A 72,089-nucleotide genomic window follows, 5' to 3' on the forward strand; every position below is an offset into this window, starting at 1 on the left:
TAATCACAACCTGTACATGTGGACTGAAGATTAAGAGGTCAACCCAATTGGTGTTTGTAGACATAAGATATAGAGGTCCTCTCAATCTGAGTAGACCTTATGAAGAGGTCAACTCAACCTGTGTTTCTAGATGAAAAAGAATTCAACCCAACCTAAATATGTGGAGAGAAGACAAAGAGGTCACCTTATCCTGTCTCTGCGGATAGAAGATGGAGTGCTTCTATCTTGCATCTATAGAGTGATAGTGGAGAGTTCCCCTTAATCTTTATTTATATACTTAGATGAAGAGGCCAATCCAACCTACTGTATGTGCATAGACTGGAAGGTCACCCATACTTCTATCTGTAGATTAAAGAGGGGGTAAGGCTTCATAAAACTGTAAGAAAAGAGGTAAGAAGGTGATCATCATATTTGTCACCTTAAAGAATGGTCAACCCAACCTGTTTTTTTTATAAACTTTTTATGTTATTTGAAGACAAATAGGTCACCACAACCTGTATATACAGGTGAAGGTTTGACCACAGCCTAGATCCAAGAGCTGTAGGACAAACTATCCTTATCCACAGACAAAAAAGAAAAAAAAGTTACCACCAACTGTATCTAGAGATCAAAGGCAAAGTTGGCACCAGAACCAATATCTGTAGACTGGAGATGAAGCCATGAAAGACGTCATCTCAACCTGTATCTGCAGGTGAGAAATCAACACAACCTGTATGGGAAAATATTGTGGACAACCAACAATTTTCTATGGACTGGAAGCAAAATGCCCTCACGGTCACCACAACCCAAATCTATTTGGTGGTGGTCACCACAACTGGTATTTGCAGATCACGAGACCATGACCTTAAGATTTATCAGTAGACTGTAGGTAAAGAGGAACCTACAACCTGTAGGCAACCACCCCTGTTATCAAACAACTTCAGCTACGATGGTCCCTGTAGTCCCTAGGGTCTTATATGTAAACGTGAGGAGGTCACCATGATTTGTACCTTGCAATATAATGGTAAAAAGATCATTTTGATAAGTAAACTTATAAGTACTATCACAGGGTGGGTTATAGGCCAAGAACAAGAGGTTAGTGCCATGATGCTCTGCAGGTCTTTGCCATAAGGAATAATCCATTAGGAAACTGTAAACTTTTTTTTTTGCAAAACTTTGTTGTCAGAGCAATGCTCTGCAAGTAGACCATTCAGGTTTCAATAACTGAATTTTGCAGGTGAATGTTTCCAGCAAGCCAGAAAATGAGACAATGAAATTTATAACAACAAAAAAAAAAAAAAAAAAAAGAAAGAAAAAAAAAAAAGTATATAACATGGATGCCGTAAAACGCCTGGCATGAAATTTTTTTAAGATTGGCATGGGAATAGTTGGCAAGAGAATGAAGTACAATGCCCTTTAGAATTTTGGCAGGGGGTAGGGTTAATGAAGCAATGCTCTGGGTTCTTTGGCAGGAATGCAGATATAAGTTTTTTTTTGTTTTGTTTTTTTTGGGGGGGGGGGGGGGGGTTTGGCAATGATTTTTAGGATGTTTTAAGGAGGTCACTTTAAGGCATGCGAGACCTCCCCAAACCAAGCAGTCTTTCTTTCCACCACCTGAGCCTGTCGTTTTTTTGAGATATGAGAACTTCAGGAGAGGGTATGATCAGAACTTCTTGGACTTGTCTTTATCACAGATGAGTATGGACGGGGGTGGAAGGTGGTCCTCATCTCTCGGACAACATGGGAAGACGTTTCTGCGGTGGTGGTGGTAGGGCAGACAGACAGCTTGTGTCTCCTTTTGCACATTGCTTCTTAGTTGCTGTTTTTTTAATCCTTGATGCCCGCTGTTTCACACTCTTATGGGCTGGGGGTCATTTATCAATTCAATTTGCTGCCAACAGGGGGCAGCAGTAAAGTGCAAGCATGAAAGCATTGTTTTTTGTTTTTTTTCCAAAATCCATGGATCAATATGATAGCGGTAATCCAGTGGATCCCGGAGCAAGATAAAAGCATCAATAGAGAAAAGGGATCCCTTTGAAAGCATTTGGAGTTTTTCCTTCGTGACATTCGATGCTGTTGTTTTGCTCCTCATTCGTGCATAATTTTAAGCATAAAAAAAGTTTACAAAAAACGTATGGAAAAAATTAGGAAAGCGGAGTTTCCCATGACGTGTCATTATAATATAATGGTGGCTCATTGTGCATATATGGAGCGTCTATTGCTCTGAACGGGGGTCCGTGGACTGGGCAGCCCTGGTGGTTGTCTAAGTGCATCAGTAGAAATTTATAAGACTAGGAAGACAGTGGTTCCCATGAGAAAATAATGTGAAATATTAAAAAAAATATATGGGCTGAAGGTGCAACTATGGAACCTCTACTGCCCTAAAGGGGGCTGTGATATGCCATAATACTATGTTGGGAAATAGCTGGACAAAGCCTATACAGCCTATACACATTAAGGGGGTTTTGGACTACGTACAACCACATCTGATCATTCATCTGTTCGTAATAAGTGTATGTTTAGGGTTTCGTAGTCATTGGTCATGCTTTGTGTGCTCTGCTTATGGTACTGTGTATAGCCTATACTCCTATACAACACATTAAGGGGGATGTGGACTACGTACGACCACATCTGGTTGTTAATTTGAGGCTAGTAAGTGCATGTTTAGGGTTAAATAAAATAAATTATGGAATGAAAATTGGAAATAATGGTACCTGCCATATGTCCAATGGGTTGGCCCACTGTGCCAATTTGATCGTTGGTTGTTTCGGAGGGACTGGGACAGAATGAGCACACCATAGACTGCTGATGTACGTAATGGAACGCAACCTCCCCAAGATATCCACCATGGGCAACATGTATCAAAAATATGTTGCAGTACAGACTGGGGGCATTTCTTGAGTGCAAATGGTTGGAAAGCAGCAAGACTTTATTTTTGGTCCCGGTGGACTATGAACTCCATCCAGTTGCCAATCGCCCTGCGGGAAGTGTTGATAAATGACCCCACCCAGATGCCAGTCTCTCACACGTCATTTCCTTCCTCTAGATCCCCTTAGTGACTCAGTTTTCCATTTCTCTTTCTTCGTCCTCCTCTCCGGATTGCACCCCTGATGTGGCGACATCCGACACCTTCCGGCTGTGTGGGGGACTCTCGCATTCCTCACGTGGCGGGGAAAGAGACTGCAAGTCGTGGCAGACGGCATCGTCATCTTCTGAAGGGGATATTTTAGAGTGCAGTAACTGAGGGGCAATCTCACAGATGTTTTCTTCAAGCTCAGGTCCAGGATTTATGGGCACAACCCCTGTTGGTGCCGGAGATACTGTCAGCGACTGCTCGCTGCTGGCCCACGCTTCAGAGGAGCCCAGGCAGTAGAGTCCTTGTGACACGTATGAATGCGGCCAGCAGTCAGAGTGTGCCTGTGCAAGGTTGTCTATACATGGGGAGGAGAAAATTTATAGGGAACACAGAAGGAGGACAGGACAGGGAAGACATAAAGAACACGTTAAACATTGATACCACTCCACATTGCTCTATCAGCCATCAGTAACAGTGGACATCCTTATTTCCTCTATAATTCTATCCATTCTGCTTCCAAAAATCTGAATTGTCCCAAAGCCGCCACCATGATGCTCTAGATAGGGAAATAAACATCTATGAACTATCACTAAGGGCCCACCAAACGATTATTGGCCATACTTGGCCGATTACCAGCTGTTTCGGCCAATAATCGCTTGATGAAATAGGTCAAGTTAAAAGGCAGTGACCAGCCAACACCCCCGATAGCGATGGTCTACTGGCCGACGCTCTGTGTAATAGGAGCGGTGGCAGCAGACAACCACCCTCTTCCAATGGGCTACTGGGAGGATCAAAAGCTTGTCGGGGTCGCCCGTCTCGCAGCTCCCTGCAACCCCCCACCCCCGCACATGCTTGTTTCTGTGCGACTAATACCACAGCCAGCGGGGAACGAGTAGAACGCACGCGTTGACCTGACCTCCTCCTAGTCGTGCTGTGCACCTAGTGCTCCTCCTAGTCGTGCTCTAGCCCTAATGCTAGACCTGGATCTGAGTACTGTATGCTGCAGCACATTTACTTTTGCAGTATGTGTCAGCACTTTTTATTCAGACACTACATAATGCCATCTTGGAGGCATTATGTGGACAAAGAATAGAAGTATTATTTGGCCACTCTTTGGCACTGTTATTTTTGCACGTTACAGTAATTTTATGTAAGAGCTCTATTATACAGAGAAATAATAGGACAAATCAGAGCGATTATCGCTCTGTGTAATAGAGACAGCGATCAGTCGATGATAACGATCAGCGCTGATCTAAAATCATCGGGCCGAAGGCTGATGAATTCATAAAAAAGGAAAACGTATACATACCTCTCCGTGCTCCCTGACGTCCTGCTAGCTTCTGCCCGCTCCCGACACTGTCTGAAGTGACAGGCCGTTCAGCCAGTCACTGGGAGAGCGCCACAGCCAATGATTGGCTGAATGGACCGTCACTTCAGACAGTGCCGGAAGTGGGGCGGAGCTAGCAGGACATAAGGGAGCACGGACATTGCTAACAATGTAAGCGAGTGCCGATCTAGGAGATTGGCGCTTGTTTACACTACTGATTGGGCCGTCTAATGGGACCCTAATACTATTGTGAGTTCGTCTCTTGTCTTATAATTTGTACTGATCTTAAAATACGGGGAACCAAGCCTGAACCGCCCAACTATTTTGGTTTGCCAATCCTAGGTCTCCCAATGATGTTGTATCTGGCTCTCGGGTCACCGCTCCTAATTTTCCAGAAACCTATCATGGATAACATAGACTTTTACCCTGGTTCTCCAGCAGCTCTTGATACGTTTCACTCTGTCTTTCCTGGTTGGAGTTGACGCTTTCTTCTTCCCCATCCATGGATGACCAGGCCATTAGCGTTGCCTCAGAGATCGCAAATTGCTGCATAACACCTTGGGTGAAAAGAGAGAAAAGGAAATGAGAGAAACCAAAGAGCAACAAAAGTCGGAGGGTCAGCTCCATTGTTACATTGGTGATTGCTTCATCCTATAGGTCTGGTAAGGGTACGTTCACACATGTTGGCACAGCACACATACATTACACAGTATGAGAGTAGGGTTGTCCAACTTAGGGTCCTATTAGACGGGCCGATGGGGGCCCGATAATACCTGTAAACGAGCACTCGGCGCTCGTTTACTGGGCCTATTACACGGCCCGATAATTGTTTAACAAGTCTTGCAGGGACATCATTACCGATGCCCTTGCAGCCCTTGCTTAAACGGTATACTTTACCTATCCAGGCTGCAGGGCTCCTCTTCCTCTGTGCTTCTCCCCGCCTCCGCTCAGCCTATCACTGGCCGGGACCGGGAGTGGCTAGTGATTGGCTGAGTGGCCTCTTAGCTGACACAGGCCACTCTGAAGCTGGTGCGCACGGACCCGGGGAGACGCACAGAGGAAGAGGAGCCCTGCAGCCTGGATAGGTAATGTATATCGTCAGTCGGCGGCCGCGCACCGCTATTACACGTAGGCTCATCCTTGGCTCATCCTGGGGTTTGGAGTCCAGTGGAGTCCACAACTAATAGTCAGTCTTTTCCTACAAAACTATATGTCTATGCACTCAGCTCCTCCTGCTCTATGATGATGTCCACGGATTGGACTGTACTTTAAGCATGACTGGTTCCCTTTAAAGGGGTACTCCGAAAAAAAAATATAGTTTTCTGGTGTCAGAACATTATACAGATTTATTAATTACTTCTATTAAAAATTCTCCAGTTTTCCAGTACTTATCAGCTGCTGTATGTGCTACAGGAAGCAGTGTATTCAGTCTGACACAGCGCTCTCTGCTGCCACCTCTGTCCATGTCAGGAACTGTCCAGAGCAGGAGAGGGTTTCTATGGGGGTTTGCTGCTCCTTTGGACAGTTCCTGACATGGACAAAGGTGGCAGCAGAGAGCAGTGTGTCAGACTGGAAAGAATACACCACTTCCTACAGGACATACAGCAGCTGATAACTACTGGAAGACTGGAGAACTTTCTGAAGCTAGTTGATTCCAAACATTTTTTTCTCTGGAGTACTCCTTTAAGATACACATCATTATATGGGTTAAATCTAATGTAACTCGCTTTCCTTATCTCGCAGTGACGTGACGCTGCTTGACTTCACACTTCTGCTGGTTTCCTAACAGTTCTCCGGTTCCCTGACCTCACTTTCCTCTCTTCATTCTATTATACACAGACCTAATAAAACAGGGCAATGCCATAGTAACCCCGGCCCCCAGCAGGCGCCTTTTCAGCAGCCATGAAGCCCAATCAATGGCCTCTTCTTGTGCAGCTTTAGCCGTTCTGTACACACACAGTGGAGTACACAGCCGCCGTACATTTGCACCGGTTAATGCGCCTAATTGCGGCTCCGGTCAGAAGATGGATTGCTCCGGATAGGGAAAATAACTCCTCCGCTCAATGCAATATTCTGTAGGTGGAATTGAATTCACTTCTTTAACGTCGCAGCCCACGGGGCTCTTGATGTACGGCGAGGAGGGGAACCTGGCAAACTCCGAACATGGTGACGTGCGGAAAGGAAAATACATGTCATGGAATCTAATGGATATAAATGAGGGAGACTCGGAGAAAATGCAAATACTGGCTGCGCGGAAGGGATAGACTCAGGCTTGCTCAGATGGAGGAGTACAGACCATGATGGAAAATGTATTAAAGGGCCCCTCGTCTGCTCATTTGGGCCCACAAGTTCCTCCCCCGATATCTGTAGCCCGTATACTAAGTATGGAGAACCTTTGGCCCTCCAGCAGTTACAAAACTACAATTCCCATCATGCATGATTAGCCAAAGCTAAAGCTTTGAAGGGAATTGTAGTTTTGCAACAGCTGGTGGGCGGAAGGTTCCCCATCTCTGCCTTATACATTAGATAATCAGCTGGTTCAGGGAAGGCGATAACAGGGGCAGCATAGTGGCAGCCTGTACATGACTGGGTTAAAGGGGTATTCCACTCAAACATAACTTAACATATGTTGCTGCCCATGGTGAGACAAACAAATCCTTCCATACTTTTTACTATCTGTTCAGTCTCCTTCCCCCAGTTCTATGCTGCTTTCTGCTGAAGACACGAAAATCTGTGTGTGAGCTTTTCTCTCTGTCTCCCCCTCCTTCCCCCTCCTTTCTGAGACAGAAGGTCTGAGAAAGTTAATCAAGTTGCTGATGAACTCTCTGTAATTAATCCTCCCGGCATTATAAAGAAGCAGATGCAGATTTTTTACATCAGCTGTCTCAGAAAGGGGGGGGGGGAAGACAGAGGGAAAAGATCACACGCAGATTTTTGTGTCTTTAGCAGAAAGCAGCAGCTGAGAACTGGGGGAAGGAGACTGAATAGATAATAACAAGTATAGAAAGAATTGTTAGTCTCACCATAGGCAGAAACATATCAAGTTATGTTTGAGTGGAATAACTCTTTAAATGCTGGGAGGGTGAAGTCTGGGTTAGGGGTGAGCTGTAGGTCAGGGGAGAAGAGGCGTTGTGTAGGGAGGGGGGATACAGGAGAAGCGCTAGAGGCGTGGGGGGAGTGAAACAGGTGGAGAGGTATATGTAGGCTGTGGAGGGCTTACCTCATTCTCCATGCGTCTGGACCCAAGACAACCTGCCTGCCCGCCCTGTTGTAAAAATTTTGGACAGTGGGGGGTTGGCTATGGACATTTTTATTGTTGCGGCAGCCCGCAGAGGGGTTGTCACAGATGGCCCTAAATGAGTCGGTTGGGTGGCCAATTTTAAGTTATGGGGAAGACTCCATTTTTGTTATCTGGAATGTTGTATGGGTACGGATTGGTGGTTACTACTTAAATGGTTAATCTGGGTTCACACTACGTTTTTCATCCGTTTTTTGCGAATAAGTAGATGAAAAATAGATGAAAAACACATGCATTTTTGTGCATCCGTTTTTCCATTATAAAAAAAAAAAACGGATCAAAATGAAGACAAAAATGAGGTCAACTAAGTTTTTGTGTACGTTAAAACAACGGATCCGTCTTTTTTATAATGGAAGTTAATGGAAAAACAAATCAAAACGGATGCACACAAATGCACCCAAGACGGTGCGGTGTAACTAGGGATTATTGTTAGCATTTGTACTGCCCGGGTTGGGCTATCTGTCACCTCCGCTGGGTATGGGTTATTATTATTATGGTTTACAATAATATCTTTACATTTAAGTTGCTATGGAAAAGATGTTTACGTTAAAGGGTTAGCTCAGTAAAAAAAAGAAAAAATCAAATAAACTGGGGCAAAAAATATATAGATTCGTAATTTACTTTTAAAAAAAAAATAAATCTCCAGTCTTCCAGTACTTATCAGCTGCTGTATGTCCTGCAGGAAGTGGTGTAGAGCTGTCCAGAGCTGGAGAGGTTTTCTATGGGGATTTGTTTGTTCTGGACAGTTCCTGACATGGACAGAGGTGGCAGCAGAGAGTACTGTGTCAGACTGGAAAGAAAACACCACTTCCTGCGGGACATACAGCAGATGATAAGTACTGGAAGACTGGAGATTTTTTTAATAGAAATAAATTACAAATCTGTATAACTTTCTGACACCAGTTGATTTGAAAGAAAAACATTTTTGGTGAACAACCCCTTTAATATTTTTCTATGTTTATCATTTAATAAAGAGGCGGCTGTGGCTGATATTTTCGATCATCACTCAGTGTGGTTTCCGTATATTGGAGGGGGGGGGGGGGGTGGATCATAGTGGGAAGGGGGTTTGAAGGTAAAAGGTATACCCCCATAATCTTCCATCCCCTGGTCATGCCATAAGCAGACTAGTCCTGATGCTGTATGACCTGTTAGCTGAGGTCCTGCCACCTTCTAAGAATGGGACTGCTGAGTGTGAGCTTCTGCGGGGATCGGCCCTTCCTCTCCCCCGTCTGGTGTTAAATTTCTCTGAGTGCGGAAAAAAAAAATCTGCAGCAATGAGCTGTGCACCGATATACACAGGGAGCGCAGCTCTGAAGCACTGACATAGTCTATATGTTACACTGACAGGACGGCAATAGATCTGTCATGTCGTGTCCAGGGTTCTAGTGCCATACTGTAACAGTAAGAAAACATATGACATGCTGTAATGTGTACGTAATAGCACAATGTAATACAACACAGCGTTATGTTATAGTATATTATAAATAATAAGGAGGTATCATCATGGAATATGATAAAGTGTAAGAGAATGTAATAAAGGGTAACGCAATATAAACTATATAATATATACAATATGGCCTATAGTAATGTGATAGAACACACAGCGGTGTAATGCAATTACGGGTAACGCTGTGTAAGGCTATGTTCACACTACGTAAAACCACGGCCATAGTCCGAACTGCAAAACTACAGCCGTGGTCCGAACTGCAAAACTACGGCCGTAGTCCGAACTGCAAAACTACAGCCGTAGTTTTGAGGTTTATGCCTTGGCTGCAATATATTTGAACTACGGTCGTACAAGGCACACTACGTATCAGACAACGGTTGCTGTTTTCGCGGCTCCGTGAAAAATGAACATGTCATTTATTTCCGTCCGGTAATGTTCCAACTACGGCCGTGGATTTCAATGCGGCCGTGCGAGGAATACTTATTTCTGCAAAATTAAACTTGATTTTGAAATAAAAAAATCCTGTGTGGTTTATTGGGCTGGGCGCAGTATTCCAAATAAATGACTTGTTTCATCCCGCTCAGAAACAAACAAAATTATACAACGGCCGTAGTTTCACGACTAGACCGTATGAGCGTATTTCTACGGCCATAGTTTCAGGCGCACATGTCCGGCCGGGTGAAAACAACGGCCGTAGATTTACATAGTGTGAACATAGCCTAATACTGTAATGTAATATAATATATGGAGACGTAGAGTAATATAATAGTAAAAATACAGCACAACATAACAGAAAATCATGTGATGTAAACAAATATGTACCAAACCATATAATGTAACATGATGTAGTGTAATAAACCTATGTAATATAGAGTAAAATAATGTGATATACAGTGTAGTAATGCAATCTAACATAATATAGCATAAAATAATACTATAAATACTATAACATCTTATATTAAAGGGGTACTCCAGAAGGATTTTTTTTTTTTTTTAAATCAACTGGAGTCAGAAAGTTATATATTCTATTCAAAAATCTACAGTCTTCCAGTATTTATCAGCTGCTGTATGTCCTGCAGGAAGTAGTGTGTTCTTCCCAGTCTGACACAATGCTCTCTGCTGCCACCTCTGTCCATGTCAGGAACTGTCCAGAGCAGCAGCAAATCCCCATAGAATACCTCATCTGATTTGGACAGTTCCTGACATGGACAGATGTGGCAGCAGAGCACTGTGTCAGACTGGGAAGAATGCACCACTTCATGCAGGACATACAACAGCTGATAAGTACTGGAAGACTGGAGATACTTGAAAAGAAGTAATATTAACATAATACTATAAAACATAATGTAGTAACATAACACTATAAACTATAATAGTAGTATAATAGTATAATATAACATGTGATACACAATAAATGAATATGTTGTATGATATAATTGTAATTATATGTTGTAATACAATAAAAAAAACAAACAGAGGTTTGCCCATTGTGATCACGGCATCTGTACAGAGGACAGTGATAAATCACCAAACCTACAGAACAGACAATGCTTACATAAGAAACCTGCATTAGTCACTGTGTCCTCAGAGCTGCCATGTGTCACTGCTGACCTGCTACCTCCCCAGATCCCCAGCGCTGACCTGGTACCTCCCCAGATCCCCAGCGCTGACCTGGTACCTCCCCAGATCCCCAGTGCTGACCTACTACCTCCCCAGATCCCCAGCACTGACCTACTACCTCCCCAGATCACCAGTGCTGACCTGGTACCTCCCCAGATCCCCAGTGCTGACCTACTACCTCCCCAGATCCCCAGCACTGACCTACTACCTCTCCAGATCCCCAGTGCTGACCTGCTACCTCCCCAGATCCCCAGCACTGACCTACTACCTCTCCAGATCCCCAGTGCTGACCTGCTACCTCCCCAGATCCCCAGCACTGACCTGCTACCTCTCCAGATCCCCAGTGCTGACCTGCTACCTCCCCAGATCCCCAGCGTTGACCTGGTACCTCCCCAGATCCCCAGTGGTGACCTGCTACCTCCCCAGATCCCCAGTGCTGACCTGCTACCTCCCCAGATCCCCAGTGCTGACCTGCTACCTCCCCAGATCCCCAGCGCTGACCTGCTACCTCCCCAGATCCCCAGCGCTGATCTGCTACCTCCCCAGATCCCCAGTGCTGACCTGCTACCTCCCCAGATCCCCAGCGTTGACCTGGTACCTCCCCAGATCCCCAGTGGTGACCTGCTACCTCCCCAGATCCCCAGTGCTGACCTGCTACCTCCCCAGATCCCCAGCGCTGACCTGCTACCTCCCCAGATCCCCAGCGCTGACCTGCTACCTCCCCAGATCCCCAGCACTGACCTGCTACCTCCCCAGATCCCCAGAGCTGACCTGCTACCTCCCCAGATCCCCAGCACTGACCTGCTACCTCCCCAAATCCCCAGCGCTGACCTGCTACCTCCCCAGATCCCCAGTGCTGACCTGCTACCTCCCCAGATCCCCAGCGTTGACCTGGTACCTCCCCAGATCCCCAGTGGTGACCTGCTACCTCCCCAGATCCCCAGTGCTGACCTGCTACCTCCCCAGATCCCCAGTGCTGACCTGCTACCTCCCCAGATCCCCAGCGCTGACCTGCTACCTCCCCAGATCCCCAGCGCTGATCTGCTACCTCCCCAGATCCCCAGTGCTGACCTGCTACCTCCCCAGATCCCCAGCGCTGACCTGGTACCTCCCCAGATCCCCAGTGGTGACCTGCTACCTCCCCAGATCCCCAGTGCTGACCTGCTACCTCCCCAGATCCCCAGCGCTGACCTGCTACCTCCCCAGATCCCCAGCGCTGACCTGCTACCTCCCCAGATCCCCAGCGCTGATCTGCTACCTCCCCAGATCCCCAGTGCTGACCTGCTACCTCCCCAGATCCCCAGCGTTGACCTGGTACCTCCCCAGATCCCCAGCGCTGACCTGCTACCTCCCCAGATCCCCAGCGCTGATCTGCTACCTCCCCAGATCCCCAGTGCTGACCTGCTACCTCCCCAGATCCCCAGCGTTGACCTGGTACCTCCCCAGATCCCCAGTGGTGACCTGCTACCTCCCCAGATCCCCAGTGCTGACCTGCTACCTCCCCAGATCCCCAGCGCTGACCTGCTACCTCCCCAGATCCCCAGCGCTGACCTGCTACCTCCCCAGATCCCCAGCACTGACCTGCTACCTCCCCAGATCCCCAGAGCTGACCTGCTACCTCCCCAGATCCCCAGCACTGACCTGCTACCTCCCCAAATCCCCAGCGCTGACCTGCTACCTCCCCAGATCCCCAGCGCTGACCTGCTACCTCCCCAAATCCCCAGCGCTGACCTGCTACCTCCCCAGATCCCCAGCGCTGACCTGCTACCTCTCCAGATCCCCAGTGCTGACCTGCTACCTCCCCAGATCCCCAGCGCTGACCTGCTACCTCCCCAGATCCCCAGCGCTGACCTGCTACCTCCCCAGATCCCCAGCGTTGACCTGGTACCTCCCCAGATCCCCAGCACTGACCTGCTACCTCCCCAGATCCCCAGCGCTGACCTGCTACCTCCCCAGATCCCCAGCGCTGACCTGCTACCTCCCCAGATCCCCAGCACTGACCTGCTACCTCCCCAGATCCCCAGCGCTGACCTGCTACCTCCCCAGATCCCCAGCGCTGACCTGCTACCTCCCCAGATCCCCAGCACTGACCTGCTACCTCTCCAGATCTCCAGCGCTAACCTGCTACCTCCCCAGATCCCCAGTGGTGACCTGCTACCTCCCCAGATCCCCAGCGCTGACCTGCTACCTCCCCAGATCCCCAGCGCTGACCTGCTACCTCCCCAAATCCCCAGCACTGATCTGCCACCTCCCCAGATCCCCAGCACTGATCTGCCACCTCCCCAGATCCCCAGCGCTGACCTGCTACCTCCCCAGATCCCCAGCGCTGACCTCCTGATCTCCCGGTGCTTGCTGTACTATGTCCTCCATATCCCCAGTGTACTCAGCGCTCACCATGTATAACCACCAGTCTGCCAGGTACTGACCTGTTTTGTCCTTACTATAGAGGTCTCCCACAATCCTGGGGTGATCAGCGCTAACCTGCCATGGCTTCCAGTCCACTGTGTACTCATTAGCCTCTTATGTAGAGGAGATTTTCTGTCTTATTTAAAGGACAAATTCAGGCAGGGCGATTTTTTGTACAAGTGCTGTGGGAGCTGAAAGAAAAAACGTGCACTCACCTCCCCGGCTCCAGCACTGATGCCGCGTACCACCGCTCCAGTCCCCGGTAGCTTCCTGGTTATAGAGGGAACTCGGGGGTTGTGACGTGTCAGGCCTTCTCTGCCAGCCAGTGGCCGAGGCAGGACCCCATTACAGCCACTCACTGGCTGAGCGGGCCAGAAACGTCACGTCCCAGATCCCCTCTCTAACCAGGAAGTGGCCGGTACAGGGGATCGGAGCAGAGGTACGCGGTATCAGAGTGCACATTATTTCTTTCAGCCTCCCCTTCTCCAGCACTAAAAAGTTTTTTTGCAGTCCGATTAACAGATCCCTTTTTAACCGGTTACTTTTAACATACAGGAAAACATGGTCAACCACGTTTTTGTGAAATTTGCAAAAAAAAAAAAAAAAAACAGATTTTTTTTTAAAATGGAGGTCAATGAAAAAAAAAATTAATCCGTTAAACAGTCGCAAAAATGCAGCGTGAACCTGGCCTTAAAGGGTTACTGACCTCTAAGCTTGTTATGGCTCAGCCACGCTTCCATGCCCTTTAAATGGGAACAACCTTTGCCATACTATTCTGGCTGTAGCCTATCTTTCTGAGAACAAAAGGATTGAACAAATAAAGTCCAACATACCTGTTCTTTCTCTTCCCTATTACACAGTAAGATTACCATGCGAAAAATCGTTATATCGTTTGAATTTTATCGATAATCTTTCTGTGTGTACGCAGCAACGATCAAATGACTAACAAAAATTTGTCCTTTGTCATCGCTCGCATCTTTTGAGCCATTCATCGTTAATCATTTGCAAATCTTTCAGTGTATGTACACGTTCTTCGTTTGTTATCATGTTTGTATACTAGATTGTAACGAACGACTTTGCTTCCAGTTTTTATGGTAAAAGATTGCAGGTTATTTGCAATTGTTTATTGTTAATCATAGAAAACGAAAAATCGCTTAAGGCCATACAACACCAAGCGATTATCCGCTGAATTTGATCGATTATCGGTTGTTATTGATGATAATCGCCTTGTATAATACTTTTAAAAGGCAACGATCAGCTGATATGCACGATGTAGCTGATTCTTATCATTTAAGGTGTTAAAATTTTTATTAACGATAGCGATGGTCTGCTGGCTGTTGCTCCGTGTTATTGGGTTCTCTTATGGGTTCCCCGGACAATCTTAAGTCCTTCCCGTAGCTTCCTCCCCTGATCCTACCCGCTTGCGTGTAATAGCGCCATCAGCGAGCGGGGAAGGAGGAAGCGAGCGCTGATCTGACAGGTCGGCGCTCGCTTGCTCCTCACCATCGGCCATGTAATATTGCCTTTAGTCTAAGAGGACTCCAAGTCATGCTGTTGGTTACACAGGTTACACAGTTGACTGGTCCCGATGAAATTATCGAGTTCATCTGCCTTCATTGTAATGTGAATAGGGGCCTTGTGAGTCTCTGCTTCCACCACAGCCTTGATGTCACAGCACAATCCTATACAGTAGCTGCCCATAAGTGGTCGTAATTTGCAGCTTGCCTGATTGATGACCGTCCACAATATTTCAAAGGTTAGGACTACTGTACATGTGTTAAACTCCAGCTTATATATTCAATTTCTATCATTATATCCAACACCATACGCACCAGCCAGGAACCTCGCCTCCTTCTCGCCATCACTCAGGTCAGAGTAAGCATCACTGTCCATTCGAGTGCTTTCATTGGTCGGAGGCGGTGGTTGACCCCAACTTTGCCATTCTATCATATGAGCAACACGCCCTGAACCAATAGCTGTAGGCTTGGTCACGTGATCCTTCATCGATCGAGAGATACCTGCGATAAGAGAGAAGGTTAAGGGGGTCATTATGTGGACTTTATGGCATAGAGAGAAGGTTGGCCCCGCTCCTGGGCCAGGATGGTCACAGAATGTCCAGTACCTTTGACAGAGGACTTGGCGAGAGCACCAATTCCGTACGCATTAGAATGTCTCTTCAATCGAGGAAGGATCGAGGTTGTGTCTTCCATTGATAGCTGACAGATCATAAGAGAGAGAGGAAATGATCGCTCAGGAAAAGAGAGATAGAGACTTATATAAAGAGAGAGAACGGACAGGATCAAGAGACTGACAGACAAGTGACAGCTTGTGCTCAGAGCCGAGAGAGGTGCAGAGACAGAGACAGAGACTGTTAAGTATCTACGTAATCTCGCTGCAAAGGTGAAAGAGATAGAAAGTGCAAAAAGAGAAAGTGAGTGGAGGAGGGGTGGACTCTAATGGTGGCCGGACATGGTGGAGATTCTCCTAAGATTCATTAGAGGTTTTCTCAGATGGCCGGGGATCCAACCATTCATATGGCTACATCCCCAACAGGTATAAATGATAAGCAGTGCCCAATATTTCTACAGAAGGGGTATTTGATTCCCCCCATTCTAGTGATGGTGGAGACCGCCATAATGAGACATTTACACCACATCAAATCCTCGATGAATCATAAGAAAAACTGGACTTGACCACCATGACTCAAAAAATTTAGACTTGTGCAATCAAGACAAATAGAAGGTTAACGTAGGACAAAATGTTGTCAGCTATCGAGTCGTCATTACAAGTTTTTTTTTTTTTTTTCCAGAATTTCAGCAAGTTTGAAACTTTTAGCATTTGTTTTGGGTAATTTGCTCAAAATGGAAGCCACCACTTTAGTGATCAGGAGAGTGGTTAAAGGGGTTATCCAGCGGTACAAAAACATGGCCACTGTTCCCCCTCTCTTGTCTCCAGGTCAGGTGTTGTTTGCAATTAAGCTCCATTTACTTCAATAGAACTGAGTTTGAAACCCCACCATATCTGGAGACAAGAGAGGGGGAAAAGTGGCCATGTTTTTGTACCGCTGGATAACCCTTTAAAGGTTAAAGACTCCCGGAAGGGGTTGGGTTGTAGGGTTAGGGTTACGCTGCCGGGATAAAGTTGGATAAAGCCCTAGCAGACCTGAGATACAACTTTTCAGGCCATTTGGGAAACTTTCAATTCAGGCCAAAGATATTTGGTTCCAGCTTTTTTCTATGGTTGATTCAGCCATATTGGACCCGTAACAAATTTTGGTAAATTTGCTCATCTCTAGTAACTTTTTGGTTTACTGTTGAGAAATATTGGATTTCTATTGAGGGAACTTCATGAAACTGTCCGGGTTCCGCAACTTCTCCGAAACTAAACGTTCGGCATTTAACTCACCACACTTGGAGAAGGTGGGTGCTACCCCCGGGAGTCCTGGGAAACCAGGATACAACCATAGGCTATAGGCTGTGTCCATGTTTCCCAGAGTCCTCGGGCTACCTCCACCTTCTCCAGACACAAGGAGTTAAATGCCAAGTCTTCAGGTTCAGAGAAGTTACAGAACCCGGACAGTTTCAGGAAGTTTACTCAACACTAGAACAGATGATAAGTTCACCACTGAATTCTACAATTTATGGGTGTCAAACTATTTAAGGGGATCCAGAACAGTGAATGGCACAATACATCTGTCTCCATGCGCCTGTGCCCTCGGCACAATTCTTAATCTGGTATTTGTGGGGTACAATGGGTCTGACAGACATTTTGGATTATCAGATGGTTGGAGTATGCAATGGTTATACTGGTAATGTGGCATTCTGAGCCAGTAAAGCAGTAATGTAAAGAGGCTCGAGAGAAGTAAAGCAATGTGAGACAGTGAGTGCCGAGATAGAGAGAGAAGCGACAGGCAGGGTTAATGCTGGACTCACATTAATTCCGTCCCAGGAAAAGTCTGTTCGTGTCTGAGAGAGAGGGAGAACAGTCACATGAGAGGCAACATGGAACTAGACACAGCAAATGAGAGAGACAGAGGGAGGGAGAGAGAGAGAGAGAGGGGAGGGAGAGAGAGAGAGAGAGAGAGAGAGAGACAAGGAGAGAGAGAGGGGCAGAGGAAAAGAGAGAGAGGAGGGAGAGAAAGGTAGAAAAAGAGGAAGAGAGCAAAGGAGACAGAGAAAGAGAGAGAGGGGAAGAAAGAGAAAGAGAGAGAGAGGAGGAAAGGAAGAGAGGGAGAAAAAAGAGGAAGAGAGAAGGAGAGAGAGAGAGAGAGAGAGAGAGAGAGAAGGAGAGGAAGAAAGAAAGGAAGAGAGGGAGAGAGAGAAGAGGAAGAGACAAGGAGAGAGAGAGAGAGAGAGAGAGAGAGAGAGAGAGAGAGAGAGGAGGAAGAGCACAGGCAGACATAGACTGCTTTGCACATTTACACAGAGGATGAATAGAAGATAAGTTACAGATATCGAGCTATACATTATATCACACACACTGACACCTGCTACATGTTACACTCACATAAAGACCTACAGAAATAACATGATCATCACAAGCACTTTCCATTGTATCCTCATTATCAACCAAAATCCTTTACCAAAATATACACAGTGGAACCTTGGTTTAAGAGTAACTTGGATTGAGAGCACTTTGCAAGAAGAGTTCACACTTTTTCATAATTGTGACTTGGTTTAAAATCATTGCTTTGGTGTAAGAGCTCCCTGCTATAATGTGCCCGCACTCACACTCAACCATTCACACTGCTGTATAGAAAAGTTTCTGTCACTGTCCTCCTGCAAAGCTCTGTGATTCTCAATTCCTGATTGGTCCATGCTGTACACACACCCCTTTCCCGCTGCAGTCATGTGACCACACAGCAGCCCTGCTTCTCTATTCTAGCCTATTGTACTACACTACTGCATTATAGGGATCTGCAGTTCCATCCTGTATCTACAAACTGCTGCTGTGTTATCAGGTTTATGCAGCTACTATACATTATACACCACATGCTGCTATACTGTACAGTAATTTATATATCACATATCCAGCTGCTGTGTTATCAGGTTTATGCAGTTACTATACATTATACACCACATGCTGCTATACTGTACAGTAACTTATATATCACATATCCAGCTGCTGCAGTGTTATCAGGGTTATACAGTTACTATACATTATACACCATATGCTGATTGCTATACTGTACAGTAACTTATATATCACATATCCAGCTGCTGTGTTATCAGGGTTATACAGTTACTAAACATTATACACCACATGCTGCTATACTGTACAGTAACTTATATATCACATATCCAGCTGCTGTGTTATCAGGGTTATACAGTTACTATACATTATACACCATATGCTGATTGCTATACTTACAGTAACTTATATATCACATATCCAGCTGCTGTGTTATCAGGGTTATACAGTTACTATACATTATACTCCACATGCTGCTATACTGTACAGTAACTTATATATCACATATCCAGCTGCAGTGTTATCAGGGTTATACAGTTACTATACATTATATACCACATGCTGATTGCTATACTGTACAGTAACTTATATATCACATATCCAGCTGCTGTGTTATCAGGGTTATACAGTTACTATACATTATACACCACATGCTGCTATACTGTACAGTAACTTATATATCACATATCCAGCTGCTGTGTTATCAGGGTTATACAGTTACTATACATTATATACCACATGCTGATTGCTATACTGTACAGTAACTTATATATCACATATCCAGCTGCTGTGTTATCAGGGTTATACAGTTACTATACATTATACACCACATGCTGCTATACTGTACAGTAACTTATATATCACATATCCAGCTTTCTAAATGTTTCACTTGTTTTACATGTTATTCAGAATAAAAAAAAATCATTATTTTTGGGTTGGATTACAAGCACGGTCCCAGAACAAATTATTCTCGTAATCCAAGGCACCACTGTATAACATTTTATATTAATTGCAATGACACTCGTATAGAAAGTCTGTGAGTCCTGCCCCTGCTCCATATAGAAAGCTTGTGAGTCCTGCCCCTATCATATAGAAAGCCTATGAGTCCTGCCCCTATCATATGGAAAGCCTATGAGTCCTGCCCCTATCATATAGAAAGCCTGTGAGTCCTGCCGCCATCTCCATATAGAAAGCCTGTGAGTCCTGCCCCCTCCATATAGAAAGCCTGTGAGTCCTGCCTCCTCCATATAGAAAGCCTGTGAGTCCTGCCCCCATCTCCATATAGAAAGCCTGTGAGTCCTGCCCCCATCTCCATATAGAAAGCCTGAGTCCTGCCCCCCTCCATATAGAAAGCCTGTGAGTCCTGCCCCCATCTCCATATAGAAAGCCTGTGAGTCCTGCCCCCCCCTCCATATAGAAAGCCTGTGAGTCCTGCCTCCTCCATATAGAAAGCCTGTGAATCCTGTCTCCTCCATATAGAAAGCCTGTGAGTCCTGCCCCCATCTCCATATAAAAAGCCTGAGAGTCCTGCCCCCATCTCCATATAGAAAGCCTGTGAGTCCTGCCCCCATCTTCATATAGAAAGCCTGTGAGTCCTGCCCCCATCTCCATATAGAAAGCCTGTAAGTCCTGCCCCCATCTCCATATAGAAAGCTTGTGAGTCCTGCCCCCATCTCCATATAGAAAGCCTGTGAGCCCTGCCCCCATCTCCATATAGAAAGCCTGTGAGTCCTGCCCCATCTCCATATAGAAAGCCTGTGAGTCCTGCCCCCTCCATATAGAAAGCCTGTGAGTCTTGCTCCCCTCCATATAGAAAGCCTGTGAGTCCTGCCCCCTCCATATAGAAAGCTTGTGAGTCCTGCCCCATCTCCATATAGAAAGCCTGTGAGTCCTGCCCCCATTTCCATATAGAAAGCCTGTGAGTCCTGCCCCCATTTCCATATAGAAAGCCTGTGAGTCCTGCCCCCATTTCCATATAGAAAGCCTGTGAGTCCTGCCCCCATCTCCATATAGAAAGCCTGTCAGTCCTGTCCCCTCCATATAGAAAACCTGTCAGTCCTGCCTCCTCCATATAGAAAGCCTGTGAGTCCTGCCCCCATGTCCATATAGAAAGCCTGTGAGTCCTGCCCTCTCTCCATATAGAAAGCCTGTGAGTCCTGCCTCCTCCATATAGAAAGCCTGTGTTAACTATATTTGAAGAGGAGACGGGATCCACTCTCCATTGCTGGCACTCCGAGCACTGTTCCTGAGAGTGCACTCCACCCTGCTATTTACCATATAGAAAGCCTGTGAGTCCTGCCCCCCCTACATATAGAAAGCCTGTGAGTCTTTCTTTCTCCCCCCATATAGAAAGCCTGTTAGTCTTGCTCCCCTCCATATAGAAAGCCTGTGAGTCCTGCTCCCCTCCATATAGAAAGCCTGTGAGTCTTGCTCCCCTCCATATAGAAAGCCTGTGAGTCTTGCTCCCCTCCATATAGAAAGCCTGTGAGTCCTGCCCCCATCTCCATATAGATAGCCTGTGAGCCTGCCCCCCTCCATATAGAAAGCCTGTGAGTCTTGCTCCCCTCCATATAGAAAGCCTGTGAGTCTTGCTCCCCTCCATATAGAAAGCCTGTGAGTCCTGCCCCCATCTCCATATAGATAGCCTGTGAGCCTGCCCCCCTCCATATAGAAAGACTGTGAATCCTGCCTCCTCCATATAGAAAGACTGTGAGTCCTGCCTCGTTCATATAGAAATCCTGTGAATCCCGCCCCCATCTCAATATAGAAAGCCTGTGAGTCTTGCTCCCCTCCATATAGAAAGCCTGTGAGTCTTGCTCCCCTCCATATAGAAAGCCTGTGAGTCTTGCTCCCCTCTATATAGAAAGCCTGTGAGTCTTGCCCCACTCATATAGAAAGCCTGAGAGTCCTGCCGAACTCATATAGAAAGCCTGTGAGTCCTGCCCCATCTCCATATAGAAAGCCTGTGAGTCCTGCCCCACTCATATAGAAAGCCTGTGAATCCCGCCCCCATCTCCATATAGGAAGCCTACGAGTCCTGCCCCCCTCCTGTGAGTCCTGTTTCCCACCCAATCATATGGAAAGCCTGTGAGTCCTTCAAGCTGTCCTCCTTACTGCTGTCACTCCTTACTATTGGAGATAACTGACCTTTAATATGATGATTTCTGAGGGTCCCAGCAGTAGGACCCCCATTGTAAGACTAAAGTAAAAAGTCTACAATTCCATAGAACATGTGTTGCATTTCAGATATAAAAGTGGTCCGACCAATCTTATATTCTGGACATCTGCCTAGGTATTCACTGACACATCCCCAAGTCCTGTATCACAGGGGTCCAATAAAGCTCGGCGGCTCTCCCTCCCCCCATAGTCAGGTCTAATAGAAGGCAGCAACAGGTTAAACATCAAGGACGACTGAAGGACTTATATTTATTAGGAAGAGGTGAAGAAGCCTTGTGGTGGTGGTGTAAGCCAGGTACATAGCTGGCCATACTCTGCAGTGTATTCCTATGGAGATACCTGACTATAATTGGAGGATTACTGTACTGAGAAAAACTGTAAAAAAAAAAACACATTTACAAGCTTATCTGGAATTTACTGTTCCGACACCGCAACCACAGCAAAGAAAGGAGGAATGACGGCTCAAGTGCAGTTCAAGGGGCTGTCTGCTGTCAGAAACCCTTTATAACATACCCTAATAGGAAATTCTAAACACCCAGAGATAAACATGGTGACTATGGGGGCGGACAGGCAGCTTCTCCCTGATAACAGGGAACAATAGACTGAAGGAAATGGAGTAGGAGACCAGGTTTTGTGCCCCTTTAAGGCATCACGATTGTGGATTCCCATGTCTGATAAAATATTCACTCTCCTATGGGCGCTTCTTCCATAATACTACGTCAATGTCTTTGGCTGAGAGAGGCAGTAAAATGTATATCAACGTTTGGGTTTATTTATAAGGTATGGAAAATAAACGGAGCAATATATACATGATACTGCTAGGAGGGGATGGAGTACCTAGCACATTGCTGCAGAACTGAGAAGCCATGAGGCCATACGGCCCTGAAAAGCTGCCATTGTGCTTCTGAATCAAAGTCATTGGATGCCACCAGGCCATAATATATATATATATATATATATATTTATTGTGGGGAATAGCTCTGGTCAATCCTAGGTAGCAGTAGGGTAACTATGATCTATGTGTCATCCAGTCATCATCGTCACAACAACCAGTGACAAATCAATTGTGTCCAACATCAGTAGTGGTCCGTAGGTCAATCCTGACCTCTGTCGGTCACCAAAGTATGACCACCGTCGGTCACTACAGCCTCCACACGGCTTAAAGAGTTATAAGTAAAAGTGCTGCCCCATACACCCTTACTCAACGCGTTTCAGTCAACTGTGATCATGACATCATCAGGAGTATTTGGGTGGTGAGTGTAAACGGCATTTGGTAAGCAACAGATCTGTTTATGCAATTAGTGTAAGAAACACATATTTATATAGCATAGATTCACAAGAACGGACACGGGTTCAGACAACAGTACTCACTGTCCCACGAAGTAGGGGCTAGGAACGTTAAGAAACAGTTTAGCAGTGGCTAATACCGATCTAGGTCCCCAATTGTCCCCCGATATGTGAGTCTATGGTCCATAAAGGAGTCCGGTAGTGTGCCGGTTGTGTCCAAGGTTAGGAGACGTCTGCGCTCCGTTCTCCTGCAGTGGCAGATCGTATCAGATAACGGCCGTTGTTTATGCGGCCCCCGTGAAAAATTAACATGTCGATTATTTCCGGCCGGTAATACTGCAACAACGGCCGTGGATTTCAATGCGGCCGCGAGCGTAAAACTTATATCTGCTGAGTTAAACTTGATTTTGATGTAAAAAAAATTCTGAGTGGTTTCTCGGGCTGGGCGCAGTATTTAAAGTAAATGACCTGTTTCATCCCGTTTATAAACATGCTAGGAATCAAAATTAAACAACGACCGTGGTTTCACGACTAGCCCGTACGATCGTAATTCTACGGCCGTAGTCTTGGTCGCAAAAGTCCGGCCGATGAAAAAAACAGCTGTTATTTTACGTAGTGTGAACATAGCCTAAAGCCTTAAAGGGTCTCGATATTAACACTATATACAATACCACCGTATAGAGCCATCTAGTGATACCAAGCGGTGCCTGTATAATAGTGCCGTACAACACTAGAATAAAATGACATATAGTGCCATAATAATTCCTTTATAATAATACTTTCATACAAATAACAGTATCTTACAGTGATCATATGATACTATCACCCAGTATCCTCATATACGCCACATAAATAATACCACTATATAGTACCACATAAATAATACCACTATATAGTACCACATAAATAATACCACTATATAGTACCACATAACGGTACAAGAAATACAGTTGTATACAGTGGTCAGTGCCTTAATATTGCCATAAGATATATATTCACAAAGTCCTGAGGCTGGTGGGGGTCCTGGGGTGATGGTCTTTTTTGTCTGTTTTATCATGTTTATAGGAGTAGAGGTTGGGGTCATCCTCAGTATACCCCTATGGATAATATGAGGGGTGTAGGCCTGTGTATATTCACTCCACCCATGGGCCGCATAGCAGCTACAGACCCCGCTCTATCATGTGTAGACCCTTGGATGACATGCTGCTGGGTGCACTGTACATATCAGTAACAGCTGTCCTGGATATAATGTGACCGCCCCCTATGTGTCATATAGGTAATCGCAGCTCATTATATCACCTAAACACTCGGGTCATTCCAAGTATTTCCATCCGCTCCTCCTGCCAACAAAATGTTCAGCCAAAGCTCCTGGATGTAATTAGACAAATTAGATACAATAAATGTATCTGCCAGAAGTCGTATTAGAAAGTGACTTGGCCGGGGTATACAGCAGCTCGTGCCCTATCGGTCAGACACCTTATAATCATAGTCAGAAACAGAAGCCAAAGGCAGAAGAGTCCCCACACTCCCGGGATATCATTAGCACAGGACCCTCTGCAGCACTTGTCTGACTGCTAGTTCATTGGTATCTGGGGCTAGGACTGGCCCACCGGGAAGTCGGGGAATCGCCAGGTGGGCCCAAGGTATCCAGGTCTAACACTGTTTTGGGGCCATGAGGAAGGACGAGATAACATTCACCAGGAAAGCAGCTTAATAGTCAGGGGACAATAAAATCCACCTTAGGGACCCCTTTCTGTCTTCTCTTCTGCCCATGGTCTCAACTACAGGGATAACAAGCAAAGCAGCTGCTATGGGGCCCAGCAACTAAAAGGACGCATGTGCATCCAGGTGTAAGGTGCAGTTAGTAATGACTATAGAGGTAGGAGGTGTGGACAATTCATGGGGTCTATCCTAATAATACTCATACAATTGCAACCATCGGCACGGTCAAACGCCCAGGTGTTCCCTAATGTGGAGAGTTGGGAGTCCCTCATATACCTGCAGTGTAGCGGTGGCAGACCATACAGATGGGGCCCTTGCAGAGAAGGCCCTCTCTTTTCTACCACTGATTCCATTGTTGGTTTATCTTGGGGCAACCATAGGGATCATATAATAAAATTCATATCAGTGGCAGCCATGGGTGCAACTACCAACAGGGCTGTCAGTCTCCTTAAAGGGCTACTCCAGCGATTTTATTTTATTTTCACCTGGTTTCAGAAGGTTATACTGATTTGTAAATTACTTCTATTTAAAAATCTTCAGTTTTCCAGTACTTATCAGCTGCTGTATGCCCTGCAGGAAGTGGTGTATTCTTTCCAGCCTTACGAAGTGCTTTCTGCTGCCACCTCTGTCCATGTCAGGAACTGTCCAGAGCAGCAGCAAATCCCCCTAGAAAACCTCTCCTGCTCTGGACAGTTCCTGACATAGACAAAGGTGGCAGCATACACCAAAGAATACACCACTTCCTGCAGGACATGCAGCAGCTAAGTACTGGAGGACTGTAGATTTTTTTTTTTTAAATAGAAGTAAATTACAAATCTATATAACTTTCTGACACCAGTTGATTTAAAAGAAAAATATTTTCACCGGAGTACCCCTTTAATAGTTACTAAGGCCCCATTATAGACAATGGTTCATTTGAAATGATACATTGTAACAAAATATTTTCAACTGAGATGAATTTTTTTGGATTCACTGGACATCGGTCTTATCCTCTTGGAATAAACAAGACAGTACTATGGATGCCATATGGAAAGCCAGCCGGGCCCCTTTGGGTTCCTCCAGATTGCTGAAGCTTTGGTCTCCCGGTCGCTCCAGACGGGGCCGGAGTAATACCCTGCAGTCTGCTCTGCAGTCACCATGACAGCTCTGAGCTATGGGCTGAGGGAGAGACTACCCGGGGCTGTATAATGCAGTCAGCTGGGCTGCTAGGCCTGCGTACAGGGAGGGAGGGGGGGCTGAAAGCTGCCGCCGCAGGGGGTCTCCGCTCCTGCAGGGAGAAATATGTGACAGCAATTTATACAGCGCTGGAAATTATCCCTCCGCTTCCCCTTTGTGAGCACAACATGCAGCAATTTTATAATGTGTCGCCGCGTCTAGGGGAAAACATAACCCGCTGTCTTGGGGTTAATGAGACAAAAACAAATGCGCTAGGTAGAAGGCTAATTCAATAGCTGGGGCAGAGAGCACACACAACATAACAAGCTGTCACCTGACAGCAGCGGTGGCAGGCCTTTCACACCATTTCTAAAGATTTGGACAGGGTATTAAATGACGGAAGAAATCCGAGTAAATAGAAATCTGAGAGACGTCTCCGGCTTGGCTTACAGCCGGCTACAGGTAGTGTTGTTGTTCTCTTTCTGGAGGACCGTCCATGCTAAAAAACTATAAAGAATGGCCATTGGTATTAACAACAGCATGTAGTTCTTCACTTTTCCTGCGGGGGAGCTGTGAACACATGTTGCCAGGTATGGTTATAGATTGTAACCGATCGCTGAGGCTCAGCCTGTAATCGCTTATTATTACAGGATTATCCTAAGTAGACAAGGACGGCTCAGGAGCACAGGCTGAGCTCTGTCCCTTATATATGGCTCTGCCCTCCATAGACCTCCATACAGATCTGCCACTATGCTTCTGATATATAGGGGGGTAAGGTTGGACAACTCACAGGGATGCAAGCCTTATCAGACATTTATTGCCCAACATAATGAAAAATATAAAGACCAGTGTTATAACACCGCAGGCTTAGATACAGTGGCTCAGCGATATATATGGTGGAATACTTAATAATAATACGGTTACTACACTACATAGGGAACTGAACACAGTGCAGTTACATCCAGTGACAACAGTGCAGTTACATACAGTGACCACAGCACAGGTACATTCAGATACCAGAATGCAGTTATATTCAGTGACCAGAGTGCAGTTACATTCAGTGACCACAATGCAGTTACATTCAGTGACCAGCATGCAGTTACAGTCAGTGACCACAGTGCAGTTACATCCAATGACAACAATGCAGTTACATTCAGTGACCAGAGTACAGTTACATTCAGCAACGATAATACAGTTACATCCAGTGACCACAATGCAGTTACATTGAGTGAACATAACTCAGTTAAATCCAATGACCACAGCACAGTTACATCGAGTGACCCCAATGCATGTATTCTAAAATACCACAATGCAGTTACATCAAGTGACCAAAATGCAGTTACATTCAATGACCACAATGCTGTTACATTGAGTGAACAGAGTGCAGTTACACTCAGTAAACAGAGTGCAGTTACACTCAGTAAACAGAGTGCAGTTACTTTTTTAGTGACCATAGTGCACTTACATCCAGTGACCACAGTGCAGTTACATTCAGTGACCACAATGCAGTTACATTCAGTGACCAGCGTGAAGTTACAGTCAGTGACCACAGTGCAGTTACATCCAATGACAACAATGCAGTTACATTCAGCAACGATAATACAGTTACGTCCAGTGACTACAATGCAGTTACATTGAGTGAACATAACTCAGTTACATCCAATGACCACAGCACAGTTACATCAAGTGACCCCAATGCATGTATTCTAAAAGACCACAATGCAGTTACATCAAGTGACCAAAATGCAGTTACATTCAATGACCACAATGCTGTTACATTGAGTGAACAGAGTGCAGTTACACTCAGTATACAGAGTGCAGTTACTTTTTTAGTGACCATAGTACACTTACATCCAGTGACCACAGTGCAGTAACATCCAGTGACCACAGTGCAGTTACATCCATTGACCATGATGCAGTTACATCAAGTGACCACAGTGCAGTTACATTCAGTGACCACAATGCAGTTACATTCAGTGATCACAATGCAGTTACATTCAGTGATCACAATGCAGTTACATTCAGTGACTACAGTGCAGTTACATCCAGTGACCACAGTGCAGTAACATTCAGTGACCCCAACACAGTTACATTCAGTAACATTGCATATAGTAATAAGTCATATTTTTTGCTCCACAGTAATAGCTCTTTCCTTTGCATCCACACAAAGTAATAGTTACCCCACGCAATGTGTGCAATTTGTGGAAGTGAAAGTTGCAATCCCCCTGAGCCCCTACAATATAACAAACGCCAAACGCTCCTTGCTCTTCCATTCTGGTCAACTGTATTCTCAGGCAGTGGACACAGATAAAGTTAAATGATTTAGTTGCCCAGGGATCTATACAGTGCGCACATGATACTGCTGTATGGAGCCTACACAACAAGGAAACATATCAGTGCCCCACAGTGCTTACATTACAGTGCTATATAGTGTCCACATATACAATGCTGAAATAAGCTGGGTTCACACTGCGTTTTTGCAATCCGTTTTTTTCATCCGTTTCTTTGTGCATTTGTGTGCATCCGTTTTGATCAGTTTTTCCATTGACTTCCATTATTAAAAAAAACGGATCCGTTTTTTTGGGCGGACACAAAAACGTTGCTGACACAATTTTTTTTGTCCGTTAAAAAAACGGATTCGTTAAACGTATGCTAAAAACGCAGTGTGAACCCAGCCTAACACCCCACTTTGAGACAGGAGAAACCTTTCGTAAGTCATTTATAACATGATGGGGTTGTTAATGGTGGAGGAGGACCCCCTTATTCCCGCGCTATAATCTGGCCCTGGTCAGGGGTGTGGCTATGAGGGGTACATAGATAGCAGCACTTTTGTATGTGAGGGCACTCGGAGGCCTCTGCTACATATGAAAACATGGCTGTTATTAATCTACATGGTGGGTGAGACTCTTTTACAGATTGTGCCCAGGAGACCCGGAGCCTCATGTGGCGCAGCAGATATCGATCCTCTCCAGTATTTATATGGAGATTCAGAACACATAAAAACGGACAAGGAATGAAAACAACAACAACAGACTCTAGCACAATGCCAGGAGCCGTAAAAAACACAGGATCAATAGCAAAGTTCCCATCTCTGTCACTGGGTTCAATTCTGGGAAGAAGCAGAGAAGACGTCAACACGAATCGCCCTGCGCTTCACCTCCACCGAGTGATGGCACAACAATGTGAACGCAACAAAACAGAAAAGTATCAGATAGTATAGAAGAGACAAGGCTACAATGTACATATGTGGCTAATAAGAAGGGGAGGGGGAGCGAGCCGGCTCAGCAGCTGATCTCATACATGTCAGCTCCAGGTCACAGCCCGCACAGCCAAACTCTTACTAGCCGTAGTTTTCTACATCGGTGGAGCAGAACTGTGCATAATAGTAGTGATGAGATATCCTCAGCAAGGAAGAGGTGGGGCAGGGGGTAGATGATGATTCAGGAGGAACCCGAGAGTGTGGAGATCTTACTATGGTCCTGGACCATAAGGGACTAATCCTGAAAAACATAACTGATTTCTTCTAGAAACAGCACCTCCCTTGTCCTCAGTTTGGATGTGGTATTGCAGCCCAGTTCCATTGAAGTGAATGGAGCCAAGCTTTAATACCACACACAACCTGAGGACAGGGGTGGCGCTATTTTTTTTGCTAGGTTTTTCTATTTTGGGGTACTATACTATATAGGCATGGGTGGCTATGGTTGGACTCTGAATATCAGTGTACTAGTCTTAAACAATACACTGTAGAATGACTCATACACACTACACATATATATATATATATATATATATATATATATATATACATACATACATACATATACTAAACACCCCCACACATAGATTAAGGTCTCCTGAATCTAGACACATACCGCGCCCACACTTATGGTGATCCCCAGATCTCCTCTCACGATGATACCGCCAGAGAGTGACATACATACACCGCCATCCTCTCGCCTCCAAGCTGTCTCCCTTTAATGTCTGCTATCTGCCGTTTTGCATGACCGGCTCCACGTTCCCTTGTCTCTTTTCCAGAAGATGAGTGTTAAATGATGTAAGGGACATAGATATCCGGCTAATTACCGAGCCCCATTGTGCTGCTGACCAGACTTCAATCCCACTATAGTGAAATTAAACATCTCAGATAATTTTCCGCATATTGATAGAGCTCTTAAAGGGGAAGCAACACTCTGTATAAAATTGGCATTCTGTGAGGGTACATTCTGGTATAACCTGGGTATCTCCTCTATATAATTATATATTTACAGCTGGTATAACCTGGGGATCTCCTGTATATAATTACATATGTACAGCTGGTATAACCTGGGGATCTCCTGTATATAATTATACATGTACAACTGGTATAACCTGGGTATCTCCCAGGGGCGGATTAACTTTACAATATGCCCCGGGCTGTTCACCAAGCCTGGGCCCCCCCACCCCACTGTAACTATGGCGGCACTAGCCTGGCGTTCATAGTACAGGACAGATAATGTCATGATGTCCTGATTTGTGCAAAATTGCCATAAAAAAACTGTGATTTTTTTTTGCAAATCATGGCGGAAGTGTAGCCAGGAGACAGTACACCACTAAGAGTATAAGTCTTTTTGGGTGGTCATGGGCCTCCCAGGAGCTCAGGGCCCCGGGCTGCCGCCCGAAACGCCCCATTATAATCCACTACTGGTATCTCCTGTATATAATTATATATTTACAGCTGGTATAACCTGGGTATCTCCTGTATTCAATTTTATATGTACAGCTGGTATAACCTGGGTATCTCCTGTATATAATGATATATGTACAGCTTGTATAACCTGGGTATCTCCTGTATATAATTATATATATACAGCTGGTATAACCTGGGTATCTCCTTTATATAACTATATATGTAAAGTTGGTATAACCTGGGTATCTCCTGTATATAATTCTATATGTACAGCTGGTATAACATGGATATCACCTGTCTATAGTTATACATGTACAGCTGGTATAATCTGGGTATCTCCTATATAAAATGATATATGTACAGCTGGTATAACCTGGGGATCTCCTGTATATAATGTATATATGTACAGCTGGTATAACCTGGGGATCTCCTGTATAGAATTATATATGTACAGCTGGTATAACCTGGGTATCTCCTGTATATAATTATATATGTACAGCTGGTATAGCCTGAGTATCTCCTGTATAGAATTTTATATGTACAGCTGGTATAACCTGGGGATCTCCAGTATATAATTATATATGTAAAGCTGGTATAACCTGGGTATCTCCTGTATATAATTATATATGTACAGCTGGTATAGCCTGAGTATCTCCTGTATAGAATTTTATATGTACAGCTGGTATAACCTGGGGATCTCCAGTATATAATTATATATGTACAGCTGGTATAACCTGGGTATCTCCTATATAAAATGATATATGTACAGCTGGTATAACCTGGGGATCTCCTGTATATAATGTATATATGTACAGCTGGTATAACCTGGGGATCTCCTGTATAGAATTATATATGTACAGCTGGTATAACCTGGGTATCTCCTGTATATAATTATATATGTACAGCTGGTATAGCCTGAGTATCTCCTGTATAGAATTTTATATGTACAGCTGGTATAACCTGGGGATCTCCAGTATATAATTATATATGTACAGCTGGTATAACCTGGGTATCTCCTGTATATAATTATATATGTACAGCTGGTATAACCTGGGTATCTCCTCTATATAATTATATATGTACAGCTGGTATAACCTGGGGATCTCCTGTATAGAATTATATATGTACAGCTGGTATAAGTTATACGTATTGCTGTATATAGCGATATCGATCATGCTGGTATAACCTGGGTATCTCCTGTAAGTAATTATATATGTAGAGCTGGTATAACCTGGGGATCTCCTGTATATAATTATTTATGTACAGCTGGTATAACCTGGGTATCTCCTGTAAGTAATTATATATGTACAGCTGGTATAACCTGGGTATCTCCTGTATATAATTCTATATGTACAGCTGGTATAACCTGGGGATCTCCTGTATACAATTCTATATGTACAGCTGTGAAGTACAGTAGTACGTATTCTTGTATATAGTGATATTGATCATGCTGATATAACCCGGGTATTATCTGGTATATAATATATGGTGTTTGGCAGCAGCTGATAATAACATTGTAGCTCTGAGCCTTTTATAATCGCAGAACATTCTGACAATGTAATAAATTTAACACATAAATTCAAGGTCAGCACAAACTCTGACCAGAAAGGAGAGTAAAGGTTGGGAGAGCTGTCTGGGATCAGTGGCGGAGATACAGGGACTGGATAATGTCATACTCCTCCAGTAATAGTCGGGGGGTCACTAGCACTGGAGACCCATGACATTAACCCTGTAATTGTGCCCCAGTGTCTCTGATCTCCCGACAATCACTGCAATAACCTGTGTCTATGAGCACTGGACATGAATATAGCTGATACTACAGCCTTTAGCCCCCTGGCTGGGGTGGGACTGGTTAAGTGGCTGTCAGTGAGTGGGGAACCCGGACACAGTGCTATGGCGTGAAAATCGCAGCGATATGGTACGTATGAAGGTGCCCTTAAAGGGGTTGTCCAGCATAATATGATGATCAGGCATCTTGCCGGGGCTGCTGAAGCAGAGCAGGTGTCCTGAGATCCAGCAGCTGCGGGGAGTGGGACAGGCAAGTATACATTACTGACATGTCCCCCGCAGTCACGCCAGGATGTCCAATTATCATATTATCTCGGACAACCCCGTTAAGGTTGCTGGTCGCACACGCTCAGTTAGGGTATGTTCACACTGAACAAATACGGTGGAGTTCCGCGGCAAATCCGCTGTGCTCAGTGTCCTGTAGTGAGTGAAAGGGGAGCGCACGCGCGTCCGCTTCCCCCCGTCACTTCTTTGAGCGGAGAGCCGCCACGGCGGAGGAGTACGCGCTATCCCATAGATGCGCAATGACACACTGAGACAGGCAGGATTCCGCGGCGGAACTCTGATTTGTTCAGTGTGAATATACCCTTACAGCACAGGGAGTTACAGGAAGATGAGCCGCTTTATTATGAAACAGGAACTAATGTGAGAGGCTAAGTAGTGAGGGAGCACAATATGAAGCGCACAAGAGGCAATGACACAATGGTGGATATTGTCCAACCGTTGCCCATAGCAACCAATCAGATTCCAGCTTTCATTTTATACAGGAATTTGAAAAAAAAACAGCTGGAATCTGAGTGGTTGCTATGGGCAACTGCTCCTCAACACAAGTACAGTGGTGCCTTGGATTACGAGCATAATTCGTTCCGGGACCGTGTTTGTAATCCAAATCTGCTCTTAAACCAAAGCTAATTTTCCTATAAGAAATCATAGAAGTGCTGACAATTGGTTCCACACCCCAAAAATAATGATTTATTTTTCTGAATTACATGTAAAACAGATGAAACAAACATTCAGAAACAGCAGAATATGTGATATCATAAACTACTGTACAGTAATGGAGAGGATGGAAAACACAAGGGCGGACAGAGACTGCAGGGAGCATGAAGGAATGAGCAGGACAGATGGGGGCACATACATGCAGCGCTCTCTGTCCGGGGAGAGAGGGGTTACAGCTATGGAGAGATTACCCCCACAGTCCTGTCCCCTGATGTAAGCCCCAGCCTGAAATGGATCTGCTATGATTTGGAAGGTGAGGGAGACTTCCTGGGTCAGAGTACAGGGCTGTAGACCCCGCTATGCAGACCATGCCCCTCCTCCACTCGCGCTCCCACCCAGAACATGGAGCTCTTAAACCAAAGCAATGCTCTTAAACCAAGTCACAATTTTGAAAAACTGTGAGTTCTTAAACCAAAACGCTCTTAAACCAAGTTACTCTTAAACCAAGGTACCACTGTATTGATAAATCTCCTCCATTATATATGAAATCTGTCCACAGTACTCTACTCAAGTGAAAAACTGTATTTATTGACTTATAACATAGTGCAAAACATCAGACGTGACGTGTCAGTGGCGTACTGGCACCGTTTTCAAGCCGCTGGCACCACAAGAGTATTACAGCAGTGCTGCTTCTCTTTCTACACAATATCTATCTATCTATAGGCCCTATTTCACGGAACGATTATTGGCCGTATTCGTCCTGTGGAATAGAAGGCATCGTTCATGTCGGCTGATCGTTGCTTCGTTTGCCTTTCAAACAAGTTGAAAGCCAAACGACTGGGATAGCAGCGATCTGCTGCTGTCGCTCCATGGAACAGGACCGGCAGCAGACTGCACTACCGTCTATGGGCTGCCCGGATGATCTAGCGATCACCCGGGCAGACCCCCTGCAGCTCCCCGCGCCCCCCCTCGGACTCACCCGCTCACTGCTGTCGCGGGGAATAGTAGCAGCAGCAACAGGGAACGAGCAGTCGTTTGCTCCTCTGGTCAGTCCATGGAATAGGAGCTTATCTCCTATCTATCTATCTATCTATCTATCTATCTCCTATCTATCTATCTATCTATCTCCTATCTATCTATCTCCTATCTATCTATCTATCTATCTATCTATCTATCTATCTATCTATCTATCTCCTATCTATCTATCTATCTATCTCCTATCTATCCATCCATCTATCTCCTATCTATCTCCTATCTATCTATCTATCTATCTATCTATCTCCTATCTATCCATCCATCTATCTCTCTATCTATCTCCTATCTATCTATCTATCTATCTATCTATCTATCTATCTATCTATCTCCTATCTCTCTCCTATCTCTCTATCTATCTATCTATCTATATCTATCTATCTATCTGTCTATCTCTCTATCTATCTATCTATCTCCTATCTCTCTCCTATCTCTCTATCTATCTATCTATCTATCTATCTATCTATCTCCTATCTATCTCCTATCTATCTCCTATCTATCTCCTATCTATCTATCTATCTATCTATCTATCTATCTATCTATCTATCTATCTCCTATCTCTCTCCTATCTCTCTATCTATCTATCTATCTATCTATCTATCTATCTATCTATCTATCTCCTATCTATCTCCTATCTATCTCCTATCTATCTATCTATCTATCTATCTATCTCCTATCTATCTATCTATCACCCTCCTATCTATCTATCTATCTATCTATCTATCTATCTATCTATCTATCTATCTATCTATCTATCTCTCTTTGCTTCTGACCCACATCTGCAGCTGTGTGGAGGCTTCTGTGCTATTTGAGTCTTCTCTGTAACTTACTATGGAAAAATAATGCAGGAAAATGTGCTGACAAGTGAGATGCAGCGGATCCCGGCCAGGTGTACAGAACGAGAACCTAGAAATGATAATACCGTCTGATGCGGTGACATAGTTTCTGCGCCATAAATCACTGAGGAGACGGCGCTGGTAACACCAGGAATTACTGGTGAAAATAAATGACAAAAACTAAAAGGCAATAAAAAGTATAGGGGCAGGTATATAAATGAACTCCTGGGGTCCAGGATGGAGGGGGCAATGTGCTACCTCGTTGGATGGTCTGTGAGTGCTGCTTCCGTGGACTGAGCTGTTTTCCATGGTTCCTTGGTCGGCATCTTTTAACCCTTTCCAGTCCAGTGCTGCCCCTTCACCGCCTGCGGGAGAGACAGAAAGCACAAATGTCACATGTAATCCCTCTGCCGACCAATGTGTGTATGCAGAACCAAGAAATAGAGAATCCGAGTGTCCCGGGACATATAACATGTAACAATGTATGAAAAATAACAAATATAATAATAACAGAATTCATCTATTTATCTATTTATTCATCTTTTCTATATTTCATATCTATTCATCTTATATCAGCTTATCCTTCCATCTGCTATCTAACTGTAGGGCTATGTTCACATTATGTAAGAGACCGGCCATTCCGTAACCCAGCCCGGTCACGGAACGGCCGGTCTCTGAAAAGATCATCTTTAGGGCTGCAGAGTTCTGATGCAGGAGCATCCGTGCGCGCCCGCATCAGAACTCCCCACAGCACACAATGGAGCGTACGGCCGCAACCGCTCGCTCCATAGTGGGCACTGACAGGGTTTTCTGCGGCCGCTTGTCAGTTTTCCATGGCACCGCGAGAGATCCCGGCCGGAGTGTATACCATGTGTATTCTATAAAAGGCAAAGCAACATTTATTTTCGTAAAAAGTATGAAAGTATGGCTGTTGTTGCTGATTGCTGATACGTTGTGTGAGCATAGCCTAGTACTGTACATTAATCATTATCTATCTATCCATCTCCTATCTATGTATCTATCTCATATCTATCTGTCTGTCTATCTATCTATCTATCTATCTATCTCCTATCTATCTATCTATCTATCTATCTATTATCTATCTATCATCTATCTCCTATCTATCTATCTATCTATCTATCTATCTATCTATCTATCTCCTACCTACTATCTATCTATCTCCTATCTATTATCTATCTATCATCTATCTCCTATCTATTATCTATCTATCTATCTATCTCCTACCTACTATCTATCTATCTTCTATCTATCTCCTATCTATCTATCTATCTATCTATCTATCTATCTATCTCCTATCTATCTATCTATCTATCTATCTATCTATCTATCTATCTATCTATCTATCTCCTATCTATCTATCTATCTATCTATCTATCTCCTATCTATCTATCTATCTATCTATCTATCTATCTATCTATCTATCTATCTAAGAACCCAAACCTTTAGAGTCACTATATTCCTGAACTAGTTTCTGGCCCTTAGGATTACATTTGATCTCCAGAGACAATATAATGATAAATGGACAGTGCTCCAAATATAATGGGACCAGGACTGAGTGTATCAGCCCTTACATTCTCCTCTAGGCACTGTTCACATGAAGCAATGATTGTGCAAACATGTGTAACACTAATTACATGAAGAGAAGATTGGAAGGAAAGATGAGAGATTGGAGGGATTGGTCACTTGTATCTTTCTCTTATGAAGTTGTAAATGTTATTGTTGTCATTGTAAATTCTCCCATGTAGAAAGGCATTGGCTTCAACCAATAAGTAATCTGGTTAATAATAATAATAATAATAATAATAATAATAATAATAGGAAATCTGTTAGGAAATTTGGAGTTGATAACGGGGGGGGGGGGGGGGGGTCCCCTCCTTTGTCCAGGATCCACGTCCCTTGATGAAAAGTGATTACAGATAGCGTCTCTCCTGCATTACACAGACAACCCACTGATCTGAATGAACACGGTGTAATACGTCCTCTCCCCTGTGGTGGCGCTGCAGTCATACTGAACACTTACTGTCAGCTTTTCCTAGATGATTGGGGGTCCAAGCAAGGGGATACTTTGTGATTAGCTTATTATCAAGAGAAACTTCTATTAAAGGGGTTCTCTAGTAAAAAAAAAAAAAAACACAGCTACTTCCTTGCAAAAACAGCGCCTCCCCTATCCCCAGTTTGTGTCTGGTATTACAATTCAGCTCTATTCACTTTAATGAAACTGAGTTGCAAAACCACCTTCAAACTGAGGCCACTTTCTTCCAGAGACAGCACCGCTCTTGTCTACAGTTTGGGTGCAGGTTCTGTAACTCAGTTCCATTTAAGTGAATGGAGCTTAATTGCAAACCACACCTGAACTGGAGACAAGAGCGGTGCTGTCTCTGGAGGAAAGTGGCCCTGCTTTTCAAATGCTGGATAACCCCTTTATGCAAAGATATGTATTAATGTTAAAGGGATTTCTGGGACTTCAATATTAAAAATCATAAGTAAGGCATGTGTGCAGAAAACCTGCAGCTTAGTGCACACACTTAATCACCGTAGGCTTCATCTGCAACTTTGTAGAAGTTAATCTGAGGTTAAGGTGCCGATGAACTTATTGTGATTATACCTCACAACATTACAAAGTTACAGATACAGCCAGCCAGGGACTTGTTTACATCATCTGTCTCAGAAGGGAGGGGGAGGAGGGGGACATAGAGAGAGAGGGGCTCACCCACAGATTTTTGTGTTTTCAGCAGAAAGCAGCAGCTGAGAACTGGGGGAAGGAGAGTGAATAGATAATAACAAGTATGGAAGGAATTGTTAGTCTCACTATGGGCAGCAACATATCAAAAGTAATGTTTGAGTGGGATATCCCTTTAATGGCTGATCTTAGGAACAGACCATCAATATTGTTTTATTGGATAAGATTTAGAAAAAGCTGTTATTTATTGATCTAAAGTAGTAGTCAAGAAGGTGATCCTAATAAGTGACTGACATTATCTTTGTATGTAAACTCCTACAGAGAAGAGCATTGGTCAGTGATAAGGACCGCCCACTGGACTCTTAAGTTCCAAGTGAACAGAAATTTAGATCAATAAAGTTATCCTGGAACTTTCTCTCACAGAACTATCCATTGCTCTATTACATGACGGATGAGGACTGCACTGCGTATTCAATGTGACATTATTCAATGCGTATTCAATGTATCCATTTAAGTCAGACTGGGTTACATAGGTTGCATGGTTACAATCAGCAACACCATTATAGTTATCCCCCGCACCAGCAGCAGCAGCAACATCATACCGTAGTTATCCCCGAAACCTTCCTCATGGCCAGCACCATCATAGTTATCCTCAGCACCTTTATCATCACCAGCACCATCATAGTTATCCTCAGCACCAGCACCATCATCACAACAACCATCATAGTTATATCCAGCACCTTCATCATCACAAGCATTATAGTTATTCCCAGCACCTTCATCATTACCAGCATCATCATAGTTATATCCAGCACCTTTATCATCATCATCAGCAGCAGCAGCACCATCATGGTTATCCCCAGCACCTTCATCATCCCCAGCACCACCATTACAACCATCATAGTTATTCCCAGCACCTTCATCATCACAACCATCATCATAGTTATCTCCAGCACCATCATAGTTATCTCCAGCACCATCATAGTTATCCTCAGCACCATGATCATAGTTACCTCCAGCACCATCATCATAGTTATCTCCAGCACCATCATCACAGTTATTCCCAGCACCATTATAGTTATCCCCAGCACCATCATCATAGTTATCCCCAGCACCATCATAGTTATCCCCAGCACCATCATCATAGTTATCCCCAGCACCATCATCATAGTTATCCCCAGCACCATCATAGTTATCCCCAGCACCATCATAGTTATTCCCAGCACCATCATCATAGTTATCCCCAGCACCATCATCATAGTTATCCCCAGCACCATCATCATAGTTATCCCCAGCACCATCATAGTTATCCCCAGCACCACCATCATAGTTATCCCCAGCACCATCATCATAGTTATCCCCAGCACCATCATCATAGTTATCCCCAGCACCATCATCATAGTTATCCCCAGCACCATCATCATAGTTATCCTCAGCACCATCATAGTTATCCCCAGCACCATCATAGTTATCTCCAGCACCATCATCATAGTTATCCCCAGCACCATCATCATAGTTATCCCCAGCACCATCATAGTTATCCCCAGCACCATCATCATAGTTATCCCCAGCACCATCATAGTTATCTCCAGCACCATCATAGTTATCCCCAGCACCATCATCATAGTTATCCCCAGCACCATCATAGTTATCTCCAGCACCATCATCATAGTTATCCCCAGCATCATCATCATAGTTATCTCCAGCACCATCATAGTTATCTCCAGCACCATCATCATAGTTATCCCCAGCACCATCATAGTTATCTCCAGCACCATCATAGTTATCTCCAGCACCATCATCATAGTTATCCCCAGCATCATCATCATAGTTATCTCCAGCACCATCATAGTTATCCCCAGCACCATCATAGTTATTCCCAGCACCATCATCATAGTTATCCCCAGCACCATCATCATAGTTATCCCCAGCACCATCATCATAGTTATCCCCAGCACCATCATCATAGTTATCCCCAGCACCATCATCATAGTTATCCCCAGCACCATCATCATAGTTATCCCCAGCACTATCATCATAGTTATCCCCAGCACTATCATCATAGTTATCCCCAGCACCACCATCATAGTTATCCCCAGCACCATCATAGTTATCTCCAGCACCATCATCATAGTTATCCCCAGCACCATCATCATAGTTATCCCCAGCACCATCATCATAGTTATCCTCAGCACCATCATAGTTATCCCCAGCACCATCATAGTTATCTCCAGCACCATCATCATAGTTATCCCCAGCACCATCATAGTTATCCCCAGCACCATCATCATAGTTATCCCCAGCACCATCATAGTTATCTCCAGCACCATCATAGTTATCCCCAGCACCATCATCATAGTTATCCCCAGCACCATCATAGTTATCTCCAGCACCATCATCATAGTTATCCCCAGCATCATCATCATAGTTATCTCCAGCACCATCATAGTTATCTCCAGCACCATCATCATAGTTATCCCCAGCACCATCATAGTTATCCCCAGCACCATCATTACAGTTATTCCCAGCACCATCATCATAGTTATCCCCAGGACCATCATAGTTATCCCCAGCACCATCATCATAGTTATCCCCAGCACCATCATAGTTATCTCCAGCACCATAATCATAGTTATCTCCAGCACCATCATAGTTATCTCCAGCACCATAATCATAGTTATCCCCAGCACCATCATAGTTATCTCCAGCACCATCATAGTTATTCCCAGCACCATCATAGTTATTCCCAGCACCATCATCATAGTTATCTCCAGCACCATCATAGTTATCCCCAGCACCATCATAGATATCTCCAGCACCATCATCATAGTTATTCCCAGCACCATCATAGTTATCCCCAGCACCATCATAGTTATCCCCAGCACCATCATAGTTATCCCCAGCACCATAATCATAGTTATCCCCAGCACCATAATCATAGTTATCTCCAGCACCATCATAGTTATCCCCAGCACCATCATAGTTATCCCCAGCACCATCATAGTTATCTCCAGCACCATCATCATAGTTATCCCCAGCACCATCATAGTTATCTCCAGCACCATCATAGTTATCCCCAGCACCATCATCATAGTTATCCCCAGCACCATCATAGTTATCCCCAGCACCATCATCATAGTTATCCCCAGCACCATCATCATAGTTATCCCCAGCACCATCATCATAGTTATCCCCAGCACCATCATCATAGTTATCCCCAGCACCATCATCATAGTTATCCCCAGCACTATCATCATAGTTATCCCCAGCACCATCATAGTTATCCCCAGCACCACCATCATAGTTATCCCCAGCACCATCATAGTTATCTCCAGCACCATCATCATAGTTATCCCCAGCACCATCATCATAGTTATCCCCAGCACCATCATCATAGTTATCCTCAGCACCATCATAGTTATCCCCAGCACCATCATAGTTATCTCCAGCACCATCATCATAGTTATCCCCAGCACCATCATAGTTATCCCCAGCACCATCATCATAGTTATCCCCAGCACCATCATAGTTATCTCCAGCACCATCATAGTTATCCCCAGCACCATCATCATAGTTATCCCCAGCACCATCATAGTTATCTCCAGCACCATCATCATAGTTATCCCCAGCATCATCATCATAGTTATCTCCAGCACCATCATAGTTATCTCCAGCACCATCATCATAGTTATCCCCAGCACCATCATAGTTATCCCCAGCACCATCATTACAGTTATTCCCAGCACCATCATCATAGTTATCCCCAGGACCATCATAGTTATCCCCAGCACCATCATCATAGTTATCCCCAGCACCATCATAGTTATCTCCAGCACCATAATCATAGTTATCTCCAGCACCATCATAGTTATCTCCAGCACCATAATCATAGTTATCCCCAGCACCATCATAGTTATCTCCAGCACCATCATAGTTATTCCCAGCACCATCATAGTTATTCCCAGCACCATCATAGTTATCCCCAGCACCATCATCATAGTTATCTCCAGCACCATCATAGTTATCCCCAGCACCATCATAGATATCTCCAGCACCATCATCATAGTTATTCCCAGCACCATCATAGTTATCCCCAGCACCATCATAGTTATCCCCAGCACCATCATAGTTATCCCCAGCACCATAATCATAGTTATCCCCAGCACCATAATCATAGTTATCTCCAGCACCATCATAGTTATCCCCAGCACCATCATAGTTATCCCCAGCACCATCATAGTTATCTCCAGCACCATCATCATAGTTATCCCCAGCACCATCATAGTTATCTCCAGCACCATCATAGTTATCCCCAGCACCATCATCATAGTTATCCCCAGCACCATCATAGTTATCTCCAGCACCATCATTACAGTTATTCCCAGCACCATCATCATAGTTATCCCCAGCACCATCATCATAGTTATCCCCAGCACCATCATCATAGTTATCCCCAGCACCATCATAGTTATCCCCAGCACCATCATCATAGTTATCCCCAGCACCATCATCATAGTTATCCCCAGCACCATCATAGTTATCTCCAGCACCATCATCATAGTTATCTCCAGCACCATCATCATAGTTATCTCCAGCACCATCATAGTTATCCCCAGCACCATCATAGTTATCTCCAGCACCATCATCATAGTTATCTCCAGCACCATCATAGTTATCCCCAGCACCATCATAGTTATCCCCAGCACCATGATCATAGTTATCCCCAGCACCATCATAGTTATCCCCAGCACCATGATCATAGTTATCCCCAGCACCATGATCATAGTTATCCCCAGCACCATGATCATAGTTATCCCCAGCACCATCATCATAGTTATCCCCAGCACCATCATCATAGTTATCCCCAGCACCATCATCATAGTTATCCCCAGCACCATCATCATAGTTATCCCCAGCACCATCATCATAGTTATCCCCAGCACCATCATAGTTATCCCCAGCACCATCATAGTTATCCCCAGCACCATCATAGTTATCTCCAGCACCACCATCATAGTTATCCCCAGCACCATCATAGTTATCTCCAGCACCTTCATCACAAACATCATCATGGTCAACATCAACAAGATAGTAACCATCATAAAAGAACCATAACTGACAGCATCATCATCATTGTAAATATTGTGATCACAGGCATCAGCTCATCCTCATCAACAACAATAGTGTAATCCTGATCATCATCATCATCTCTGACGGTATCATCATCATCATCATCATCATAATCCTTATTATCATCACTGACATCATAATCACTGACAGCATCAGCATCGTATTCAAGAACACCTCTATCACCATAATCAACATTGCCAGCACCGTCACAATCATAGTTATTACTAGCACCATCCTCATCAATATCAGCACCGTCATAATGAGGAACATCATCACCATAACCACTGACATCACTGTCATTCTTATACTCATCATCATCATCATCACTGACATCATCACCATAGACAGCATTATTAAAACTGAATACAAGAACATAGGGACAAAGTCAGAAGGAAAGATCAGAGGCAACACGAACAAATATGACTTTACTGAAAGAGTAGTAGATGCTTGGGACACACTTCCAGCAGATGTGGTTGGTAAATCTACAATAACAGAATGTAACCTGCCTGGTGTATACATATATCTCCCCTAAGAGAATAAGAAGGGAAATACTAACAGGGCCGATTAGATGGAGCAGGGGGGATATTACTACTGACAATCTTCTATGTCATCGTCATCATCATCTTCATCACTATCTACTTTCACCGACAAGAGAAGTTACTTGATTCACTTAACAAAACTTTAGGTTTTTTTATTGTCTATTATCTTCCTTCACTTCTCCTCTGACTCTTTCTGGAAAAACACAGAATTCCCTATAAAACGGAGCGTGTTTTTTTAAGCGCATTATGTGAACAGGGTCATACAGGCTGGGGAAGCCCGGGGGGTTACCAGTCATTACTGCTGTCTAATCCTTAGCTGGACTCCAGGTTTCTTTGCTCCCTATACACCCCATCATTGGGGGGGCTTCTTTTCAGTGGCCCCCAAGGAGCCCCCTCATGTTGTTGTTATGGCAGCTAAAGCTTTGGCTGTCCAGGCATGATGGGCCTTGTAGTTTTCCAACAGCTGGAGAGTCACGGTTCCCCACCCCTGTCATAGAGGGTCCAATATAAAGAGTCCTATGCGGTGACACATCCTGTGCACTCCTCCACTACGCACCTCCAATGGTCTATGGAAGTAGTAGGGTGTCATACTGACCACTGGCCACTGTGTGTCACTGTTGCACCACCACATCAGACTCCAGCCCTCCGTGCTGTACAATGGGCGGGAGGGGGTAGGAGAAATACACGGTGATCCTTCTCTTATTTACTTCTTGCTGACAGCAGGAGCGATCAGTGGTTCCCAGCATGCACTAATCCTTCCCTCACTGCCCACTGAGAGGCTCCGGGTGTCAGTAACACATCATCCCCCCATCGCGATGCTCTGATGCCTGCAGAGCATCGCCCCCGGAATGTCATGCGTACACAGTGACGACAGCCGACCTGGGGATCGGTAACACACGCGGAATCCTAAGCATCCGCCGCCGCTCATTAGGAGTCTGTTCACACTCTGATGGATGATGCGCGTCTGCGCTCACATTGCATCACTGTTCTAGCAAAACAAACGTCTACAAAGCGCAACATCAACAATCACGTACTAATACGCCCCGGCATGGGCGGGCTACAACTCCATAACAAGCCAATGGCTCCCAGCAGCGCACAAATCAATCCAGCAGCCCCATGTACAGTGCAGCAGCCCCATGTAAAGTGCAGCAAACTTATGTACATTCCAGCAGCCCCATGTACAGTGCAGCAGCCCCATGTAAAGTGCAGCAGCCTTATGTACAGTGCTGCAGCCCCATGTACAATGCAGCAGCCCCATGTACAGTGCAGCAGCCTTATGTACAATCCAGCAGCCCCATGTGCAATCTAGCAGCCCCATGTACAATCCAGCAGCCCCATGTACAATGCATACACTCCATGTACAATGCAGCATCCCTATGTACAATGCAGACACCCCTTGTACAATCGAGCAGCCCCATGTCATGTACAATGCAGCAGCCCCATGTACAATGCAGACACACCATGTACAATCCAGCAGCCCCATGTCATGTACAATGCAGCAGCCCCATGTACAATGCACACACACCATGTACAATGCAGCAGCCCCATGTACAATGCAGCAGTCCCATGTATAATGCAGTAGTCCCATGTACAATGCAGCAGCCCCATTTACAATGCAGCAGCCCCATTTACAATGCAGCAGTCCCATGTACAATGCAGCAGTCCCATGTACAATGCAGACACCCCATGTACAATGCAGCAGTCCCATGACAATGCAGCAGTCCCATGTACAAAGCAGCAGTCCCATGTACAATGCAGCAGCCCCATGTACAATGCAGCAGTCCCATGTACAATGCAGCAGCCCCATGTACAATGCAGCAGTCCCATACTCTATAGAAGTCTATGACAATGCAGTGTGCAGGCTGCATATCCCCGGAGCTGTAACCCGCCAGCTGTGTCCCCCTCCTCCGTTTCCCTTTAAATTCTTTGTCTTGAAGTTGAGTGCATGTGAAGTATTGATTGGTGTGAGGATCCGCCATTGTAGCCTCCAGGGTTCTCACATGGTCAGGAGCAGGATATAGTACCCTGCAGGTGGTTAGGCCCCAGGGCTATTGTCTTGTAGTGTTTGTGTGTATTGTTGTGCTTGCGATATTGTGTTGCAGTGTATATGTTGTTATGGTCCTGTGGTATTGTATTGCAGTGTATATGTTGTTATGCTGCACTGTTATTGTGTTGTAGTGTATATGTTGGTATAGTGCACTGTTATTATGTTGCAGTGTATATGTTGGTATAGTGCACTGTTATTATGTTGCAGTGTATATGTTGTTATGCTGCACTGTTATTGTGTTGTAGTGTATATGTTGTTATAGTGCAGTGTTATTATGTTGCAGTGTATATGTTGTTATAGTGCAGGGTTATTGTGTTGCAGTGTATATATTATGTTCAGTATACAGGTTAGTGTTATTGTGTTGCAGTGTATATGTTGTTATGGTGCAGTGTTGTTGCGCTACAGTGTATATATTATGTTCAGTATACAGGCTAGTGTTGTGTTGCAGTGTATATATTATGTTGTTGTGCTGCAGTGTATATATTATGTTTAGTATACAGGTTAGTGTTGTCTTGCAGTGTAGATGTTGTTATGGTGCAGTGTCGTTGTGTTGCAGTGTATATATTATGTTGTTGTCTTGCAGTGTATATATTATGATGTGTTGCAGTGTATATATTATGTTGTCTTGCAGTGTATATATTATGTTGTCTTGCAGTGTATATATTGTTGTCTTGCAGTGTATATATTATGTTGTGTTGCAGTGTATATATTATGTTGTCTTGCAGTGTATATATTATGTTGTTGTTTTGCAGTGTATATACTATGTTCGGTATACAGGTTAGTGTTGTTGTGTTGCAGTGTATATATTATGTTGTTGTGTTGCAGTGTATATATTATGTTGTTGTGTTGCAGTGTATATATTATGTTGTTGTGTTGCAGTGTATATATTATGTTGTTGTCTTGCAGTGTATATACTATGTTCGGTATACAGGTTAGTGTTGTTGTGTTGCAGTGTATATATTATGTTGTCTTGCAGTGTATATATTATGTTGTTGTCTTGCAGTGTATATATTATGTTGTCTTGCAGTGTATATATTATGTTGTTGTCTTGCAGTGTATATACTATGTTCGGTATACAGGTTAGTGTTGTTGTGTTGCAGTGTATATATTATGTTATTGTCTTGCAGTGCGCAGGTTTAGTTGGTTATCCTGTTGCCGTGTGTCACTTGTGTTGGGGTGTGATGTTATTGTGTTGCAGTGCTGTTATATCCCCCCATGAGATGTGGTTACATAGTACAATAGTGTTACTGGTGACTGCTATTGGATTGCATTATGTACATGTCCCTGTGGTCTCCTGTGAGATCACATTGCAGTGTGTGGGTGGACCTTTGCATTGTCTGGGGTTCTTGTACTATGTTGTATAGCCCGGCCTCTGGGCCCCAGTGTTGTTGTGTTGCGGTGGAAGCTGATTTATACATCCAGGTTCCTGTGCTATCACTTTGCAGGGCAGATTGTTTTATTGTACGGTGTAGACAATGCAGAGAGCCGGCTGATTCATATCCCAGTGTTATTGCTGGACAGTGTCATCCCCAGGTTACTCTTTTATAGTGTGTAGTCTGCTTATTGTTTGCAGTGTTATTATACTGCAGGGAATCATGGGTCTGGCTTGTTGAAGTGTCTGTCTCATGGTCTGGTGTTGTTGTAGTGCAGTGTCCCATGGTCTGGTGTTGTTTTAGTGCAGTGTCTTGTGGTCCGGTGTTGTAGTGCAGTGTCTGTCTGATGGTCTGGCTTGTTGTAATGAAGTGCAGTGTCTCATGGTCTGGTGTTGTAGTGCAGTGTCTCATGGTCCGGTGTTGTTGTAGTGCAGTGTCTGTTTCATGGTCTGGTGTTATAGTGCAATGTCTGTCTCATGGTCTGGTGTTGTAGTGCAGTGTCTGTCTCATGGCCCAGTGTTGTAGTGCAGTGTCTCATGGTCCAGTGTTGCAGTGCAGTGTCTCATGGTCCAGTGTTGTAGTGCAGTGTCTGTATCATGGTCTGGTGTTGTAGTGCAGTGTCTCATGGTCCAGTGTTGCAGTGCAGTGTCTCATGGTCCGGTGTTGTAGAGCAGTGTCTGTATCATGGTCCGGTGTTGTAGTGCAGTGTCTGTATCATGGTCTGGTGTTGTTGTAGTGCAGTGTCTGTATCATGGTCTGGTGTTGTTGTAGTGCAGTGTCTGTCTCATGGCCCGGTGTTGTTGTACTGCAGTGTCTCATGGTCTGGTGTTGTTGTAGTGCAGTGTCTGTCTCATGGCCCGATGTTGTTCTACTGCAGTGTCTCATGGTCTGGTGTTGTTGTAGTGCAGTGTCTGTATCATGGTCCGGTGTTGTAGTGCAGTGTCTGTCTCATGGCCCGGTGTTGTAGTGCAGTGTTTGTTTCATGGTCCGGTGTTGTAGTGCAGTGTCTTATGGCCCAGTGTGTAGTGCAGTGTCTCATGTTCCGGTGTTGTGGTGCAGTGTCCCATGACCCGGTGTTGTAGTGCAGTGTCTCATGGACCGGTGTTGTAGTGCAGTGTCTCATGGTCCAGTGTTGCAGTGCAGTGTCTCATGGTCCGGTGTTGTAGTGCAGTGTCTCATGGTCCGGTGTTGTAGTGCAGTGTCTTTATCAATGTCTGTATGTTGTAGTGCAGGGTCTGTATCATGGTCCGGTGTTGTAGTGCAGTGTCTGTCTCATGGTCCGGTGTTGTAGTGCAGTGTCTCATGGTCTGGTGGTGTTGTAGTGCAGGGTCTGTATCATGGTCCGGTGTTGTAGTGCAGTGTCTGTCTCATGGTCTGGTGTTGTAGTGCAGTGTCTTATGGTCCGCTGTTGTAGTGCAGTGTCTTATGGTCCGCTGTTGTAGTGCAGTGTAAGTCTCATAGTACGTTGTTGTAGTGCAGTGTCTCATGGCCTGGGGTAGTAGTGCAATGTCTCATGGTCTGGTGTTGTTGCAGTGCAGTGTCTGTCTCATGGTCCGCTGTTGTTGTAGTGCAATGTCTCATGGTCGGGTGTTGTAGTGCAGTGTCTGTCTCATGGTCCGGTGTTGTAGAGCAGTGTCTCATGGTCCAGTGTTGCAGTGCAGTGTCTCATGGTCCGGTGTTGTAGTGCAGTGTCTGTCTCATGGTACGCTGTTGTTGTAGTGCAGTGTCTCATGGCCTGGGGTAGTAGTGCAATGTCTCATGGTCTGGTGTTGTTGTGCAGTGTCTGTCTCATGGTCCGGTGTTGTTGTAGTGCAGTCTCTGTCTCATGGTCCGGTGTTGTAGTGCAGTGTCTGTCTCATGGTCTGGTGTTGTTGTAGTGCAGTGTCTGTCTCATGGCCTGATGTTGTTGTAGTGCGGTGTCTCATGGCCTGATGTTGTTGTAGTGCAGTGTCTCATGGTCTGGTGTTGTTGTAGTGCAGTGTCTCATGGTCCGGTGTCATTGTGCAGTGTCTGTCTCATGGTCTGGTGTTGTAGTGCAGTGTCTTATGGTCCGCTGTTGTAGTGCAGTGTCTTATGGTCCGCTGTTGTAGCGCAGTGTAAGTCTCATAGTACGTTGTTGTAGTGCAGTGTCTCATGGCCTGGGGTAGTAGTGCAATGTCTCATGGTCTGGTGTTGTTGCAGTGCAGTGTCTGTCTCATGGTCCGCTGTTGTTGGAGTGCAATGTCTCATGGTCGGGTGTTGTAGTGCAGTGTCTGTCCCATGGTCCGGTGTTGTAGAGCAGTGTCTGTCTCATGGTCCGGTGTTGTAGTGCAGTGTCTGTCTCATGGTCCTGGTGTTGTAGTGCAGTGTCTGTCTCATGGTCCGGTGTTGTAGTGCAGTGTCTCATGGTCCAGTGTTGTAGTGCAGTGTCTGTCTCATGGTCCGGTGTTGTAGTGCAGTGTCTCATGGTCCATTGTTGTAGTGCAGTGTCTGTCTCATGGTCCGGTGTTGTAGTGCAGTGTCTGTCTCATGGTCCGGTGTTGTAGTGCAGTGTCTGTCTCATGGTCCGGTGTTGTAGTGCAGTGTCTGTCTCATGGTCCGGTGTTGTAGTGCAGTGTCTGTCTCATGGTTCATTGTTCTTGTTCCTCTTGGCTTACAGCTGCACTCTATAAGTCTTCGTCCAGAGTTTTTGCATTTCAAAGTGCTGTTTGTCCTTAGTTTAGTGTTGTATTGCTGTATGCAGTGTGTTATTGCAGTGTGTTCTCCGTGTTACGATCCTGTGTTATAACACCATAGTCCAGTGTATTGCAGTGTGCTGTCATATGGTCTGGTGTGGTTGTTGTGTAGCAGATGTCATAGACCGGTGTTGTTTTCATGCAGTGTATAGTCTGTGCTGTGTTACAGTGTATAGTCTGTGCTGTGTTGCAGTGTATAGTCTGTGCTGTGTTGCAGTGTATAGTCTGTGCTGTGTTGCAGTGTATAGCCTGTGCTGTGTTGCAGTGTATAGTCTGTGCTGTGTTGCAGTGTATAGCCTGTGCTGTGTTGCAGTGTATAGCCTGTGCTGTGTTGCAGTGTATATCCTGTGCTGTGTTGCAGTGTATAGCCTGTGCTGTGTTGCAGTGTATAGCCTGTGCTGTGTTGTAGTGTATAGCCTGTGCTGTGTTGCAGTGTATAGCCTGTGCTGTGTTGCACTGTATAGTCTGTGCTGTGTTGCAGTGTATAGTCTGTGCTGTGTTGCAGTGTATAGTCTGTGCTGTGTTGCAGTGTATAGTCTGTGCTGTGTTGCACTGTATAGTCTGTGCTGTGTTGCAGTGTATAGCCTGTGCTGTGTTGCAGTGTATAGCCTGTGCTGTGTTGCAGTGTATAGCCTGTGCTGTGTTGCAGTGTATAGCCTGTGCTGTGTTGCAGTGTATAGCCTGTGCTGTGTTGCAGTGTATAGTCTGTGCTGTGTTGCAGTGTATAGCCTGTGCTGTGTTGCAGTGTATAGCCTGTGCTGTGTTGCAGTGTATAGCCTGTGCTGTTTTGCAGTGTATAGCCTGTGCTGTGTTGCAGTGTATAGCCTGTGCTGTGTTGTAGTGTATAGCCTGTGCTGTGTTGCAGTGTATAGCCTGTGCTGTGTTGCACTGTATAGTCTGTGCTGTGTTGCAGTGTATAGCCTGTGCTGTGTTGCAGTGTATAGTCTGTGCTGTGTTGCAGTGTATAGCCTGTGCTGTGTTGCAGTGTATAGTCTGTCTTATTGGCCTGTGTTGTTTGGCAGTATATAGTTTGTCTAGTTATTCATTGTCACTGTGCTGGAGTGTATAGTAGGTGTTATGGTGTTGATTTGATAGTATTTTCTATCTTATAGCCTAGTGTTGTGTTGCAGTCAGTGGCGGTCTTTGGCACCATGCACCCCAAGCGGTCGCTTGGGGCCCCCAACATCCAGGGGGCCCCCCACGTTCTGCTCTTGTGCTCAAGACCGCTGGACAGGGCCGCTGAGCCGCTTGCTGCTGCCATCTGAACTGTAACTATGAGCACTCGTAATGAGCGCTCATAGTTACATGCAGCAGCATTGACAGGGCGGGAGATCTTGGCTCCCTTCCTGTCAGTCACTCTTGTGGCCGCAGGAAGTGTTTTCCCTGCGGTCACAAGTGGCAGCTTTGTCCTTGTGGTGCCGGCGCTCCAGTGACATCACTGGAGCATCGGTGCTAGGACAAGGGGAGTGCGGCCTCTTGTGATCGCAGGGAAAGCCCTTCCTGCGGCCACAAGAGTGAAGAGAAGAGAAGACGCCCGGACCCAGGTGAGTATAAGTGTTTTTATTGTGTTATATACTATATGGGAGGAGGAGCACACAGGGGTCTGTTTAACTGGGGGAGAGCACATGGGGGGGTCTATATAAATGAGAGGAGCACACAGGGGGGCTATACAACAGGGGGAACACACAGGGGGGCTATAGACTACTGGGGCTTCACAGAGGGGTCTATATACTACTGGGGGCAGCACACAGGGGGTCTATATACTACTTGGGGCAGCAGAATGGGGTCTATATACAACTTGGAGAGCACACAGGAGGTCTATATCCAAGTGGGGGAGCACACAGGGGGGCTATATACTAAAGGGGAGCACACAGGGGTCTATATACTACTGGTGGGGCACACAGGGGGTCTATATACTACTGGGGGAACATACAGGGGGGTCTATATATAACTGGGGGAGCACACAGAGGTCTGTATACTACTGGGCCAGAACACAAGGGGTCTATATACAACTGGGGCAGCACACAGGAGGTCCATATACTTCTGGGGGAGCACACGGGGGGGGGGCTATATATAACTGGGGGAACACATAGGGGTTTATATACTACTGGGGGAAGCAAACAAGGGGAATATACTACTGGGGGCAAGACACAAGGGGTATATACTATTGGGGGCAGCACACAAGGAGTATATATTACTGGCGGTAGCGCACAAGGGGTATATACTACTGGGGGAAACACACAGCGGTCTATTGTTTTGGAACGCGTGTCGAGGGGGGGGGGGGCCCAGACATAACTTCGCTTGGGGCCCCAGAAATGCCAAGACCGCCCCTGGTTGCAGTGTGTATTCTGTGTTATGGTAATGTCTTGTGTTTCTTTGTGTAGTCTGTCACATGTCCAGTGTTGTTTTGCAGCATGCAGTCTGTTTTATAGTGTTGCGTTGCAGTGTGTCTGGTCTGTGTTATAGTGTTGTCTGCATCTTGTTTAATCTGTCTCTTGGTCCAGTGTTGTTTTGCGGTGTATAGTCTGTGTTATGGTAATGTATTGCGTTGAAGTGTATAGTCTGTGTTATGGTAACATGATATGTTGCAGTTTGTAGTATTGTGATGGTCCAGTGCGATTTTGCAGTGTGTAGTTTGTGTTATGGTAATGTGTTATTGTATATTATAGTGCATAGTTTTTTTGTTTTTTTTTTGCAGTGTGTAGACTAAGGAGCAAGTGTTGTGTTGCAGTGTGTAGTCCCAGTGTTGTGTTGCAGCGGGTAGTCCCAGTGTTGTCTTGCAGTGTGTAGTCCTAGTGTTGTGTTGCAGTGTGAAGTCCTAGTGTTGTGTTGCAGTGTGAAGTCCCAGTGTTGTGTTGCAGTGTGTAGTCCAAGTGTTGTGTTGCAACTGGTAGTCCCAGTGTTGTCTTGCAGTGTGTAGTCCTAGTGTTGTGTTGCAGTGTGAAGTCCCAGTGTTGTGTTGCAGTGTGTAGTCCTAGTGTTGTGTTGCACTGTGTAGTCCCAGTGTTGTTTTGCAGTGTGTAGACATAATGTTCCAGTGTGTAGTCCCAGTGTTGCAGTGTGTAGTCCTAGTGTTTTGTTGCAGTGTGTAGTTCCAATGTTGTGTTGCAGTGTGTAGTTCAAGTGTTGTTTTGCAGTGTGTAGTCCAATTGTTGTCTTGCAGTGTGTAGTCCAATTGTTGACTTGCAGTGTGTAGTCCCAGTGTTGTGTTGCAGTGTGTAGTCCCATTGTTGACTTGCAGTGTGTAGTCCCAGTGTTGTCTTGCAGTGTGCAGTCCCAGTGTTGTGTTGCAGTGTGCAGTCCCAGTGTTGTGTTGCAGTTTGTAGTCCTAGTGTTGTGTTGCAGTGTGTAGTCCCAGTGTTGTGCTGCAGTGTGTAGTCCTAGCATTGTTTTGCAGTGTGTAGTCCCATTGTTGACTTGCAGTGTGCAGTCCCAGTGTTGTGTTGTGTTGCAGTGTGTAGTCCCAGTGTTGTGTTGCAGTGTGCAGTCCCAGTGTTGTGTTGCAGTGTGTAGTCCCATTGTTGACTTGCAGTGTGTAGTCCCAGTGTTGTCTTGCAGTGTGCAGTCCCAGTGTTGTGTTGCAGTGTGCAGTCCCAGTGTTGTGTTGCAGTGTGCAGTCCCAGTGTTGTGTTGCAGTGTGTAGTCCCAGTGTTGTGCTGCAGTGTGTAGTCCTAGCATTGTTTTGCAGTGTGTAGTCCCATTGTTGTCTTGCAGTGTGCAGTCCCAGTGTTGTGTTGCAGTGTGTAGTCCCAGTGTTGTGTTGCAGTGTGCAGTCCCAGTGTTGTGTTGTCTTGCAGTGTGTAGTCCCAGTGTTGTGTTGCAGTGTGCAGTCCCAGTGTTGTGTTGCAGTGTGTAGTCCCAGTGTTGTGTTGCAGTCCCAGTGTTGTGTTGCAGTGTGTAGTCCCATTGTTGTCTTACAGTGTGTAATTCCAGTGTTGTGTTGCAGTGTGTAGTCCCAGCGTTGTTTTGCAGTGTGTAGTCCCAGTGTTGTGTTGCAGTGTGTAGTCCCAGCGTTGTTTTGCAGTGTGTAGTCCCAGTGTTGTGTTGCAGTGTGTAGTCCCAGTGTTGTGTTGCAGTGTGAAGTCCCAGTGTTGTGTTGCAGTGTGTAGTCCAAGTGTTGTGTTGCAGTGTGTAGTCCCAGTGTTGTGTTGCAGTGTGTAGTCCTAGTGTTGTGTTGCAGTGTGTAGTCCCAGGGTTGTCTTGCAGTGTGTAGTCCCAGGGTTGTCTTGCAGTGTGTAGTCCCAGTGTTGTGTTGCAGTGTGTAGTCCCAGGGTTGTGTTGCAGTGTGTAGTCCCAGTGTTGTCTTGCAGTGTGTAGTCCCAGTGTTGTGTTGCAGCGTGTAGTCCCAGTGTTGTGTTGCAGTGTGCAGTCCCAGTGTTGTGTTGCAGTGTGTAGTCCCAGTGTTGTGTTGCAGTGTGTAGTCTCAGTGTTGTAGCGTGTAGTCCCAGTGTTGTGTTGCAGTGTGTAGTCCCAGTGTTGTGTTGCAGTGTGTAGTCCCAGTGTTGTCTTGCAGTGTGTAGTCCCAGTGTTGTGTTGCAGCGTGTAGTCCCAGTGTTGTCTTGCAGTGTGTAGTCCCAGTGTTGTGTTGCAGCGTGTAGTCCCAGTGTTGTGTTGCAGTGTGTAGTCCCAGTGTTGTGTTGCCCGTCTCCTGGTCCAGTCTCCAGTGCGATCACCTTGCAGCCCCCATCCCCAGTGTGCAGTGTGTAGTGTGCGGCGTGGATCAGGCTCTTACCTGCGCTGTGAGATCCAATGCAGCCCATGCTGTACACTGAGTGGGATGGAGACTGTGGGTGTAAGGAGGGTTGGGGGGCGACAGACGGACGCTACTTGGGGTGATGGATGGAGGAAGGTGGAGAGGAGCGGAGGACTGAGGAAGGGAGAAAGGATGGAGAAAGGGGGGAAAGAAGGAAAAAAGAGGAGAGAGGAGGAGAGAGGGGGGGGGGGGTGCACGCAGGAGGTTCCCCGTCACTGGGGTCTCGGATCTGGGATCATACTGGGATGTCTCCGGACATGACGAGCAGACACAGCCCTCTCTCCTGTCTCTCTCTCTCTCTCTCTCTCTCTCTCCTCCCCCTCTCTCTCTCTTGCTCCCTCTCTTTCTCAGGGATGCTCAGGGACCAGCAGCCCAGGGCGGGGGAGGAGGAGGATGAGGCTCACAAACAGAAGGAGTGAGGATTGGCTGAGGGGGAGGAAACAGCTGGGAGAGACGAGCTGTCACATCCACAGGGCATGCAGTCTCTTTGGCTCAGTGCTGTCTCTTCCCAGATCCCTGGCTGTTTCCAAGATGTCTCTTCTTATCCGAATGGCAGAGCGGTCTCTCCGGCTGTCTCGGGCTTTGGTCGGTAGCAATGTAGCAGAGCTGAGTTTACCATTTGGCACAAGTCATTCCAATGGGCTGTCGGCGGCACTCAGCACTGCGGAGGAGAGGTGACTAATCCAGCTCTGCTACATCTGTACTGCTGCCACCTGTCACCTGCATGGCTGCCGCGCTGTCACTGTCTCATCCTTGGCTGTGTGGATGGGGATCTGTGGTACAACCTGTACAGCTCTCCCACACACTGCCTCTCCCTCCTCCCTCCGCATTCTCTGTCCGTCTGTCTCATTATGTTTTCTGGGCAGGTTTATCCAGCAACCATCAATTCTCAGCATCATAAAAGGGAGAACATGAAAGGAGGAGGAGGAGGAGGAGGAGGAGGAGGAGGAGAGCTGATGCCGCAGGTCACTCCGTCTCAGCTTATAAACAGGATGATGGCAGAAGGGGCAATAACCCAGAGCACCCCCCCCCCCCCCCGCCTGCCGCCAAACTTTTTCCCTTATGTTGCGACATAAACTTAAGTCATGGACCATTTATTAAGGAAGTATATGGGGGTATTATTAGTTCTCTATGTGGCGCTATACAGGGCAGATATTTTGGTATTCTAATGTAGAGGGCGCTTTCATTGGGGCAGTATATAGAACTGACATTGGGCAGTATATAGAACTGACATTTGGGCAGTATATAGAACTGACATTTGGGCAGTATATAGAACTGACATTTGGGCAGTATATAGAACTGACATTTGGGCAGTATATAGAACTGACATTGGGGCAGTATATAGAACTGACATTTGGGAAGTATATAGAACTGACATTGGGGCAGTATATAGAACTGACATTTGGGCAGTATATAGAACTGACATTTAGGCAGTATATAGAACTGACATTGGGGCAGTATATAGAACTGACATTTGGGCAGTATATAGAACTGACATTTAGGCAGTATATAGAACTGACATTTGGGCAGTATATAGAACTGACATTTAGGCAGTATATAGAACTGACATTTGGGCAGTATATAGAACTGACATTGGGGCAGTATATAGAACTGACATTGGGGCAGTATATAGAACTGACATTTGGGCAGTATATAGAACTGACATTTGGGCAGTATATAGAACTGACATTTGGGCAGTATATAGAACTGACATTTGGGCAGTATATAGAACTGACATTGGGGCAGTATATAGAACTGACATTGGGGCAGTATATAGAACTGACATTGGGGCAGTATATAGAACTGACATTTGGGCAGTATATAGAACTGACATTGGGGCAGTATATAGAACTGACATTTGGGCAGTATATAGAACTGACATTTGGGCAGTATATAGAACTGACATTTGGGCAGTATATAGAACTGACATTTGGGCAGTATATAGAACTGACATTTGGGCAGTATATAGAACTGACATTTGGGCAGTATATAGAACTGACATTTGGGCAGTATATAGAACTGACATTTGGGCAGTATATAGAACTCACATTTGGGCAGTATATAGAACTGACATTGGGGCAGTATATAGAACTGACATTGGGGCAGTATATAGAACTGACATTTGGGCAGTATATAGAACTGACATTTGGGCAGTATATAGAACTGACATTGGGGCAGTATATAGAACTGACATTGGGGCAGTATATAGAACTGACATTTGGGCAGTATATAGAACTGACATTTGGGCAGTATATAGAACTGACATTTGGGCAGTATATAGAACTGACATTTGGGCAGTATATAGAACTCACATTTGGGCAGTATATAGAACTGACATTTGGGCAGTATATAGAACTGACATTTGGGCAGTATATAGAACTGACATTTGGGCAGTATATAGAACTGACATTTGGGCAGTATATAGAACTGACATTTGGGCAGTATATAGAACTGACATTTGGGCAGTATATAGAACTGACATTTGGGCAGTATATAGAACTGACATTGGGGCAGTATATAGAACTGACATTTGGGCAGTATATAGAACTGACATTTGGGCAGTATATAACACTCTAAAAATTTATTTTTGACACTAAGAAAAATACTCTTGTCACTATAAACTTATTGTAAGCACATATAGCAAAAACACTGGATACTGTATAGGGCTGTGTTCACACTACTTATATTTCAGTCAGTATTGTGGTCCTCATAGCAACCCAAACCAGGAGTGGATTGAAAACACAGAAAGGATCTGTTCACACAATGTTGAAATTTAGTGGATGGCCGTCATTTAGTGGCAAATAATTGGGGTTATTTTAAAACATCGGCCGTTGTTATGAAATAACGGCCATTATTTGTCATAAAATGGCGGCCATCCACTAAATTTCAACATTGTGTGAACAGAGCCTTTCTGTGTTTTCAATCCACTCCTGGTTTTGGTTGCAATATGAGGACCACAATACTGACTGAAATATACGTAGTGTGAACATAGTTGAACTGGAACAGTCTACCGCTATATAGAACTTTTATTTGAATATAATAAAGAATTGTTATTTTGGGGACTATATGGTACTGTTACTGTGATGCTATATAGGAGAGGTATTTTTGCACTGTGTGGAACTATATAGAAGTGTTATTTGGGCAGTATATAGGACTGTTATTTGGTCAGTATATAGGGCTGGTATTTGGGCAGTATATAGCAGTATTATTTGGGCAGTATATAGGACTGTTATTTGGGCAGTATATAGCAGTATTATTTGGGCAGTATATAGGACTGTTATTTGGGCAGTATATAGCAGTATTATTTGGGCAGTATATAGGACTGTTATTTGGGCAGTATATAGAAGTATTATTTTGGCAGTATATAGCAGTATTATTTGGGCAGTATATAGCAGTATTATTTGGGCAGTCTATAGAAGTGTTATTTGGGCAGTATATAGAAGTGTTATTTGGGCAGTATATAGGACTGTTATTTGGGCAGTATATAGAAGTATTATTTGGGCAGTATATAGCAGTATTATTTGGGCAGTATATAGAACTGTTATTTGGGCAGTATATAGAACTGTTATTTGTGGAGTATATAGGACTGTTATTTGGGCAGTATATAGGACTGTTATTTGGGCAGTATATAGCAGTATTATTTGGGCAGTATATAGGACTGTTATTTGGGCAGTATATAGAAGTATTATTTTGGCAGTATATAGCAGTATTATTTGGCAGTATATAGCAGTATTATTTGGGCAGTCTATAGAAGTGTTATTTGGGCAGTATATAGAAGTGTTATTTGGGCAGTATATAGGGCTGTTATTTGGACAATATACAGGACTGTTATTTGGGCAGTATATAGGACTGTTATTTGGACAGTATATAGGACTGTTATTTGGGCAGTATATAGGACTGTTATTTGGTCTTTGTATAGCAGTATTATTTGGGCAGTATATAGAAGTGTTATTTGGGCAGTATATAGCAGTATTATTTGGGCAGTATATAGAACTGTTATTTAGGCATTATATAGGACTGTTATTTGGGCAGTATATAGCAGTATTTTTTGGGCAGTATATAGGACTGTTATTTGGGCAGTATATAGGACTGTTATTTGGGCAGTATATAGCAGTATTTTTTGGGCAGTATATAGGACTGTTATTTGGGCAGTATATAGGACTGTTATTTGGGCAGTATATAGGACTGTTATTTGGGCAGTATATAGAAGCGTAATTTGGGCAGTATATAGCAGTATTATTTGGGCAGTTTATAGGGCTGTTATTTGGGCAGTATATAGGACTGTTATTTGGGCAGTATATAGCAGTATTATTTGGGCAGTATATAGGACTGTTATTTGGGCAGTATATAGCAGTATTATTTGGGCAGTATATAGGACTGTTATTTGGGCAGTATATAGAAGCGTAATTTGGGCAGTATATAGCAGTATTATTTGGGCAGTATATAGGACTGTTATTTGGGCAGTATATAGGACTGTTATTTGGGCAGTATATAGCAGTATTATTTGGGCAGTATATAGAACTGTTATTTGGGCAGTATATAGCAGTATTATTTGGGCAGTATATAGAACTGTTATTTGGGCAGTATATAGCAGTATTATTTGGGCAGTATATAGGACTGTTATTTGGGCAGTATATAGAAGTGTTATTTGGGCAGTATATAGCAGTATTATTTGGGCAGTATATAGCAGTATTATTTGGGCAGTATATAGAACTGTTATTTGGGCAGTATATAGCAGTATTATTTGGGCAGTATATAGAACTGTTATTTGGGCAGTATATAGCAGTATTATTTGGGCAGTATATAGGGCTGTTAATTGGGCAGTATATAGCAGTATTATTTGGGCAGTATATAGGGCTGTTATTTGGGCAGTATATAGGACTGTTATTTGGGCAGTTTTTGGCTATTATCATGGACACTATATGTTATACAGAACTCTTATTCAGGCACTGTATATACATGGTATACAATCACTGGATAACTTTTGCCACTATATAGCACTTTTATTTGAACAATCCAGAACTGATATTTTGGGAAATATAAATATACAGTAATGTTATTTAGATGCTGTAAGGGGCTCTTATGCTCTTCTTGCACTTTCTACTATCTGTATGTGCATTATATGGAAAAGTTTTTGAAAATAAAATACATTTGAAAAAAAAGAAAAAGACTGTTTTCTAAGCATATAGAACTGTTGTTTGAGCACGGTATAGAACTTTTATTTCGCCACTATGTGGCACTATTATTTAGACACTATACAGAACTGTTATTTGGCCACAATAATAACTTGGACACTGTATAGAACTATTGTTTGGATTTGAAGTGTGATTATTACTTAGACGCTTTATACAGCTGTGATTTGGGCACTATATAGCTTGGTTATTTGACGACTATATACTATATATACTGATATTAGGGCACTATGTAGCACTATTATTTGGGGACTAGGTAGCACTATTATTTGGATACTGCATATCACTATGATTTGGCCACTATGTAGCTATGTTATTTGGGCACCATGTGGCATTGTCATTTCAATGCTATGTAGAACTAAGATTTGGACACTGAAGCACTATTATTTGGGCACTATATAGCACTGTGATTTGAACACTGTATAGCACTGTGATTTGAGCACTATATGGCACTGTTATTTGGACACCATGTAGTATTATTAGTTGAGCACTATATGGCACTGTTATTTGGACACCATGTAATATTATTATTTGAGTACTATATGGCACTGTTTTCTCGGACACCATGTAGCATTATTATTTGAGCACTATATGGCACTGTGATTTGGACACCATGTAGCATTATTATTTGAGCACTATATGGCACTGTTATTCGGACACCGTGTAGCATTATTATTTGAGCACTATATGGCACTGTTATTTGGGCACCATGTAGCAACGTTATTTGGGTACTGTGTATCACTGTGATTTATCCATTATGTAGCTCTGTTACTTGGGAAACTTGTGACATTGTCATTTGAATGATATATATATAACTGAGATTTGGACACTATGTAGCACTATTATTTGGGCACTATAAAGCACTGTGATTTGGGTACTATATAGCTTAGTTATTTGAACACTATATAGCATTGTATGTGGCTTTAATATTTTGGCACTATATGGCTTTCTTATTTGGGCACTATATGGCTCTATTATTTGGGCACTATATAGCACTGTGGATTGAGCACTATGTAGCTCTATTATTTGGAAACTACGTAGCTCTATTATTTGGACACTATATAGCACTGTGGTTTGGGCACTATGTAACTGTAATATTTGGACACTACAGTATGTAGCACTGTGATTTGGGCACTATATAGCAATGGGATTTGGGCATTATGTAGATCTATTATTTGGGCACTACAGTATGTAGCACTGTGATTCGGGCACTATACAGCACTGTGATTTGTGCACAATTTAGCACTGTGATTCGGGCACTGAATAGCTCTATTTTGCCACTACAGTATGTAGCTCTGTGATTTGGGCACTATATAGCAATGGGATTTGGGCATTATGTAGATCTATTATTTGGGCACTACAGTATGTAGCTTTATTATTTGGGCACTATACTATGTAGCTTTATTATTTGGGAAATATCTAACACTGTGCTTTGGGCACTATATATCTCAGTTATTTGAACACTATATAGCACTGTATGTAGCTCTATTATTTGGACACTATATAGCACTGTGCTTTGGGCACTATGTAGAGTTATTATTTGGGCACTATAGTACATAACTCTATTATTTGGGCACTATGTAGCACTGTGATTTGGGCACTATGTAGATCTATTATTTGGGCACTACAGTATGTAGCACTGTGATTTGGGCACTACACTATGTAGCTGTATTCTTTGGGCACTACACTATGTAGCTGTTTTACATGGGCACTACACTATGTAGCTTTATTATTTTGGCACCCTGTAGCAGTATTCTTTGGGCACTACACTATGTAGCTTAATTATTTTGGCACCATGTAGCTGTATTATTTTGGCACCATGTAGCTGAATTATTTTGGCACCATGTAGCTGTATTATTTTGGCACCATGTAGCTGTATTATTTGGGCACTGTGTAGCACTGTTATTTGGGCACCATGTAGCTGTATTATTTGGGCACCATGTAGCTGTATTATTTGGGCACCATGTAGCTGTATTATTTGGGCACCATGTAGCTGTATTATTTGGGCACTATGTAGCTGTATTATTTGGGCACCATGTAGCTGTATTATTTGGGCACTGTGTAGCACTGTTATTTGGGAACCATGTAGCTGTATTATTTGGGCACCATGTAGCTATATTATTTGGGCACCATGTAGCTGTATTATTTGGGCACCATGTAGCTGTATTATTTGGGCACCATGTAGCTGTATTATTTGGGCACTGTGTAGCTGTATTATTTGGGCACCATGTAGCTGTATTATTTGGGCACTGTGTAGCACTGGTATTTGGGCACCATGTAGCTGTATTATTTGGGCACCATGTAGCTGTATTATTTGGGCACTATGTAGCTTTATTATTTGGGCACCATGTAGCTGTATTATTTGGGCACTGTGTAGCTGTATTATTTGGGCACTATGTAGCTGTATTATTTGGGCACCATGTAGCTGTATTATTTGGGCACCATGTAGCTGTATTCTTTGGGCACTACACTATGTAGCTGTATTCTTTGGGCACTACACTATGTAGCTGTTTTACATGGGCACTACACCATGTAGCTGTATTATTTGGGCACCATGTAGCTGTATTATTTGGGCACCATGTAGCTGTATTATTTGGGCACTACACTATGTAGCTGTATTCTTTGGGCACTACACTATGTAGCTGTTTTACATGGGCACTACACTATGTAGCTGTTTTACATGGGCACTACACTATGTAGCTTTATTATTTTGGCACCCTGTAGCAGTATTATTTGGGCACTACACTATGTAGCTTTATTATTTGGGCACCATGTAGCTGTATTATTTTGGCACCATGTAGCTGTATTATTTTAGCACCATGTAGCTGTATTATTTGGGCACCATGTAGCTGTATTATTTGGGCACTGTGTAGCACTGTTATTTTGGCACCATGTAGCTGTATTATTTGGGCACCATGTAGCTGTATTATTTGGGCACCATGTAGCTGTATTATTTGGGCACCATGTAGCTGTATTATTTGGGCACCATGTAGCTGTATTATTTGGGCACCATGTAGCTGTATTATTTGGGCACTACACTATGTAGCTGTATTATTTGGGCACTGTGTAGCACTGTTATTTGGGCACCATGTAGCTGTATTATTTGGGCACCATGTAGCTGTATTATTTGGGCACCATGTAGCTGTATTATTTGGGCACCATGTAGCTGTATTATTTGGGCACCATGTAGCTGTATTATTTGGGCACCATGTAGCTGTATTATTTGGGCACCATGTAGCTGTATTATTTGGGCACCATGTAGCTGTATTATTTGGGCACCATGTAGCTGTATTATTTGGGCACCATGTAGCTGTATTATTTGGGCACCGTGTAGTACTGTTATTTGGGCACTACAGGATGCAGTTCTGTTATTTGTTGTTATTGTTCTAAACATTGCCCAACAAGTGTTTGGAGGAAACAGCTTTATGTTTAACAAACTTTTTTTTTTCTCTCTTTTTTCTCTCTTTTCTTTTAACTCAAAAGTTAGAAAAAGCCGTCAAACTACCACGTGTGGTCTGGTCATTTAGGGAAAACAACACTGGTCACTGAAGGGTTAAAGGGGTTGCCCAAATCTGATGGATTGCAATGAATTTAAGAAATTACTTCACCTTTTACTACAAAAACAAACAAAAATACTAAACCAATGAGGAAACAAACACAGAGATTTTGCGGGTTTGGCGGTATTTTTCCGAGGTGCCATCGGAATGTTCTACATAATGTAACGTCAGACGCCTGATGAAATGGAATCAGTCTTTGCACTTTTGCACGTAGCAGAGCGTGTTTAATGTCAAACATGTCAAATGCTGTCACCTTGCCAGTACACCAAGTGGCTCAATCAGGACAATGATCTGTCAGCTCACAAAGCGCCCACTAGGTGGCAGTGCTGAACACGTGGAGGCTCTGCAGCTGCTCTGTTGTTTTTCTCTATAGGAGGCTCAATGATCTGTACGTTTTATGTTCGCATTGTCGGCCTCACAGACGCTCAGGGTTCTGTTGCACCATATCACCCAGCTTTTCAGCTACTAAGATGCACATTTCTACATTTGACCCTGCGACCTCTGGCACGCGCTGTGAAGCAGGCGGAGCGGCCGTGCCCAGGTGACTGCAGAACAGATGTTACCGGTGACTTTTCCCCACCCATGTAATCAGGAGTCAATGGAAGTCAAATATTAGCTGGGTGTGATCCGCCGCGCGTGCTGCCATCCTGCATTAACTCCTTACATCCCAGTGTAAGTAATTCCTAACTATAAATGAAAATGAATGGAAAAATCCTTTAACATGTAAATAGATAAAGTTTAACCCTTTATTAATTTCCTTTAAGATGATAGGCCTCTTAAAGGGACTTATGGTTTAGAATAACATAACAGCATACTTCCAAAAACACGCCACACCTGAACAAAAAAAAACAAATAATACGATGAAAAATATCAGCACTGGCCACCAGGTGGCGCTGCATAAGAAACTGGATTTTCCATAAACACCATAAGATTATAGAACCTTCTTCTATTCATGTTCCATCAATTTCTAATTTTCTTCTGCACCAGTCACGACGCAGGCTATGGAGGGTTGTCCCCCTCGTACGGCTCTATGGCAAAGCTGCACCTGCAAAGCACCAGAGCTGAATGTATTACAACAGGTTAACACTTAGCATACCTGTCCTTCTAAAAGATTTAAAAACCTGCATGGGTTCATAGGTTTAACCCTTCAAAACTGGTGACAAGGTGATTTTTGGACTCTCACTGCTTTTTTTTTTTTTGGGATACCATAGAGAAAGTGCACAGGACTGGACAGCCAGGCACTGTGCTGTACAATATAGTAGATATGTGGGGGGTGAAAGGGTTACTGATGCACTGTGCGAGCAGAAATGGAAGAAACAGCAGCAACACAGCAAGGAAAGGGTTATGCTATGCACTGAATGCCTGCTGCGATGAGAGGGAAGCTTAGATTTACCTTTTAGTGTGTCCTCTGAAAAAAAATTGCAGGTACACAGCTCTGGCTTGCTATCTACTGCACATTGCACAAGCTAAGCCCCGCCTCCACGTCTTGTTTTTTTTTATCTGGCCCTGTCTGTTACCAGAAGCTGAATAGGCAGTGGACAGTAGTGAGACACCTAGTGGCCAAGAATTAGGAGCTGTTTTTCTGGGGTATGGGGATATTTTTGGTAAATTAAAGGAAACCAATCACTATTTTTGGTAAATTAAAGGAAACCAATCACTCCATAAAGCTGAGGAAACGTGGTGGTACATCACCCAGCTCGCTTCCCAAACATCCCCCTGTAGACGTGCAACGCCGCCCCCCCCCCGGGTGACGTCAGCATGCGGCGCTTTCCAACACGCCCAGAGGGGCGTGATTACAGCGCCGGAACCCGCCCAGGACCGTGACTAGAAGACCAGCCACCCGCCCACCGTGACTACTTAGCTGGTAATTTCCATACAGCGCGGGAGATTGTTAAACTAACTTTGCGGTCGATATGCAGGGCCGCTTTAACCAGAGGGCACATGGTGCACGTGCACCGGGCCCACTGGTTAAAGGGGCCCCCCCGAGCAGGCCGGCCGTTGCTATGTGCGACCAATGCGGTCGCACAGGGCTCCGGCCACCAGCCTGTCAGGGGGGAGCGCCATGGATGGGTAATCTACTTACCCCTCCATGGCGCCCCCTGCAGGGCCCCCCACGTCCGCCGCTGCCCCCGCCCGCCTGCTGCCGCTGCGGCGCTTCAGCGGCAGCGTTACTGACAGAGAGAGAGCCATTGGCTCCCTCCCTGTCAGTCACTCTTGTGGCCGCACTTCCTGCGGTCACAAGAGGCCGCACTCTCCCTCTAGCGCCCGACGTCACTGGAGCGTCGGCGCGAGGGTAAGGGGAGTGCAGCCTCTTGTGACTGCAGGAAGTGCGGCCACAGGAGGGAAGATAAGAGGAACGCGTGGACCTAGGTGAGTAACAGTGTTTGTTTTTTTCAATGTTATATGGGAGGGGGAGCTATATACTATGGGGGAGCACAGGGGGGCTATATACTATGGGGGAGCACAGGGGGCTATATACTATGGGGGAGCACAGGGGGCTATATACTATTGGGGGGAGCACAGGGGGGGCTATATACTATTGGGGGAGAGCACAGGGGGGCTATATACTATTGTGGGAGAGCATAGGGGTCTATATACTATTGGAGAGCACAGGGGGGCTATATACTATTGTGGGAGAGCACAGGGGGGCTATATACTATTGTGGGAGAGCACAGGGGGGGCTATATACTAATGGGGGAGCGCACAGGAGGGCTGTATATAACTGGAGGAGCACATGAGGGGCTATATACAACAGGGACACCTTAAAACTATGGAGGCACAGAGGGGTGTAACTATGTAGGGGTACAGAGGGGTGTAACTACTGTATAGGGGTACAAGGGACCTAACTACTGTATGTGTTGGAGCCTAAAATATTTGTCTGGCAGATTCTGGAGAGAAGATTCACAGCCAGGGGAAGACTTCAAGGTGGCCCAGGCTGGATGGAGAGAAAAAGAAAAGGTGACAGACTCTGATCGGCGAGTGACAGACACCCCGGTGAGTCACTGGATGTAACTGCACTCTGTTATAGGGTTGTAGTGTTAGGGGTCATGATGTGGCGGTATTATGTAATGGTATCATTGGTGATATCTTTCTGTTTTGTTTAGTGCAGTTTTTATGTAATATGTAATCACTGTATGGTGGAAATAGTGTTATAAGGTAACTACTGTATGTATTGGGGCTCTTGATACAGTGTGGGGGCAAATTCAGTACATTATACAATGTGCCGAAAGGGAAGGGGGGGGCCCACTCTTGAGGGCTGTGCCCTGAGCCCACCAATGTATTAAAACGGCCCTGTCGATATGTACAGGGGGCGCAGGCTACAGGGGATGTTTGGGAAGCGAGCTGGGTGATGTACCACCACGTTTCCTTAGCTTTATGGCCAATTTTAGCGTGATTGGTTTCCTTGAAGTAATTTACAATTATATTACAGATCCCATAGGCTCCTATCACATAGAGAGAAGCTGTTTGTAATGACACCGACCACTTATTGTATTAATTTTATAATATTTATTTACTTTTATTTAAAAAAAACTCCACTCTTACAGTACTTATCAGCTGCTGTATGTCCTGCAGGAAGTGGTGGATTCTTTCCAGTCTGACACAGTGCTCTCGGCTGCCACTTCTGTCGCAGCAGAGGTTTACTATGGGGATTTGCTGCTGCTCTGGACAGTTCCTGACATGGACAGAGGTGGCAGCAGAGAGCACTGTGTCAGACTGGAGAGAATACACCACTTCCTGCAGGGCATACAGCAGCTAATAAGTACCGGAAGACTGGAGATTTTTTAATAGAAGTAAATTACAAATCTCTGGCACTTTCTGGCACCAGTTGATTTGAAATAATATTTTTGGGTAAACTACCCCTTTAACCCTGTTACCTCCACAGTCTAGTGGTGATGGCTTTACACCTCTCTTGCTGACGTCTGGCATTGTGCACTCACGCTGCTTCTTTACCATGGTAAACACTCCTTTTCCTATAATATCAGTGACCCCCCGCACTATTGTTCGCCTGTATTTGCACTTTTCGATAATATTTCGTCTTTCGTGTTTTTGCGGTTGATCCCTACTGGATACAGAGCAGGAGGCGGTATCGGATATCAGGGGCTTGGGGAGCAGGATTATTAAGCTCCAATTATTTTATAGAACAGACGTCATTGGTCTGATGTGGAGTTTGGCAGACAGATGTCAGACTGCGCATAATATAACCCAGAGGAGCTGGCGGTGGCGGCAGTGGCGGCAGGCATTGGGTATGGACGTGCCGCATCCTCGCTCGTCAATATATTCTCAGTCAGGGACGGTATTACAATGACAGTCTATCAGATCCAGGAAGAGATTCCAGATTTTCATGTCACTAGGGAATAATCATGAGTATAATAATCATCAATACTTGTCACCTCCATGTCAATGGGCACGTGAATTTCTGCGCTCAGCTCTGGCGCCCTCTAGCTGTACTCATGTGTACTGCAATTAAGGAAATGTAGCATAACCATAGACAGTGTTCAGTGATGTCCAGAGCAAAGGCCTCTAGCCAGTGAGAAACTACAATTCCCAGCATGCCCGGACAGCCAACGGCTGTCCGGGCATGCTGGGAGTTGTAGTTTCGCAACTCATTGTTACAATGTATTAAAGGGTTAGTTCCCTAAAAATGTTTTCTTTCAAATCAACTGGTGCCAGAGATTTGTAATTTACTTCTATTAAAAAAAATAAAATAAAAAAAAAAAATCTAAAATTTTCCAGTACTTATCAGCTGCTGTATGTCCTCCAGGAAGTAGTGTATTCTCTTCAGTCTGACACAGTGTTCTCTGCTGCCACCTCTGTCCATGTCAGGAACTGTCCAGATCAGGAGCAAATCCTCCATAGAAAACTACTCCATCACACCAGACTGTACAGAATACATCACTTCCTGCACGACATACAGCAGCTGATAAGTACTAGAAGACTGGAGATTTTTAAACAGAAGTAAATTACAAATCTATATAACTTTCTGACACCAGTTGATTTGATTAAAAATAAAATTTCACCGGAATACCCCTTTAAGAGCCATCCACTGGGATTCTATGAGAGGTGAGAGCCTGTTCAGCTCACGGATGATTGCTCCTGTACTGATACACTGTAACAAACCTTCAGTTGTGGGATATTGATGGAAACAAGATACCCCTATGTATTGACAGAATATAGATATATTAGTGGGCTACTGAAGAGCATAAAGGGGGTGATAACACACTTAAAGGGTATTTATTATTTTTTTTAATTTTTTTTTTATTTTTTTTATACTGATTAGAGCCGGATACTAAAACATATTTTTCCTTTTAATCTGTTTGTATTTTCTGATTGGGATTTTTTGAGTAAATTTTTTGGTAGATTATTATGGGGGCTGCCATCTTGCCTGAGTTTTTTTTTAACAGCATTTAGTGATACGCTTTACAGCAAAGCCCATGGACATAAGCAACCATAGACAGGAGCTGTCCCATTGACATATATACTCTGTTACTTCTGAATAGATCATTCTACAGGGTGGAGGAGGCCGAGCTGTGAGCTTCATCTGTTATCTCCTCTACTGGTTTCTCTTTTCACTGTAACTGTGTACAGATCACTTTACAGCAGCCTCCTCCTTATCATCACAGACAGAACAGGAAGTCTTAGCTTTATTGCAGGCCTAGTGGTGAGAATGGATTTTTTTTTTTATAATATCGATAGCAAAATGGAAAATTAAAAAAAACAACTATGCACCATAATTTGCAACTAAAGTGTTGCCAATAGCTTAATAAAAATTACTGCCCAAAAATTGCCCAAAAAGTACTAGAAAGCTTCCAAACTTTTTATAATTCATTCATAGTTTTCACTTCTTATTTACCCAAAATGCCCCTTTTCATTAAAATTTGCCCTGCCTCTTTGAGGTCCCATTCCCATTTATTGGTATGTTATATATATGGAGCCAGGGTGAGCAGTCATTGACCCCTATTACCTGAATAGGAGTAATATACACACGTAGACCCTCGTAAGTTTCTTTGCCCACTTTGGACAATTCTTCTAAGCTAACAAGAGTTTCTTGTTGGGACCCCCAAAAATTAGTTGTAATTTGTACGGGATCTGGGCAGTAAGAATTTACTCTGCAGCGCCACCACAGGGCAAACTGGGCATTACAGAAAATTACATTGGAAACAATAGGGTTCTCTGTGTAACAGAAGGCAGGACGGGTCCTCCAGAGCGAGAGAAGCTCTCTGTAAATTCTCTATATAACCCCTTATATAACCGCACTATTCCCTGGTAAGGTATATGACTGTGAGTTCTCTAGACAGCCCCTTTTAATAGCTGTATACTGTATGTGAGTGCAATGGTGGACGCCCCAGTGCTTACAATGCTGAGCACATCAGTGATTGACAGCTCTGCAGTCACTTTTATAGCAGTGTTGGGGCACTACAATTCCCATCATGCCTGGACAGCCTGAGCTAAATCTGGTTTTGCGGCAGCTGGAGGGCGGCAGGTTTTCCATCCCTGTTTTATAGTGCAGTCTCCCACATTGCGGCTCCGGCCTGTGAGTTTATTACACTGTTAAGCATCCCTAAGCTGACAACATGTCCACTAGTAACAGCCTCACCGGGGCCCCCTGCAGGCCCATTATACATTGCGCTCACCACTGCTTCCCAGTCTCTTTGTGACCATGGAAACACCAAGTTGGTCAAATACCTCCGACTCCCGGTAGGACTATAAGACGTGATGTCCTTCTGTTTGTCGGGTCAGAGCGATGCAGCAGACGAGGGGCGGCCGTACATAGCGATTGTGTTAGGCAGGTTTTACTAAGAAGGGTGGGAAGCTGTTGTGGCATGGATTGTGCAGGTGACAAACTCAGCTCTGCTACATCAATAGATACACTGATGTATGAACACTGGATTGTGTATCAGTGATATTACTTAGACGTATTCTGCCACAGTATGACAGTATACAGTAGCTTAGGCTTGGTACTATTCTTATTTAAGCTCTCCAGTGTGGCCCTAGTTTCAGATTGTATGAGGGTATATTTAGGTACTGTATGAAGTATTGTAGACAATATATGGCTCAGGATCATACTGTATTATATTGTTTGGCACTGTATTGTGGTATTATTTATGCACTGTGTTGTGGTACTATGTATGCACTGTGTTGTGGTATTATTTATGCACTGTATTGTGGTACTATGTATACCCTTTATTGTGGTATTATTTATGCACAGTATTATGGTATTATTTATCTATTGTATTATGGTATTATTTATGCCCTGCATTGTAGTAGTATATTATGGCATTATTTATCTATTGTATTATGGTATTATTTATCCATTGTATTATTTATGCCCTGTATTATGGTATTATTCATCCATTGTATTATGGTATTATTCATCCATTGTATTATGGTATTATTTATGCACTGCATTGTGGTATTATGTATGCACTGTATTTACAGTATTATTTATCCATTGTATTATTTATCTATTGTATTATGGTATTATTCATCCATTGTATTATGGTATTATTTATCCATTGTATTATGGTATTATTTATGCCCTGTATTATGGTATTATTCATCCATTGTATTATGGTATTATTCATGCACTGCATTGTGGTAGTATTTATGCCCTGTATTACAGTATTATTTATCTATTGTATTATAGTATTATTTATGCACTGTATTACAGTATTATTAATCTATTGTATTATAGTATTATTTATGCACTGTATTATGCATAATGTCAAAAGTTTTGATCAGTCCGGGTGAAAGTGTTTAGACAAATACTGATAGGAAGAATGAGCCGGGAGAAGAGCTCAGGGGTTAGGCAGGATTAGAAAAACATAGCTACTGTCTGCCAGAAAGAGTTCTAGCGCCACATTTGTCCTCAGTTTGTGTGCGGTATTGCAGCTTATTTTCAGTGAAATGAATAGGGCTGAGTTTTAATACCGCATACAATGACCATTATTTGTGTGGATTCCAGAATTTTTGCCAGGAGTTGTAGAAAACGTAATCTGACAGTCTGATTAAGCGATAGCGATGTTGCAATGTATGTATCACATTGGTGACTTGTTTCCTGTTATTTATATGCAAACTCATTAAGAACATTTCACTGGAAAGTGACGTCTCCTGGGTGCAGAGACTGTGGTGTCCGAGGGGTCTGCCATGTTAGAGGACAGCAGTGATGGCTGAGGGGTCTGCCATGTTAGAGGACAGCAGTGATGGCTGAGGGGTCTGCCATGTTAGAGGACAGCATTGAGGACTGAGGGGTCTGCCATGTTAGAGGACAGCAGTGAGGACTGAGGGGTCTGCCATGTTAGAGGACAGCAGTGATGGCTGGGGGTCTGCCATGTTAGAGGACAGCAGTGATAGCTGGGGGTCTGCCATGTTAGAGGACAGCAGTGATGGCTGAGGGGTTTGCCATGTTAGAGGACAGCAGTGATGGCTGAGGGGGTCTGCCATGTTAGAGGACAGCAGTGATGGCTGGGGGTCTGCCATGTTAGAGGACAGCAGTGATCGCTGGGGGTCTGCCATGTTAGAGGACAGCAGTGATGGCTGAGGGGTCTGCCATGTTAGAGGACAGCAGTGAGGGCTGAGGGGTCTGCCATGTTAGAGGACAGCAGTGAGGGCTGGGGGTCTGCCATGTTAGAGGACAGCAGTGATGGCTGAGGGGGTCTGCCATGTTACAGGACAGCAGTGAGGGCTGAGGGGTCTGCCATGTTACAGGACAGCAGTGAGGGCTGAGGGATCCTGGCACAGACCTCACTATTTAAACCATGCAGATGCAGATATGTGACTGCTGCTGGTATGTGACCCCCCCTCCTCCCATCCAGTGCAGCTTCTTTATATGCCCAGTATCACTCCCAGTATCACCCCCTGCTGACTAGGTTCTGCTGGTATTCAATGGTTGTTAATGACGGTCTTAACTCTTCATTACTTTGCTAATTAAGTGTCAAAGGGACGTGTGATCTTATTCTTCACAAGGTCAGGGAGGTGATAATGTATTACACAGCTAAATGGAACCTAATCCCTGCAGAGAGTCAGAGCTGGGGTCAGGAAGCAACAAGATGCCAAGAACACCTGTTACCACCCCAGGGGGGGGGGGTATATACAACCAGGAGGGGCACCCCAGGGGGAGGGTATATACAACCAGGAGGGGCACCCCAGGGGGAGGGTATATATAACCAGGAGGGACACCCCAGGGGGAGGGTATATACAACCAGGAGGGACACCCCAGGGGGAGGGTATATACAACCAGGAGGGGCACCCCAGGGGGAGGGTATATATAACCAGGAGGGACACCCCAGGGGGAGGGTATATACAACCAGGACAGGGATGCCAGGGAAATGTTATATACAACCAGGATGTGAACACCAT

The 72,089-nt window shown here is 44.5% G+C and overlaps 1 protein-coding gene across 2 annotated transcripts; it reads right to left on the bottom strand.

The window, feature by feature from the left end:
- Window positions 1-2,862: 2,862 nt before the first annotated feature.
- FAM131B (family with sequence similarity 131 member B) lies at window positions 2,863-54,129 on the bottom strand. 2 transcript variants are annotated; one of them, XM_069978829.1, is made up of 7 exons: window positions 53,963-54,129; window positions 34,985-35,091; window positions 17,086-17,118; window positions 15,276-15,369; window positions 14,986-15,171; window positions 4,808-4,939; window positions 2,863-3,410 (listed from the first exon to the last, which is right to left on the bottom strand). In XM_069978829.1, exons 1-7 carry the CDS (start codon window positions 53,988-53,990, stop codon window positions 3,040-3,042), a joined length of 951 nt encoding a protein of 316 aa, XP_069834930.1. In that variant the 5' UTR covers window positions 53,991-54,129; the 3' UTR covers window positions 2,863-3,039. The 2 variants fall into 2 exon arrangements, with proteins under 2 accessions (XP_069834930.1, XP_069834928.1); XM_069978827.1 differs by lacking the exon at window positions 53,963-54,129 and adding an exon at window positions 43,976-44,046.
- Window positions 54,130-72,089: the final 17,960 nt, after the last annotated feature.

This window comes from Dendropsophus ebraccatus, chromosome 8 (genome assembly GCF_027789765.1).
Source record: "Dendropsophus ebraccatus isolate aDenEbr1 chromosome 8, aDenEbr1.pat, whole genome shotgun sequence".
Classification (NCBI taxonomy): domain Eukaryota; kingdom Metazoa; phylum Chordata; class Amphibia; order Anura; family Hylidae; genus Dendropsophus; species Dendropsophus ebraccatus.

Bases quoted from the DNA above. Each gene is read 5' to 3' on its own strand.
- FAM131B (XM_069978827.1), bottom strand. From the start codon at position 44,024: ATGAGCGGCGGCGGATGCTTAGGATTCCGCGTGTGTTACCGATCCCCA. The intron at 35,092-43,975 runs GTCGGCTGTCGT...TCTCTCCCGCAG, and splicing joins CGTGTGTTACCGATCCCCAG to GCGGTGAAGGGGCAGCACTG. The intron at 4,940-14,985 runs GTGCGTATGGTG...TTTTCACCCAAG, and splicing joins GGAGGCGAGGTTCCTGGCTG to GTGTTATGCAGCAATTTGCG.